General features: G+C 39.8%; 3 protein-coding genes across 4 annotated transcripts in view; 2 read left to right on the top strand and 1 right to left on the bottom strand.

Annotated features, from left to right (window-relative positions):
- The first annotated feature begins 2,214 nt into the window (after positions 1–2,214).
- Positions 2,215–39,065, top strand: pcsk2 (proprotein convertase subtilisin/kexin type 2). Of its 2 annotated transcripts, none has more exons than XM_079472265.1 (12): positions 2,215–2,618; positions 4,092–4,196; positions 11,613–11,726; positions 12,052–12,160; positions 12,261–12,298; positions 22,216–22,292; positions 24,787–24,875; positions 25,734–25,909; positions 27,689–27,904; positions 28,921–29,021; positions 32,849–33,076; positions 37,692–39,065. In XM_079472265.1, the coding sequence occupies exons 1-12, from the start codon at positions 2,436–2,438 to the stop codon at positions 38,179–38,181; spliced, it is 1,926 nt and encodes a 641-aa protein (XP_079328391.1). In that variant the 5' UTR covers positions 2,215–2,435; the 3' UTR covers positions 38,182–39,065. The 2 variants fall into 2 exon arrangements, with proteins under 2 accessions (XP_079328391.1, XP_079328392.1); XM_079472266.1 differs by having other exon boundaries at positions 2,265–2,618; positions 4,131–4,196; positions 37,692–38,969.
- A 1,819-nt stretch (positions 39,066–40,884) lies between these two features.
- bfsp1 (beaded filament structural protein 1) lies at positions 40,885–50,725 on the bottom strand. The gene is made up of 8 exons (XM_079473574.1): positions 49,988–50,725; positions 49,095–49,155; positions 48,544–48,639; positions 47,707–47,793; positions 45,262–45,375; positions 44,577–44,797; positions 44,148–44,239; positions 40,885–42,684 (listed from the first exon to the last, which is right to left on the bottom strand). Exons 1-8 carry the CDS (start codon positions 50,374–50,376, stop codon positions 41,837–41,839), a joined length of 1,908 nt encoding a protein of 635 aa, XP_079329700.1. The 5' UTR covers positions 50,377–50,725; the 3' UTR covers positions 40,885–41,836.
- An 18,484-nt stretch (positions 50,726–69,209) lies between these two features.
- The window catches only part of prokr1b (prokineticin receptor 1b), a gene marked incomplete at both ends in the record, with an annotated part of 3,093 nt that continues 213 nt past the window's right edge, over positions 69,210–72,089 (top strand). The window contains 2 exons of the mRNA XM_079473454.1: positions 69,210–69,673; positions 71,585–72,089. The exon at positions 71,585–72,089 is cut by the window's right edge and continues 213 nt beyond it. Of these exons, the coding sequence (XP_079329580.1) occupies positions 69,210–69,673; positions 71,585–72,089 (969 nt within the window). The remainder of the gene's footprint in view (positions 69,674–71,584) is intronic.

A 72,089-nucleotide genomic window follows, 5' to 3' on the forward strand; every position in this document is an offset into this window, starting at 1 on the left:
TGCCAGGACGCCCAGGGGAATCGCCGCTGCACCGCGTCCTAGAATTCGGCAATTCGAAGAATGTCATCAGATGCGAAGGCTCCGAAGAACAAAAGGTGAATGAATGAGCACGCCGGCTCCCCTTTTATACCCGGATATCCGGGGGCGGAGCCCGGCATGCAAATTTCATTCGCCAATTTCATTGGCCTTTGCAAAATAGTCAGAAGATGACAGGTAATCAGGGGCGAACCCCATCTGTCGGTTCGACACAACGTCGAGAGACCGACAGAAAGATAACAGGGGAATCAAATAACACGACATGACAGGAAAAGACTAAGACTAACCACACTTAAACAAGATTACAATAAACTCTTAACAAGCACTAAACTAAGGAGACTAAAGAACTGTCACAGAGCAAGTCAGTTATCTTGCTAATAATTGCTATAAATTTGAATAAAATTGACATTTTATGGTTCAAGAAAACATTTTGTTTCTTTGCTGTGCATAAATGAACAAGCAGTACAGGTATTAAAGCAAAACTGCTTCTTTCAGTAGCACCGTGAAGCTACATGTCAAGTTAACTCATTTCATACCTTGAATGATATTCAGCTGACCATTCAGCACCTGTACAGATCCACAGACAGAAAAGGTCACTTTCAATTGAAGCACACAAAGTGCGACTAATAAGGGATGATAACATCCCTTTAACATCGTATCTACATTTGATCACAGTGAATAAAAGACTCATTAAAACGTGTCTCTAACAAAACGATGTTGAGACATTGCTGAAGGTCTGAGATGAACTCCAATTCTCGGTCATGCCTTTGCTATAGACTCAACAGACGACAGCTCCATAAACAACATCTGTTTGTACATGCATCCTTCCTGACCTCATGTTTTGATTCTTAATTGGTGTTAGTAATAGGTGTTTGGTGAAAAACATCCTCCATCAAGAAATAAATCAGTGCAGTTAGGTCCATTCAGAACACTGCAGTCAGGATGATGGACTTGATTGAATTTATAATCATCCTCGGCTATGAAAACTCACTGAAATGTTATGTTTCCCATTTACATGTAAGCAAGAAACCATTTAGACTAATGGCACAACATCTTTAACACCCACATAAAAGCCAGTTTGACACTGTGTACTTTGTTAATGCAGTCTCATGCATGTGGATGGTTCTATAAATAAAACAAATGTTTATCTTTGCAATCTTTTATTAACGTGTAATCAGTTGATCTGCTTTTCAAACAATGGTTACCATTACCCACTCTCCCACCACATGGCTTTCTATTTTCAGGATTTTATGCGACATCAAAGAAACAAATACGTATTTATTTGAATCAGACATGTAAAGGTAATGAACGCATAAAAGTCCTAAGATACTCACAAGCTCTTAAAACAAAATGCCGAATGAAGTCTTATTGGATAGAAACATCTGTTGCACTTAAAAGGTTCCTTAAAAGTTAAATGTTGGGCTATGGTACATGGTTCAATAACTTCAAACTTCCGAAAGAAAATATCTGTTACACAAAACATTATTTGCAAAAAAGGTTCTAACTATAAAAAATGGCATAAAAGGAAATGGTTCTTTGGAGAAAAATGCATTGATAAATGTTCTTCTATTTACATTTACGCATTTGGAAGACGCTTTTATCCAAAGTGACTTTCAAATGCATTATCCTATACATTTTTGTTTCTAAGTAAGTGCAATCCCCTGGGATCTAACCCACTACCTTGGCGTTGCCATGCTCATGCCAGTGTTTCTCATCCAGGTCCTCAAGATGACTTAAATGATTTAAAACACATATTAAAATAAGCTAAAACAATAAATACAAACAATAAAACGAAGATATTTCGTTATTTTATATTACAAATACACATCTTTATTCCATATCAAAACTTATCAAACTCTGTTCTATGGCATTTCTGCAAGGAACCCTTATATCACGTTTCAGGTTTCTTTTCTGGTTCAACAGACTATTTTTTTGTTTTCTTACTGTGTTTAAAGAGCTATGAGAAGAACTGTATAAAAATGAGCTAGTCAATTCATTACAGAACGCATCATTTTAGCACGCGCTCGGTGAAGTAGGGATGGAGGAGTTGTCCAGGGTGCTGAAAGTACAGTACTCCATCCACACTGAGCGAAGGAGGACGGCTGCCATCAGCCACACCCTCTTCATTCTCATTGGGCATCTTTCTGTGGAACGTCACGTGGAAAAGAGCCACACGTTTATGCCGATGAATTATAGATTAAAGGGAGGCTGAAATGCAGATTCGGTCCTATACACAAACCATCAACCCGAACGACGCACGGTCCGACTCCCTACACCTCATCCACCGATGACTGAGGAGATGCGTCCTGAAAAGCCCTGGTGAAGTGCTCGAGCCTTCAGATCATTCTCTGTTTGACAGCATTCACTCACAAACAGCACGGAGAAATAAAAAGCACACGATGCTTGGATTCTTTAGAGATGGGACAGCGTTGGCTCTCATACTGTTTCATGCATTAATACATATAGCTGCAGCGGACGAGGAGGTCGTCTTGACGGATCATTTTCTCGTTCAGTTGCATGAGGGGACAGACGAAAATGCCCATCAACTTGCCCTGGAGCATGGCTTTAGAAGTGCGAGGAAGGTGAGTTGCAATGATCGCTGTAGTACACGCGACAAAAAAGATTATCCAAAGTGTTCGTTTAATGCGCGTGTTTTCCTTTATGCATGCACTCAATTTAACAAATGCAATTATATGGAATCACACATGTCAATGCATTCGAGTACAAGATGTTCTTGTTTACAGCAGAAGCCAAATAACTGCAAATGTTAGATTTGTGAAGACAAATATACACTCACGAGGTGAAATTCAAATGTACATATTTAATATCCTGTATTATGCTGTAAGTTTACAAAGTCTATAAACTATTATTATTCTCCATTGGCCACATAAATCATTAGGCTACACTGGTATAATAAACTAATCCTCAGTCGGAAATAATGAAGGAATGTTTACAGGATTTTGGGACTGGTATAATATTATGGAGCAGGTCCTGAAAGCATTTAGCCCAAGAAACACACAAGAGAAGATGTTTCCAACATATTCCTGATTCTTTGTGATTCAGATCGGAATGAGATTTTTTGTATTATCCTTTAGTTTTGTTTCCAGATACATAAATATAATTATGTATCTGATGATAAAATGATAAAATCCTTATTTTGACGATGTGGTCAAAAGATTCACTCACAGTACTCGGAGTATTTGTGGCTTTCAATTCAATCTCAGATAAATCTAAAACATATTGAATTTCTTTATAAAACCGCAGGGTTTGTCATTTTGATCATTATGCTAATATTATGCTTTTTCATTGTTATCAAAAGGTACGAGCCTTAAGAATTTTTTTAAGAACAGTATAGCAAACAATACAGCAAACATGTCATTCATCGGACAAAGCCATGCTCATTAATTCCATCTTAACAAAGGACCGTTTATATCAGAAGTGAAGACTTGATTAGCTTGACAAATCAGTCCTGTCAAATGTCAAACCATCACTGCTTCGGCACTCACCGGTTTGGAACAGGTTCGTGTGTGGCCATGCATTAAAATATCTCCTTTCGAAGAGTGATCGTTTAATATCGTTTACTGATTTTGACGTGTTTTTTTTTTAAGAAAGATTATGTCTAGATAAGAGATCCATGCAGACATGTATCCCCCAACATACAATCTATGTCAAGATACTTTACACGCTGACCTTGCATTACGTAATTCTCTGCTATCTTGGCTATCTTTATTGCATTCTAGGACTTTTGGTTCTCACAGCTTTGGATTGTCAAAGCAAATTTCATAGCTTTAAATAAATAACGTGTATGCCACAAACAGTAATAAAAATGTTGGTATTTTTCCCTTCAGAACATAGATTATATGAATAAATTGAATGTTGACTGTTGCTACACAAACATAGAGACATTTTGACCTTACAAAAGATTACACGCATGGGGAACATTGACATTTCATTAAATTGTTCACACCAGGGCAAACATGCATAATGGTTTTCTGGGTCTAGATCATTCATATTCTTCACACTGTGTCTTCTAATTAAAGTTTGTTTAATTTCAGGTCACCTTTGGTGAGGGGTTATATCATTTCTACCCACAGGACATTCCAAAAACACGGAGGAAACGCAGCCTTCGCCGCCATCACCACCTGACCAAGGATCAGCGGGTAAGACCTGTAATTTACGGTGTGGTGTTGTAAGGAAACTAGCCCAGCCATGGCTTGCCCAAACAACGCTATTTGATGCCAAATCCATTGTTTAAAAACCGTATCAATCGAGAATGTTTTGTTTCGGTTGTTATTTCTTTGTGAGTCATGACATTAAGCAGTTTAGATGATGGATTGACTAACTGTTATATGCATTCCCGTTTATCCGATTTGCTCGCTAGAATATGTGCATCAGACAAAACTTTTTGAATTATTTTCAATCATTTATAGCCACAAACCTGCCACAAGTATCTTCACAAGTTCCAGTCGAGATCCACCTGAGAAAAGCTTTCATTTTGCGTTTTGTTTATGTGCCGTCTAAGGCTAGGACTACTTCATCATAAAACCACTCTGCCCTAAGTGAACATTAAAATAAAATATTTAGTACATGTGAGGCTCTAATCATTCATCTTGTAAAAGCTGTACAAAATGAACTCACACGAGAATATTTCTGCACTTTTTGATCTGTTTCTACACCTTTATGTGAAGTCATTGATGACAGTTGAAAGAATTTGTAGTATGCATTATAAAGATAATAGAAAATAGCTGTCCCGGCTATTTATCAACAACAATAAATCAATTACAATTATGTGTTAGCACTGAAATCTAAATGACTCAATTTTCTTTCTTAATAAACACTATTGTCCATGGTCCCATTGTGCACAATTTATCAATTCAAATTATTCTCTTCGTAATATTTTTCTTATTGCAACCATTTATCAAATTAAAATCTAGTTCAAATGCCCTCGCTTCTTCGCTGTCTTCACCAAGCCCTCTTATTTATTTTTTTACATTCTGGTAATGGCCACTTCAATTCACAATCCACTTCATTATGATCCATTCAATTCCCAATGGATAATTTTACGTCCCCTCAAACATTATGTTCCTGTTCAGAATAACCTTGTTTACCAGGAAATACATGGGTTTATGGAAGTACACTGGGTTGCAAACCACATTACATTACAAATGATAGCATAAATCTGTGCTATTTATTTGCACTGCATGGATGGTGTCAATAAGACCTTTTAAGTAAGAGGTTTGTTTGAAATTCATGTTGTTTCACTGATTTAAGTTATATATTCAACAGCCACCGAGTCACCATTACACACGGATGGGATTTTGGGCTATATACATCATCTTGACATCACAACGCACACACACATCTCATTAAGAGCATTTTGAACTACTTAAGCTGCCTGTGATGGATTTACAACAACTTCTTGGTACAAATATGTCGTCTCATTCCTATTCAAGCAAAGAGCCATCGGAAATAACCCTGGAAGGCTTTTCAGAATCAATGCTAAAGGATTGAAAAGGGGGTTTCTCTGTTGCCGAAAACCATTTTCAGCTCAAGTGTTGTCATGGAGCGTGTGTATTGATCTGTTTCTTGGGTTTTTTTGCGCTTTGTCATTCACACTGTCCTCTCAGCTTGTTTACCTTAAGGAATAGCTAATATTTGTTCTGCTCTTCATTTGGACAATCCTCAGCCATGCCGGAGATGTTGCGTAATATCGTCCTTAGCTACGGCAACTGATTCAGTGACACAGTCTGTTATTGTTTCTCTGTCAAATTACATCCTCCTCTCTGTGGTTTAAAGAAGTGTGTAATGTTTTGATAATAAAATGTGTTTTTTATCCCAGCTCAATACACAGCTACAACATTTACATTTAGTCATTTTGCAGACGCTTTTATCCAAAGCGGCCTACAAAGAGTGCAGGGAGGAATAAGCGATATGTCATACAGGAGCAATAATACAATAGGTGCTAATAATAAGTTACTTGTTTCAACAAAAGCTAGACCTCTAACTGTTGAGAGAAAGAGAGAGGGTTAGTGTACACTCTTTTTTGTTATCCATTTAAAAGTCTATCCAACCTGGGTCTGTGGTGCTTTCAGAACATTTCTCGATGGCTGAACCAGTGGCTGGAATGGGTCAGGGAAATCTGTTTGGCTAACTAATGGCAAATGGGGGAATGGTCAGAAAACATGCTTGAAAGCAAACATTGTGCAATACTGTTATGTGTCAAAAGAGGCTCAGAAGATCCAAACGATTGCAATAATATATAAAGACAGTCTAGCTTATAGGTAGTTGATAGTTAAGCTCGATTAATAACATCTTCTTTAAAAACATCACATCTTACCCTAAAATTACACTTAAATAAAAAAATAAGCATGCAAAGAGGAAATGCAATTAGTATTCAGGTAAAATTTGGTTTGGTAGCAATTCCTCCCTCGGATGAAACACATTTGCTTGTATTATATTAATTTGCAAGTCAATTTAGATACAACCATTTGGTAAATGAACACATGTCAAATGTACATTGTTAATACATGGAGTTCTGAATCATGTCAGGAAGAATATCAATTTTCAGATATAAAGAAAGCAAATGTGCTTGAAATCAGGGTGCATGCACATTTGAAGCGTTCGGTGCCATTTTGAGCAGCAACATCTGAGTCACTAATGTGTCAGATTTGAGATAAGACAGGCTGTTCTCAGTGCAGTCCCACAGGAAAGACCAAAGCGTCGCCCCCGCCCACACAAAGAGCTGAGAAGAACGAGCTGACCATCACAACTAAATTCAATTCAATTCAATTTTATTTATATAGCACTTTTCACAATGTGCATTGTTCCAAAGCAGCTTTACAGGAGATAATAAGATAAACTGAAAAACACAAAAAATGTAAAACCTTTTTAATTGGAAAAATAAAATATGATTTTTTTCAAATTCGAAACATAGGTATATATTTTACTTGTGCACAAAATGAATCGTGCATCAACATCACTGTGTTTTAAAGAACAAAACCATTAAAACATTTTTCCATCTTCATGCAGCTTAATGAAGTGTTCTCTTAGTTTTGCCGGTGCTAGACTAGAAATGCTCAATTTGGCATTGCAAATCATGCAGTTAGGACGCTGACTCCCATCACGTTCCATTATACACGTGAATCCATATTGTACATATTCGTCCGACCAAATTCTTTTTTTGCTCGACATATTTAGTATGAAAGGATTAAAATATTAAGAAAGAAATCACACGACATACCATCACGACAGTCACAAGTCGACTACTGGGCGCACCAAATTCCCTGCAGCACAGATAGGCCAAGCGATGTTGCGTGATCACCTGCAGCCAATGATGGCCAATCGGGGTGTGTCATCACGAATCATATGAGTCGGGTGTGTGTCTTGACCTCCACCGAACCCCTGAGACTGACTCACCGAACCCCTGGGGTTCGATCGAACCCAGGTTAAGAACCACTGTTCTAGGTGTTATCAAAAGTCCTGAGTTTTGAGATCTAAGAGAGCGTGATAGTGTGATAGAAGCTCTGTTATGTAGGTGGGGCTAAACCCTTTAAGGCTTGTGACCGTATTTTCTGGACCTGGTTAGAACTTTGACAGCTGCATTCTGAACTATTTTGTTTGTTTATTGATGATGCAGGACAAACACTAAGTAGCGTATTAGAGTAGTCAAGTCTTGAGGTCATAAATGCAGGAATAAGCTTCTCTGCATCACGTAGAATATTTCGTAATTTGGTGGAAGAAGAATATTTCTAAGGTGGAAGAAGGCTGTTTTTGTGACATTTGAGATGTGATATCGAAATGACAGGTTGCTGTCTAATATAATGCCAGATCTCTGACTGTATTTGTTGGAGTAACAGTACGTCCTTCGCAGGTTATAATCCGAAATATTATATTTATGTGTCTTTGGTCCGATAAGTAATATTTCTGTTTTATTTGAAGCTCTAATAATGTTTCCAATGGGCTGCATGTATATGGAGAACAGCACGGGTCCTAGAACCGATCCCTGAGGTAATCTATAGTTTACTTGCGTTAGATTTGATGATTCCCCATTTAAATGGACAAATTGATGTCTGTCTGACAAGTAAGATCTGAACCATTGTAGTGCCTGTCCCTCAATAGCGGTATAATTGTGCAAGCGATCTAGAAATATGTTATGGTCTACGGTATCGAACTGTCAAGAACTGTCACTAAGGTCAAGCAGGACTAGGAGTGAGATGTTACCTTTATCTGATGCTATAAGCATGTCGTTTGTAATTTTATCGAGCACAGTTTCAGTACTATGATGTGGTCTAAAGCCTGACTGAAATGTTTCGTGTATGTCAATATTTTGTTGTTATAATTGCTTCCAATGCTTCCTCATCTGTAAGTCGCTTTGGATAAAAGCGTCTGCTAAATGACTAAATGTAAATGTAATGTAAATTTTGTAAGAAAGAGCAAAACTGAGTGGACACCACTTTTTCTAGTATTTTAGACAGGTATGAGAGATTTGAAATCAGTCTATAGTTTCCTAGTTCATTGGGGTCTAAGCTTGGTTTCTTGATAAGAGGCTCAATGACAGCCATCTTAAAGGGTCCTGGGACATGGCCTAGATTAATTGACGAGTTGATAAGGTTATAAATGGGCTCAATTGCAACCGGTAGTAACTCTTTAAAAAAATGTAAATAACTTAACGCATCTCTGGATGCAACACAAACTATACAGCTGCCCTATACTCATACTAGAGACAAAAAAATTCTGGAGCTTCAATTATCTCATTTGCTCTGCCTTGCGACGGATCATGAAACACAATGCAATTAATTGCAAAACTGAAAAAAAGTGCAAATAATAAATTCCTACAAACTGTACAAATTGCTGATGTCAAAGTCTTTATGACAGACAGAACCAACTCATATACCCATGAAGGCAATTTAATCCAAAGGTCATACTTGTACCTGTCACGTTACATCCTTCAAGCTCACATTCTTACAATTAAATTACCATGTCCTTGAATCTTGCACCTGGTTAAAGTACTCTACATTTTTTCTATTGGTGAAAGAAAAATGTGCACTTCATTTAAAACATATTACCACTTTTCTACTACTGACACTGAGCTATTCTTTATTACATATTTTACTCTATTTAGTTTTTAAGTGGTGACGTAAGGAATTACTTTTTCGGGTCCAAGCATCTATTAATTTCAAGCTTGGCTACAGTTTAAACAGCTTTTATGAGCACTGTTTACTCATATTGCATTTTTTAAAGTCCCTTTTAACCAGAAGTTGCGATCAGTTTTACTTCCGTGTTTTGACGCATTTCCGAGTGAAATGGAATTTTGAATGAGAAGAATAGTAGGCGTGGCTTTCATCTTTCTCTGCGATTCAATTGAATGTTCACAAACAGTCATTGCATTTTCAAATGGAACTGGCTACAGACTGACATTTGAACTGGAGGAGTTAATGGACGCTCCGCCCAAGCCGTCTAACACACGTCATTTAAGGTGGATTGTCATTGCAGGATTGGATTATGAAAAAGAAATTGGGATTTCATTATGAAGATAAAGGTTAGGATTGTGGTTTTCTGATTGAGCGTTTGGACTCAGAAACAGTATATGACCTTCCATATATGGTGGTGCACGCCATCAGGCTTAACAAGCAGATAGGGCTCATTCTATCGACCTGGTAGATTTGTAAAAGAAACCTGTGTCTATAACTTCCACAACTTTCACATGACATTATATAATTAGAAAATGTATGTGCGAAATCAAGTCAGGTATTTTTAAAGAAATTTGCTACAATTTGCCACATGTACTAATAATTTGCACGAAACATGACACAACTAGAGCACACTTATCTTTAAAACTTAAATACAGCTCCTTAATAAATTGCTTGCACAAACGACCTGTGGGGTAATTTTTTTAGGAGGAAATGTTCTGAAAAAAACAAGGTAAAGTATCTGTATTTTGAGCATAAAACTCATTGTTATATAATGTCATATTTAGTGTTACAACGGAGATCAAAGCACAATTGATCAAGCATCATTTGATGTTGTGATTTTTGTTGTCTATAGGGCTGGATTGAGCCGTTATCAAAGCGTCTTTTAAATCACAGTATTGACTTTGATCTGGTCTGTTTTTATGTCAAGAACAAGCGCACATGCAAATATGAAAGGTTATTTCCAGTTTCCTTTGTGTGTTGGACATGCTTGACATCATGGTTTAGTAGCGGTGGGCTTCCCTGATGAGTAATCTGTTTTGAGTTATCTCAAAAGTGTGTGGGCCCTTAGAATCGTCCTAACTGCTCCCTTACAGACCTCCTAAATTTTCTATGAACTTCTGGTAGATATAAACTTGTGGCCTCGAGTTCCATGATTTAGACTTGACAAGTTTTTTTAAAACCACAAAAAGTTTATTTCATATTTCAGAATATTAGGCCGTAAATTAGACACAAGTGCTAGTAAACTGTTATTTAAAATGCTTTAACTACTTCGGAGGCAGCAATAATAAGACGTTTTATTACTCTCAAATGCATCCAATTGTGTAGGAAATTATAAAGATCACTATACTCCCTGGTCTCCCTTCATTTTCATGTTGGAGAATCTGATGAGCTTGCATGTTGTAAATCTGACCGACTTTAACTGCATTGCAGCGCATAGCCGTAATAACCTGGCATCAAATTATTATCTACTTTAAAACGCAAAATAATAGATATCCATATGTTTAAATATAAATATCAGAAAATATGCAGAAATTATCAGCTGTTTCATTTCAATGGAGGAATGTCAGACGGAGCCGGAGGTGGCAAAATCTGTCATTTATCGTCATCTGTCAATAAACTCTCACTCGCTCTTTGTTTAGTGTCTGGTCTAGTTGTCAGTTTGTCTTGTATGCACCATACCCGTTATCCTGTGGATTAATTGCTTGTGGATCTTTGACTGTGTTTCTGAGGACTTCCTACTCTATTATCCTGTGGATCGTTGACTGTGTTTTCACCTCTGTGTTTTCCATTAAATCCTCATTCCTATAATCGCCCGTGGTCTCCCCTCTGCGTGTTGTGACAGTTCAATTTTTAGTTGACAGTCTTAACACATTTCTTGAATACAAGCTATATTTTTGCCTGTAACTAACTAACAGCAATATTATAGCAATAGTATGATTGTAGAATGTAGTGTTTAAATTTAGAAATTGAGTATACCACACACACAAATCAGGTGGAGACCAAACAGCATGTTGGTATTGTTATAGATTGATTTAAAATGTTTTTATTTCGGAGGGCAGGGAGAGCAGTTAGAGTTAGACAGACCCAAGGACACACAGAGTTAGAGAAAGGTAAGAGATAATGAAGAAAAGTGTGCCTCACTCTATATCGTTATAATTGTTAACTCCAAATGTATATATGATATATATCACCATATATGATTGGATATCCTGGTCATCTCAGCAAGTTTATTTTAGTACCTCTGCAAGAGTCTTTCCTCTACAAAAAGATTTCAAAGATATACTTTAGAGAATTGCTGAAACTGATGGCTGTAACATGTTTATTAAGCAATGATGACTAAAGGCTTTCCAATCAAAATCCAATAAATGTTGCTTTGTTTTTCAGGTGAAAAATGTGTTTCCTCAAGAGGGTTTTGGCCGTCAAAAGAGGGGTTACAGAGACATCAGTAACCTTGACGTCAATATGAGCGACCCGCTTTTCACCAAGCAGTGGTATCTTGTGAGTAATTACCGTTCATAATGTGCTCTTTATTTACGTTAATGTTTTTTGCTCATCAACATTAATATTCAAGCCAGAATCAAAATACGCTGGCTTCTTTCATTTCTCCTGGGCTTATCATGACAAGCATCCCTGTTTTGCGTTTGAAAATGCTGGTTAATTTAGTTTGTCAGAGTTAAACACTCCACGGCAGGGTTTCAGCACCGTGTAATATGTCATGTGTGACATTTATTTTCTTCACCGTGCTGCGTCCCTCGCTATATCTCATTTTGCACTGTTGGTGTACGCTGGATGCTCAAGTGAGCTATTTGTATCGTTTGATTAGATAAATACAGGTCAAGCGGATGGAACTCCAGGGTTGGACCTTAATGTGGCAGAGGCCTGGGGTATGGGCTACACTGGCAAAGGTGTCACCATCGCCATCATGGACGATGGTGCGTGATCACTTTCAGAATTCCACACTTCACCTTAATAATATGTATATTGTACATACAGTATGGGTCAAGTTTATACTCATTTTGAATTACCTTGCAGGTATTGATTATCTACATCCAGACCTCGCCTTAAATTACGTAAGTTAAATTTTTGCTGATTCTTTGTTTTCATTTTACTTTCTCATGTTGGGCTGAAAGCGAGGGCCTTGCTAAACGGATGAAGACAATAAAGAGATGTACTTAGTGTGAAAGTACAGGTATACCAACATGCGACAGTTCAAATGTGTCAGAGTAGGCCATATTCTAAAGAAGTCAATAGAGGTTGTTAACTCTTTCCTCACCATTAAAGGGATAGTCCACCCAAAAATCTGAATTCTGGCATCATTTTGTCATCCACAGATTGTCTTAAACATATAAAATGTCTTTATTCTGTTGAACATAAAGAATGTTAGTAATTTTCAGTTTTGGGACATCTACTACCATGTTGAACACAAAATTAGATATTTTTAAGAATTCAGAAAAAAGTAATCCATGCAGGTATGAAATTACATGAGGGTGAGTTAATGATGAGATCATTAAACATTTTTGGTGAACCATCCCTTTCATTTTTTGTCATTTATGAGACAACGCTTCCACTGCTATTGGCTGAAATCTTTGAAATCCATGTTTTCACTCTTAAACAATAGGGGGCCATGTTACGCATCTTCTAAAATTGTACAGCATATTTGAAACCAAATGCAGAAAATGTTTTGATTCTTGTTCTCAAATCTTAGACAAAAATGCTTTTTTTAAAAACCTACCCACATTAAACAGGTTATAAAAAGAACGAATGAAGAAAGAATGACTGAGGGTTTTCGTTCATTTACTATATTTTGTTTGTTCATATATTTATATTATACATTTATAAGGGGGCCAAAAATACTTGTATAAAATCGATCAAAGAATGCTGGTGCTGACTGGCAACTTTAAAATGAATACAGGTGTGGAAAGAGTTAAGCAGTGAAATGCGAAGCAGACTTTTGATGTTTATGGTTGCCAAGCAACATTGTAATTTGCTGCATGAATATATAATGAAACAAATGCAGAGAAACAGGTGTGAAAGTATCATCTACTTTACAGTGGGTTTGACTGCATCATATTGGAATCATTTATTGCTTAATATTGTTTCAAAAATGGTTTTGAATGTCAAAGGTGCATAATGTAAAGCTGTTTTATGAGTGTTGTACGACATACATTTGATAAATAATCGTATTTTTCGGTTTGTGTCTATCGAGCTTTGAGGAAAAAAGACAATAAATCAGTACATTTCAATTTGTGAGGTACTTTTTTTTTTTAAGCTGTGAATGTGAAACAAAAAACATATAAAACTCAACTCAGAACTCTGAGCTATGCAAATTCAACCTCAATATTTTCCGCTGGGTAGTTTTGAACCCGTTGCACAGGTCTTGAATTGACTGATGTTAAGTTCAATGTGTCCTGACACATTGTGATGCCAGTTAGTGCCAGAATGCCCACCCACTTGTTTAAGGTTGGTGCTAAATTGTCCAGTCTGAATTACCAGCAAGCTCCTATGTCCAAAGACAATGTGTCATTTAACTTCTCTAAATCTGATTAATGTTTAATGTTTACGTGGCTTTTGAAGAACTACAGCATGTACTCAATGGATTAAATCCATGATCCCTGTTGTAAGTGGTTACCGAGGAAGTCTTTCTTTTCCTCAAACAGATGACACATTTGCGTCCTGTGTGCTATTAAATATGCAGCTAATGGTTGAGTTCTCTTCCCCCGCTGAGATGGGAGTTTGCTGCACCTTGGCAATTAAGAAATGCCACACATCACATGAAATAATGTAGATCTCTTTCCATCTTTGCTAGTCTTTTCCATGTGTTTTCCTGAGGAGGTACTGTTGTTTTATTTCCGATTCTTATCTGACTAGTGTTTGAAACCGAGAACAGGTTCTATTGAATCGAATACTCACATATGTCCAGCTCAGGAAGTATTGCATTATGCATACGGTATTGAAGGCTTGTTTTTGTTAAGTATATTAAGGACTAAAGACAGTTTAAAGACAGAGCTGGCCCAGGCTCCTTTGGTGCCCTATACCAAAGATTTTACATAAAAAATTAAAAAATGAGGAAAAAAACATTTTTGAAAGCACAATTCCACCTCCAGTTCATATAAAATAATATGAATATTGATAAACATAAATATGAAGTCAATTAATAACAATTACACATTTTTATTCCTTCTTTAAAATAATATTGTTTGTATTATTACTTTATTATTAAAAAATTTTTTAAGTCAGTGGTTTTTTTCATTACAATCGTATTTGAATCAATTGAAATATTTGATTAATCATGTATTTCGATGAAGCTTAATGAGATATTTGTTATTTCACTTGAAACCAGTAAACGGCACACATTGACAGTGTTGAGAGTACAGAAGCTCTAAATAAATAGTACATAAACATCAGAGACTAACATAAACTTGTGATTCTTGCCTTTTTATTGCTCAGTTTTCTACAATGTAATTTACATAATAAAATTTTTAAAAAAAATCCCACGCATGTCTACTCTACAACGAACTGAAAATCTTTTTTTAGAATACCACTAGTGCACTTCAGACAAGCTCTCGAGTGCTTTAAACAGGAGAACGCATTCTTAGATGTATTAAAGAAGGGGTAAGCGGGTACAGAAAACACAGTGGAATTGAAATCAACATCAAAAACTAAAAATTTCACATGTGCTAGATATCAATTCTATGCAACATTTTTTACTTTTATTGTCATGTCTTGACACAGATGAAAAGGAGTGGGAATCTTGTGTGCATAGTCCTAAACACAATAAATACACAAAATCGTTAGTGATTACAATATAGATAGTATAGACAGGTGTACCATATACACCGTTTACACAATATACACATTAATATTTATTTATCTATAATTCAATGTTTGTTCTCTGTGTGTTCACAAAAATATTGTGTATCCACTAGTCCTTGGCTGTCTAAACAGGGGAAAAATCCACACAGTCGATCCACACGACACCATGAAACGCTCACAGCCAAACAATAGGGGGCAAATGGGCTCATGATGGGGGAGAAGAGAGAGCACGTGTTTGTTATTTCGAGGGCAGAGCACTGAAGTCATGGGGTGTGTTTCTATTTTATAAATGCGTTTGTTTGGTTGTTTCAACACAAGTAGCAACACATTAGAAAAGCTCTTGTCCATGTTATTTTGAGTTTTTTCCCATATGCAGTGAGCTACAGTTGATTCTATATAAGTATTTTTTGATATTGCTTAATAATCGCTTGCTGCACTTTTAATTATACTGTATATTAAGAATTGTTAACTGTAATCTTAAGTGTACCTAAAATTGAAAGCGGAAAATCTCCAACTGGGCCCCATATTGATTCCCCATGTCCTTCACAGCATCTACTCCTCACAGACTTACTTTCCTACCAGAACTACATTAAAATACCCTCTGCGATATACAGGACGTGAACAAAATTTAAACCTCTGAAGTGTGTGAGGTTAAACATTTATTCAGGATAATTTCCACTAATGTGGGATAAGGAGTGAATTTGCATAATCGTTTGGAGGATTTTTTGACAAGGGACTGGATTTAATTCATCGCTTGCTTACTGCACTCTCAAGCCAAATGGATTTTTGCCAAAGAACAGACGGCAGCACGTTCTGTGTGTCGTATGGGCATCTTCCAACCTACAAGTGCTTTCCACTGTGATGTTCGGTTACCATGGTGATAAAGTGATGTCATACTGAGTGTTTTTAAACTTTCACCCCTTCAATGTTTTTGTATCAAAAAAACTTTGACCAGGAATACAATTTTTGCATTATGAAGAGTTTTTGTGTTCATGGTCCAGTCTAAGAGCATTGACGTTCAAACATTATTTGTGAATCTGTTGTTAGTAAACCATCATGGTTTATTGTACTTTAACATAAAAAAACAACAGTTCTTCCAAAAAATTTTGGCCAAGTAATAAACTTCATTAATCTAACTGTTAGTTATTTACAGTTGCCAAGTAACATTGCCAAGCAGCATGCTAATATAGAGAATGGGAAGTCAAGTCAATCAAGTCAGCTTTATTTATATAGCTCTTTTTAAGATTTTCATTGTTACAAAGCAGCTGTACAAGAAAACATAGACTATAAGCAAAATATATAAAGTTATGCAATTCAAAACACGGGTCAAATATCAGACACACTATAAATTCCTTTATGGAGTGTTAATTAAATAAAACAATAAAATTCTAGCAGCCCCCCGGCCAGGCAAACAGTATGCAAAATGGAGGCGAGGAACCCAAAACTCCATTGGAGGAGAAAAAAAACCTCAGAGGGAAACCAGGCCTAACCAGGGGATTCCAGTTCCCCTCTGGCAAAAGCTTGTACAATGGTTGTACAAACAAGGCAAAATAAACTAAATTGATTTAATCATTATCATTATCATTAATAATCTATTAGCGGCTGACATGTTGTAGAGTTGCCACGTCCTTTGTCCAGCACTATCATCACAGCTTTTGTCAGGTCATTGCAATGAACTGCATCCTGCTCGCTCTGGTAACCTTGGACTTCGTCCTGCTTGCTCTGGTAACCTTGGAACAATGAGACAAGACTGGCTGAGAGTAGAGTACTGTTCTGCATGCTTTGATGCAACAAATGCATCAGTTGATTTTGGAAGTGTTCCTGGTTCCTGTTGATCTAACCAGTGCAGCCTAAATCTTCAGTGTGTGGAAGAACACCAGGACCAGCCGCTAAGCTTCCCATCCCTCCGCCGGCCAGAGCCTGTCAGCCCTCCAGAACCAGTCCGCGAACCAATGCAGGTGGACAACTCCCGACTGACCATGGCGGAGCGGCAGAGACGGCTTACCCAGAGCCTGTGTTTATACTGTGGAACACCGGGGCATTACATCACAGAATGCCCCGTCCGCCCTCCTCGTCCATTGGTGAGTGCCATCATCCCGTCTCTTAGTAAGAGGCTGCCGGTGTGTCTCTTACAGTTGTCGCTCTCCTCGACTGTGGGTCAGCCGGGAACTTCATCTCGCGCCCCCTCAACCGCCAGCTCAAGCTCAGGATGACAGCTACTCCGTCCATCTACCAAGTCCACTCGATAACTGGGAAACCCCTTAGTTGCCGACAAGTGCGCAAAGCCATGGGTCCGCTACTACTCAGGGTGGGTCTTCTTCATGAGGAGCCACAACATGTGCAGATTCTGGAGGAATCCACCGCTGACATTGCTCTAGTGCGCCCGTGGTTGGAGCAGCATTATCCTGTCATCTCCTGGAAGACAGGAGAGATTCTGAAGTGGGGCGACGACTGCTTCCTGGACTGTTTCTCTGCACTCATCCTACAAACCTGTCCATCTGCTCCACGTTGAGTCCGGTAGAGAAGACTCAGTGGACATCGCAGCCTGTTACGCTCCCTTCAGCGACATATTCTGCCCCATACGCGCCTCCAAGCTACCTCCCCACCGGCCATGGGACTGTGCCATTGATCTGCTGCCGAAGCCCATCCTTCCAGGTCAATTGTTTGTTAGCCCCATCGTATGGTCCGAGGAAACCCTGCCCACCTCCAATGCCTCCCCCAACACCACGTCGGGCTGTCCACCAGGCTTGCAGTATGTCACCCACACTCGTCGCAAGAACCTCATCCACTCCTCGCACTCCTCTCTGGGCACTGGCCACCTGGGGGTCAATGAAACCCTCTCGCTACTAAATAAGAGTGCTTCTGGTGGCCACGCATGGCATTCAACGTCAGAAGGTATGTGCAGGGATGCAAGGAATGCGCTGTGTCCAAAAGCCTGCGACATCTTCCCTCCGGTAAACTCCATCCTCTGCCCGTTCCTAACCGACCCTAGTCACACCTAGAAGTAGATTTTATTACGAATCTCCCCGTCTCCGAGGGCCGTACATGCATCCTGGAAGTGGTCGATCGATTCTCAAAGTCCTGCCGCCTGATCCCCTTAAAAGGTTTACCCACCGCCATGGAAACTGCGGAGCTCATGTTCAACCACGTCTTCCGTTACTTCGGCATTTCTGAAGACATCGTCTCAGACCGGGGTTCCCAGTTCATCTCTAGAGTCTGGAAAGCCTTTCTTCAGCTCCTAGGTGTGACCATCAGCCCCTCATCGGGATACCACCCCCAGTCGAACGGGCAGACGGAGAGGAAGATCCAGGAGATCGGCTGCTTTCTCCGTACCTTCTTTCACGGCCACCAGAACTCCTGGAACCAGTTTCTCGGGTAGTCTCCTAGACTTCAGCGTGTCTCCTGTCTCCATCATCTCCCTGGCTCCCCGATTTAAGTATCATTACAATAAACAACCCATATCAGCATCTCCTGATCTCTGTGTCTTGTGTTTGTAGCAATGACGTACTTTAGATATATTTTTAAGATGGAAAAACACAATTTTCTGGTGTTAGCGACCTGGATCTCAAATGACAGAGTACTATCGAATAAAACAGCAAGATTCTTTGCTGAAGATGAGGGTTTTATGGAACATCCATCAATAGTTAAGCAATAGTCTTGGTTGTTACCTCATACGGATTTATATCTCCTAGTGATAGCATGTATAGTGCAAAGGGCCCTAAGACTGAGCCCTGTGGTACACCGTACTGGACTTGCGATTTGTGTAACACCTCATTGTTTATTGCTACATATTGAAAATGGTCGGATAAATAAGATCTAAACCATTTCAAAGCTATTCCCTTAATGCCGACATCATTTTCGAGTCTATGTTGGAGTGTGCTGTGGTAATGGTGTCGAATGCAGCACTAAGATCTAGCAGGACCAATAAGGAGATACAACCTTGTGATGCCAAAAGCAGATCATTTATAACTCTGATCAGTCTCTGTACTGTGATGTGCTCTAAATCCAGACTGGAAATCTTCATTGATGCAATTCCTTTGGAGGAAGGAACATAATTGAGTTGAGACTACTTTTTCCAGAACTTTAGATATGAAAGGTAGATTTGATATAGGTCTGTAGTTTACTAGTTCTCCTGGGTTGAGATGGGTTTTTTTTACAGGGGGCCTAAGGTCTCGTTAGTGGCACTGTATTTAGTTGTTTTTTCAGTGGGTTTCACTTCTGGTTGCATAGTTAAAATCTTTTCTCTAATATCTTGGATTTTATGATGTATTTTTGGTCAATTTATCCACTGTGTTAAATAACCTAGGGTTGTGCTGGTTTTCTTATATTAGTGATGAAAAGTAGGCTTTCCTGTATTTTCGAATACTATCCTTCCATACTGTACGAAATACCTCTAATTTAGTTTTCTTAAACATTTTTAGTGCCGCCTTCTTTAGAGCCTCAATGGGTTCATTATACCTCGGTGTCGGGCTACGAAGCTGAGGTCATGCCTTATGTTGCATGTTGCAGTGGCGCCGCCATCTTGGGAGAATCATACTCCAATGCTATTATTGTTTTGATATGTACAGTTACTTGTTTTGTGTGATATATTGTTACGAACCCCTTTTAGGTCTAGGAATAAAACGAGATTGTAACAAAGAAAAATTTGATAAACTGATGGTCACTCAATCCCCTGATTCTGAAGGCGAGGGCAAGGCCAACACAAAACAAAACAATTTAACTTCCCAGGTAAGACTTAAATAACCTGTATCCAAAAGAAAAAGAAATATACAACAAAGACTAACCTTCTTCCTTGACAAAACAAAAACATTAACAAAAATAAGGTTCAGACCAAAGGGCACCCTCTTCCTTCCTCTTCCCAAAATTATAACAAATATAGTATTTACATAAGAGTTAAGAATACACATAGAAATAATAATTAAAAATGCATATCATTAAGTTAGCTCACAATTTTAGTCACTCCTAAAGATTGTTTACTCCTTTACCACATTGAGAGACATAACCACACATGGTCACATAAACCTCCACACAAAATAATTGTTCGAGATCATGACAAAGAGTGAAACGTGTTATCCGTCAGATCCTCAGCATTGCTTCTTCTCCACTTATACAAATGCTGCAGTCCTCCAATGAGCATCAGCTGGTGCTCAATCAGCCGTCCCAAGCTGAATGAGAAATACAAGATAAACAGCAACCACACCATACATCGACTAGGTGAACCCAATCCCCAAATAATATATACATTTCAAATACATCCACAGGACGTAACAATAGCCAGGGGCTTTTCCTAAATGACAACATGCAATTGCAGTTTTTAACACCGCAAGACCGAACTACCATAGTTATATTTCCATATAAAACAAGAAAAACAAAACAATGCATTGAACACACAAGCAGCCTGTTTAATGTTCAAATATGAGACATACAAGAGCGTGCGTAAATGTTCAAATATGAGACAGACAAGACAAGCGTTTCACAGCCATCCTCCAAAGATGGCGCCACATTCTCTATCAGTCAAATGTTGAAAAAGTCATTATTGTGTGACTCTGTGACATAAATGATAGTGATTGGATGAGTCATGTTGTAAGGTACAGATAAATGTATACCTGTGACTATAAATCACGCTCCACCAGAAGTGCTTCAGCATACTGCAAAAATGTATGAACATCTTGGTTGGAGCATAGGTTCAACCGGACCTTTTAGGCTTGTACACCCCTGTTACGATAATCGCACAGGTTTATTGCCAGGGTTTTTCAAGACGTTTTTTGGCGGTCATACCCAAACGATTTTCACTGCCGATTAGTGATTTACTGTAACATCAGCAGCTCCAGGCACGTGAACAAGAGGGACAATCTAATAGAATCTAAGAAAATACAAGCCTGAAGCTTTTTAAAAATATTTGGTTTTATGCCTGCCGTTTTGCGCGTTTTGTTTAGTCACAAGGCGTTGAAGTTCGACGGTAAACACGCACGATTCTCCCGGTGCGGACAAGCCTTTCAGCAGTATTCTTGGTTGTTACGTGTGGTGGTTTTTGGTCCAATAAATAACACTTCTGTTTTGTCTATATTACATCTATATTACTAATAGATGGCTCCACTGGACAAGCAGCAGATTTTGCATGTAACAGTGTGACTTGGAACCAGTTTCCAAGATCTATCCCTAGATGGCCAGTATGAAAACCTCCCCCAAGTCATTCCATTCTCCTGTTTTCCGTCCTCCAAACATGTCATTAAGTCAGGTCCCAGGAATGAGAGGCTTCGCTTTGTCTCCCACTGACTCATCCTGGTAAATGGCAGACTGCATTCTCATCAGCCAAAGCCATTGAGTCTCCCAGTGAACAATGTTTTCAGCTCTGGTCTAACGAAGGCCACGCTCTGTCCACTCTGGGTAATGAATGCTCCAGATAATGAAAGAGCGTAAGGTGACCGGGACTGTGGGGTGAAAAGCTGTTAGACCAGAGCGAGAAAGCGAGCAGGACATTTTCTGCGCTTCTCCGGTGGGTTCCGTCTGAAGAAGGGCCATTTGTTGATTGCGTAGGCCGGATGTTTACCGTAGCTTCTGCATCTGTTGTGAACATGTTCTGTTTTAGCTCAAGTGTTGCAAATTGTGTGTTGATGCCACCCTTATTCCTTTTCATTTAGTTATTATATTTATTTTGGAAGAAAGTATAATAAAATATTGGTTTGTAAAAAATCCACAAAACAGTTGGAACCACTCTGTTTTTTAATTCATACAGCACACCTTCCACTGAATTTCCATAGTTACCATGATATAATATTGCCGGTTTAGACATGTCATGTGCATGGATGGGAAGCACATACAATGGGACATTATAAAACATAACAAACAGATACCTTTCAACAAAAGATAAGGTCTGCACACACCTGCCTTTATTTACTTCTTTTCTCTGCCAGTTTTTTTCCAAAAGCAAGTTCACACATCATTTAGGTGTCAATGTCTTGCTTCCTGCTGTGCCAAAATAAATTTCTTCCAGCGTGAAGAGAGCGAATTAACAAATAACAATTCATAACACACAGAGGGATATACACAATGTTAATTCCAGAGAGGGTCTCTAAATAATCAAAAGAAATGCAGCTCATTGTTGGTTTTGACATAATTCGTTTTTATTCATGTGTAAAGCATGATGACTGATACGTTTTTGTTTTGTTTCCAGAATGCAGAAGCAAGCTTTGACTTCAGTAGCAATGACCCGTACCCTTACCCCCGCTACACGGACGACTGGTTTAACAGGTAATGAGGACTCTCAGTTGGCTTGGCCTTGTTTCTTTAAGATGGTTTGCAGAAAGAATGACATGACAGCGTATGCTTTGGTCCAAGTTTTTCAGCGGTTTGAGAACTTGCACAGCTAGCAGGAGAGACTACTTTTCATTATTTAATTATTAAACATGTAGCAATGGGAAAATACAGCAAATTGTTGCACATTTATACAGAAATCGGTTAGTTACAGAACGTTCCACTTTATTTTACCCTACTGTCACGTACAATAATGTAGCAATGTTCATTCAGTAATCTTGTTTTGGTGTCCATCCACCAAGTTCCAACTAAAACATAACATATGGCCACTACCACTTTAATTAGTGTTTAAATAGGTTTCTTTATTATGCAGTAATAACTACTTTAATACGCGTTGTTAACGTAACATAAAATGACTACAAAATGACAGTGATGTAAGATTTTGGTCCTAACATCCACCCTTAGCAAGCAGCCGGTTTACGGTGCAGAAAGTATGTTTCCTAGCATTGCTTGGATGAAGGACTGCTTGCCTCTCAGTATTGATTCTTCTTACACATAGCCCCATTAAGTCATGTCTCACTGGGCTCTTAGCCCAGCTGCATTAACACAGCTGTCGTGCTACAGCGCTCTCAGCCTTACCTTATACGCTCTTATCAGAACATTCGAGGTCTGACCGAAAACACCCAGAGGGGAAGATTAAGAGCCAAATGATGCCCATCATTTCATTAACGCATTTGGCAAATGGTTTTATCCAGAGACTTACAGTGCATTCACAGTGTACTTTTATCAGTATGTGTGTTCCCTGGGAATTAAACCCACAATGCATCATGCCTCAGGAGTTGAGATTCAGTTAGTGTGGCTCATCGTTCATGTAATATATCAAGCCATGGGTCGTAGGTAATTCTAATAGGACCTATTGATTCTGAGCCTTCATCCGTGGTCTCCATCACCGTCACCAACAGTAGACAGAACATTTGTTTCTATGAAAGGTGAGAGAAGCTGACTGACTGTCATGTAAAGACAGATTGTCAAGCACTCATGGCAATTCGTAACCATTTTAAAAGATGGCTACAGTCATTTGAATGTTAATAAGAATTTTATGTCATGGCATTTAGAGATCAATGCTGCTGCGTAACAAGCTTGAATTACACACCAGCTCCTCTGTGAATTATCTTGGGACACAAATGGTATTGACTTCACTACATCCCTGACTTATCCTTTTTCAAACATAAAGTGAGAAGCCAGCAGCAGTATACAGTAAATGGGTAAAAAAATATTCAAAACCGAAATATATCAAAAACAACAGGGTAGCTGTTTTCTTGGCTTAGGTATGTAGGTGTTTATAGCTGCGCTTGCATTTCTCTTGCGTGTATGTGTGTGGAGGACAGAAGGTGCCTTATGGGAGGGAAGATTGGAAAGCCGACTGTTACAGTGCAGCACTGTTTTAAGGACGCAAAGACAAACAGTACCGAATACACATCAAGAACACACACAATTTAAGAAGAAAGAAGACAAGGGCTTTTTCTCTATTGGTGTGGTTGTGAAGCAGGCTGGGTTGTGTGGTGAGAGCAGCCGTAATATAATCTGTGCGGCAATATCAGACGATCTCATGTAATAGAAGCACTGTCTGTCTTTGAGGAAGGGAGGGGGTCACATTGCTGTGCTTCATGCTGCCATTTGCTGTATTTCAGACCATTTTAGCAAGGTATCTTGTGTTGTGGGGTGTTATTTGAGTGGCGTGAGGTCAGTAACCTCATGTTATGAGTAATTGTGAGTCCACATAGGACCCCAGCCTTCGATGGGTTATCTTAAAATATCCATGTGTCTCAATCAGCTCCATGGGTCCATTGGTTGTTTTATTATATTGTGTACATGGGTTGGGGTGCTGGTAAGAACTCTGGCTCACTATATACTGGGACACTGATGACTTATTTCCCTACATTGTGTCTGCTTAAGCGTATTATAAAAATGTCACCACTGGTATTTACTACAAGCAAAACTGACGTCTCATTATTTTTTAATACTATATTAAGACCAAGACTTCGGTATAGTGTATATAGGCTACATACGTTTAGGGTTGGAATCGGATGGAACAGGAATCGAATACTTGAAATAAAGTTCAATTCCTCTCTTCAATTCCTGTGTGCATATTTTTAGAAATGTGCATGTGTTAACTTTTGATAAAGCACAAGAATCACAAATTCACTATAGTTTCATTAGAGTTAATCATTCAAGTTCAACGATAATTAAAGTTAAACGGTGGAAAAACATGGATAACAAATGTAAGTTGGCTAAATGACCATAGAAATAGAAATCTAAATGTTTAACATCAACTGAATCAAAACTGGGAATTGATAAGAATCAGAATCAATAAGCAGAATCGAAATCAATAACGTTTAAAAGATAGCCAACCCTACATATAGTATCCGTGCAACTTTTCGGCTTGAATGTTTGAAAATATAACTTCATAAATCTCTGAATTCATTTTCAGTCATGGAACAAGATGTGCTGGAGAAGTGTCTGCAGTGTCTAACAACAACATTTGCGGAGTGGGCGTGGCCTACAACTCCAAAGTGGCAGGTACAGTTCTCATGACCTAACTATGACTCCCTAATGTAATTATATCTATAAATATGAACAAATATACCAAGAACACAAAGTCCTTTCTTACTTCTACTCATTTAACATGCAGCTCAAATTGGAGGCAAAATACCTCCACCACTGTGGAAGAAATCTATCAGGTCTCAGATACACATATATTCAATATTTCAAGCTGTTTTCCGTTAGTCAGGGTTGTGCTGGGTAACTGTGATAAATGACGAGCGTTCATTCGCGACATCCCGTTGTTTCTAAGCCTAATTAAATAACAGCTGAATTGATAACTCCCACCTTTCCCTTATTCACAGAAGACAGCACCCAGCACAAGCATCAGCATCAGCATCGATAAAAACATCATTTATGCTCTGCTACACATTGATTTCTTTTCTATTCAAAAGGCCACATTAAGAAAAGGAGACTAACTAATGGCCAATATCATGATGCATACCTCTTGTTCCCATGCCACATTTTAGAAAAGAAGAACAAAGTAGACTAAAAAACAACATGATTCACCACTGAAAAAGCATAGGGTGAATTCACATTGAATGGGACACCTTTTGAAATTCATCTTAATGTCAAAAAGTGTCACAATAACCTGAATTCACCCTAAATGTCATGATACATTACCCTCAACCCTCTTGACTGTATTCTGTGCAACGCAAAAGAAGGCATTTTATAAAATGTCTTCTTCAAAACTTCTTCAAAATATCTTCTGTTTTGTTCTGAAGAAAAAGGAAAGTTGTTTAATTCTTACTCAGGTTTGGGATTTAAAAACGATGCTGCCAGCTAATACAGTAAATAATAGATCAAATTGGGCACCTTGATTTTGTCTCGGTCCAGGTATTCGCATGCTGGACCAGCCCTTCATGACGGACATCATCGAGGCCTCTTCCATCAGCCACATGCCGCAGGTCATTGACATCTACAGCGCCAGCTGGGGTCCCACCGATGACGGCAAAACAGTGGACGGCCCCCGTGAGCTTACCCTCCAGGCAATGGCGGATGGTGTCAATAAGGTCGGATGCTGAAAACTTCTCTTTTGAAAAGATTCTGACTTTCTGAAAGAATGTTTGCCCACTAGAATGTTCCCACAGGTGTTGCACAGCAAAATGTGTTCCCTCATAAATACTCTTGTAATTAAGATGGAACACCTGTTGTTGTGTGAAGAAAAACAACAGAAAAATGGAGAGGTACAGAATTGTAACAGCTGGTTCAGTCGAATAAAACATGAGGTTCAAAGTCCTCCTGGTCTCCTTGCCACTTTAGATCAACTTTAACAGCAGCCAACTAGTGAAACTAGTTATTTATAAAAGTGCACGTGAAACGAAATAATATGTAAAAATGCATGCATGATCAAATAAAATGTGACAAACTGTTTTTGCAGTGATATGCGATATTTGCAATTCCAAATTGCCGTGGTAAATGGGAATAAATCGTGCTGAGTGTTTCTTTGCTGAGCTCGATTCACGAGAGCGTTCTACTTTTCAAGCGAAGAATCACATTTCCTCTTTAATTTTTTCTTATTTAAAGAGGACTGAGGAGCGGGACAGCAATGATGGCCGAAAACCATCTCTGTCTCTTAGGCTTATTTGTTTTAGTCACAGAGGAGTAAGCCTGACTCTGAGGGTAATATTGAGTGCTGTTTAATCATCACGAGAGGCAGATGGCAAACACTTCTCGTATCCTTCATTTATTTATTTGTAGGATGCCCAGTGAATGTTAATGATACAGTTCAGTCCTGTTGAACTTACAGTAGCTGTCCTTCATCATCTGTTTCAGTTACATTAAAAGTAATTAAAGCATACTTGGAACTATACATGAAACTAATGGGTTTGGTCGGCTAGGATTATGTGCCTCCCTTCTGCAGCTTCATACAATGCAAAGAAAAAGGTCCAAAAATGGTTGAGTTTAGCCATATTTTACCCAACCCTGCATTGTTTTGTTGATACAGTATTATTAGTTCTGGGGTGGGGGTACAGGGGCACAACATTTAAAATGCCCTCATTTAATTCAGATTGTAACACGGATTCATTAAGTTAACTAATATTTTAAAGAAGTTCATCATCCATTTTAAGTTGAACCAAAAACAAATCTATACTTCTTTACAGTGTTGCATTTGTTTCTTAGCAATTCAATGTACAAGTGCCATTTTAAGAAAGCATGACACCTTATTTTCTTATTCGTTTACTCCAAAGAGACCCCGGGTCCATGTAAGACCATAATCTGTTCTTAATGTGTAAGGATAGTTAATGACCATGTTCTGTAAAAATAACAATAATCAAGCTTCCTCTTTGCACCACAATTGCACTGTATGATTTTCTACGTCAGGTCGCCGCCGCTATAGAATACCAAGACTAAAGAACACTTTTGTCAGCTAAAAGCATGGAAATTATATGTTGAAACTACAAAACTGAAACACAATGCCTCTGGATGAATCACCGACAGACCGAGAGCGTGTAGTCTTTAAAAGGTCTTCAAACTCCATCTATTTGGTAAATGACTTGCTGTTATGTGAATGTAATTTGTATAATAAATTGAGTAAATCTCTTACAAAACATCATCTTAAAGATCTAAATTTATGGTTATTTACATGTACGCAGATGCTTTTATCCAAAGCAACTAAAATTGTATTATACTATACATTTGTGCAATCCTTGGGATTGAATCCATGACCTTGTTGCCGCTAGCGTCATGCTCTAACCACTGAGCTAACAAGAATGACAAACAAGAAAGCTGTAAATGCTTCTTATTGTACAGTGGCTGTTCTTACTTGCCCTGCTGTGCGTGTCCGACAGGGCCGTGGTGGAAAAGGCAGCATCTATGTGTGGGCCTCGGGAGATGGTGGTAGCTATGACGACTGCAACTGTGATGGATACGCCTCCAGCATGTGGACCATCTCTATTAATTCAGCCATCAATGATGGACGCACTGCACTTTATGACGAAAGCTGCTCATCCACACTAGCCTCCACCTTCAGCAACGGACGTAAACGAAACCCTGAAGCCGGTGTGGTGAGTATGTGTGTGCATTTTATTGTGCATCTGTTGTAGTTGTGCTGTTTCACTTTTATGATTTCTTAAATTGCGTTTTAAGGGTCGCTGCACAATTTTTAAATATACTATAGAGTATGTGAATTGTATAATGGTACAGTGAAATCAGATGGTTTCAATCTTGCCTCTGATGCTGAAATAGTAAAAGCGGTATATAAATGCTTGACGCAATTCGTTCTCAGAGTGTGACAGTCTTAGGTGCCCAAACCATCCTTTAGAAAGGCAATCCGTTATTCCACAGCATAATAATACAGGGTTTGACAGCGATAAAGTGACATGAAGTTAATTGTTCCATTGAAAATGGAATCGGAGGGATGCATTCAGTTATGAACTTAATCTGAAGATATCTTCAGGCTGAAAGACAGGATCTGAGATGAAGATGGTTGTTAGTCTGTCAGCCGTGATCCTGTCAAGAGGAGAATTGCCTCAGTCAGTTTGGATTCTGTCAGAGCGATCATCACTTTATCCTTTCAGTCTGAATTGAGCCCTGATCTGTACTATTTAAACCAAAAGAAAACATCAATGTTTCTTTTGAGATGTGTTTTTGAATGTTTTGGATTATTGCCTTTATTAAATTAAACACTCAAAGTGACTAAACAGTGTTCAGGGTTAGAGGGACAGATGACAACCGTTGTCTACTTCATATGTGTCTATATTTGTTTCTAGTTTAAAATCCCAAATGTTGGAGTAGGTCACATCTTCTGGCTGTTAACATTCGATAGTAATTGAATTCATTCGGATATTTAGAATTTCTAATTTGCATCCAAACTAATTTCTGGCTCCTAAATGTAACACGCAACTACACATTGATGTAGTTAAGCTACCTGTCTCATTTTTTACTCCAAAACAATATTGTATGTTCTCTGTAGTCACCTGCTATTTGCTAAAGGTGCCTACAGTCCAGTTTAATCTCCGAAATGAGGATTTGAATGGCTCTAATGTTTAATTAAGATTTTGTTGTGTTTGTCTGCCTGTAGGCCACCACGGATCTGTATGGAAACTGCACACTGCGTCATTCGGGCACGTCTGCCGCTGCGCCTGAGGCTGCTGGCGTGTTTGCTTTGGCATTGGAGGCCAAGTATGTACACTTCTGTTTGCCGCAGTACAGCTCAGATGAGTAGTGAGAGTCTATTAAAGATTTATGAAAAATAGGGCAGGCACACATTATGGCAGACTTCTAAAGTCGTATTGCTGATGATGTCAACATTCTTTTTAAGTAGTGTTGATGTTATAAAAACCTTGTAGCTTTTCAGTTGCACAGCTATAAGTTTTAAGTAGTTTAGTGAGTAAACTTTACATTATCTTTGCCAATATAAAAGAATAAGATTCAGAGGTTCATGCTGAATGCTGAATGCAAATGACTCACTTATTCAACTGATGGATTGATTATTGCACTGCGATGTTGTTGGGCCTTCACTCTCTTACACTTTGTCTTACTTTCACCCAGTGTCTGTTGCTTGACACCAGTCTACATTGTATTTCAACGGCATTGAATTTACAGAATGATGAAAGTAAACAACAATGAAAATACACTTACTGTTACAAACCCTTTCCAGATGATATGAACAGATATTTGAACAAATTACAGCTTTGAATTTAGAAGAAATAAGTGGTTCAAACTCATTTTCGTTAATATGCATCAGTGGCTAAACAATCAATATTTTACAACAATGGAAATGTTGAGCGACAGGATCCACTGACTCAAACTACGAAACGCTGTATTAAATTGAAAAATATTTAATTTACGTGATTCATGTAATGTAATTGTCAATTATCAGTGTGACGAGACAAGAGATAGTAACGGAGCTGTTTCCAGCAGTTTATTAGGGATAAGATTAGGAATAAATATGTGCATATTAAACTGTGTGGCCTTGTCTGTTGTGGAAAGCCTATAAAAATGAAAAACGTATTTGCAAATGCATTCTTTCTAAATTCTAATAGACACTTTTTCTTTATTTGTTAGTTCATTACTTTGACAAGATCAATTGTCTTCAGCCTTTATAAGATAAATCTACAGCTGCCTCTCAATTCGAAGACTGTGTTTGTCGGGCACATATGTCTTTATTTCAGAAAGGTAACATTTATAATTCTAGGCAAGAATGAATCCAAGATGGCGCAAATAGTCCTGTGGTTATTGTGCCATATAGTGCCAGTGCATTTACGGCTCGACCTGGTTTCGATTGCCGTCTTGAGCATTTTTTGCCTGTTTCTATGTAATGCTTTCTTGTCTGTTCTCCACTGTCACAGGCAAACAGCCCCTAAAATATGTCTTTAAAAATGAAAAAATTAAATTGAGACATCCCTGATGACGTATGCGGTAGAAATGTGACCTCTGGTCTGTGCTTAAAATGTTCCTAAATTATGTTATCATATGTTATGACAATCATAATACTTCTCATGCAAGGTTTTTGTGGGTTTTTTACAACTTCCTGCCATCCCATACCCTCTGCAGTTCCTCCACAACATAAGGGGCCCTGCATGAAAATTCTCACTCCAAGCTGAACTCAAAAGTTGGCAGCCCTGTATAAACAAACTTCATCTGTTGATGATTGATGAAACTGGCATGGAGGTGGCTGATCGCCTCATAAAAATAATTGAAAGACACTTTTGGTTCAAGCCATTACTCTTTCACTGGATGCCAGAATAGAAATCTTGCTTGGCCTGCATCTGCTACTTTAAACTCATTCGAAGGGAGTGGAGCTGAAGTTTTGTATCATTGGTTTGGCTGTCATTGCTCTCTTGCTCATTTTTATTAGTCAGTGAAAGGCTTACGCACTTGAGTGCCGAGGCATAAATGCCGACTCAAATTTCTAACCAGCCTGCACTGCTTCAAACTCAGACGCCGATCCGTCTGCACAACGCAGCATGAAGCCAAACACACCTATTGATCTTTTGTAAAGCCATGACGAATTGTTCCACTTCACGGGTTGTCTTGGACAGTGAGCTTGCCTCTAACAAACCAAAAAGAAGGTACTCTTTTGCAGATTTTATTTGGGGTAAAATAGCTAAACAAATCAAATTAAGCCATAAAACATAACAATAAAGTTTCACAACGGTGGAATGTAAATACATCAGGTCTGTTTTATTACAATTTAAATAAGATTATTTACTGTACATTTGAGTAATCCCATCTTCTTTTACTATAAGGATATTAAGCAGCCTCATCCCAGCATCCTTTTCTTCTCCTTGTTTATATAATTTGCCTAAATAATCATCAGTAGTTTGGTCGGGAGAATTACTTTAGATTAGGTTATGGGCACACATGAAAAAGTACTTTTGGTTTTCACTTGGTTTAATTATTCTGACACTCTCTCACATTGGAAAGCACTGCTCTACTTATTGCTTCTAATTGAAATCAAAGAAACCAAATCAACAGGGATATAAACACCAACTGCGATAAACATGAGTCTAATTGAGAAAGCTTTGTGTGGAATGGACTGGTAAATGCAGTTGTGTGTTATGTGGAATGGACTGGTGTTAATAACTGTTGACATGACCTTCCCTGTGTAAAGGCCTTGTGTTTGCTCAGTACTGAATAATGATGTAGCTGGCAGGAGAGTGGTCTTCTCTGTCCAGACAAAAGCAAATGTGTATTGAAAATGTCCGTAGACCTGTTAATGGTAACATTGTGCCATCCGGGAAAGATTTAGCTGTACTTTTTTCATTGTATGGTTCGTAGCTGTAGATGTAAAAGTAGTAGGGGGTAACGTGTCGCCCACATTTGGCCTCTCCCAGAGACGACGAGTTGCGATACACTTTGATCGTGCCGCCGTGTGGTTATGTGACATAAAAATTTACAATTTATCAATAAATAATCGATGATTGCAAATAATGGCACCACAAAGAACTCTGAAAAATGACAAACAATTTGTATTTAGGAAAACACAATTTTGTTTTTATAAAACATCTTAATAATCAAACACCCGTTTTACACGTATGTATTTTATCAACTTACCTACGAATGGGCTTTTTTTTGGAACATAAGAGCCCTCCATGACACAAGTTCCATTCTTCAAACGGACGTCTACGTGTCGCAACTCTGTTTTTCAACGGCTCTGGTCTCTCCTCTCTTAGGGTCTGTGTTTGGCACGATGCAGTGGATATGTTTATGGTTGCTAAGCAATTTCGCAATGTAGATAATTGAAGTTCAATTTAATTGTTTTTTTGTTTTGGCTCACCCAATCAGAACTGAAAGTCAGAAACATACATTTTTTATATTACTTTTAACTATTCTGCGATGTCCACTATATTATCAGCAAGATTTAAAAAAGAATAATATTTAAAAAGTAAAAAAAATGGTTACTCACATTTGAGTATTGTCAGATCCAGAATAGTTGACCCTGCATAATCCTTTATTTCAGTCTGTCTGCAAAGTCTGCAAAATTAAGCAAATAAACAATCTCTTACGCAGCTTTATCATTTTGTTTCTTGGGAAATTCTGTGTTTGCATTTTACCTCTTACTCCAAAGACCTCACATGTTACTATCAAGTTTCAAATCAAAAGAAAAAAAGAAATAAGACAACGTACTTTTATTTAACAGTATAATATTACTCATAGCTTGATATACTGTACGTACTAGTAAGGTCACACTGCAGGTCAGAAAACAGCACTGTTTAAAACATCTGATGTCTGTACTGCGCACTGCAAATTGCTCTTCGTCTGATGTAGAAGAGCTTCAAGAATCCATATTCAGCTGTAAGGGTTTTGTTGCTCTCATGCTACCTGCACTTTCTAGGAAAGCCCTGACTCAACCCGAGCAAATGCATTTTATATTGCCACATTTACTGTTGTGTTTTAGGAGATTCAAAGAGGGCTTGAACGTTTCCAGCATATGACAACAGCAATTATATTAACAGTCATCCACTTTATAGTGATGTTTTTCTGTCTTTTAAATTTGTGTTTAGTCCAAACCTGACCTGGAGAGACCTACAGCACCTGACTGTACTCACGTCTAAGAGGAACAAACTGCACGATGAGGTTCACCAGTGGAGAAGGAACGGTGTTGGCCTGGAGTTCAATCATCTGTTTGGTTATGGTGTGTTGGATGCTGGAGGCATGGTCAAACTCGCCCGTGAATGGAAGGCCGTACCGGAACGCTTTCACTGTGTGGCTGGATCCGTGCAAGAGATACAGTAAGTAAACATTATAAACATTAAAGTGCAACAGATGAGATCGCAATGAGCCAATCATTTACTTTTCCAATCTGAAGTACTTGTTAGTGAAAGTATTCATCAACATGTAGGATGGAACTTGGTTTTAATAGTGGGAATTCATTGGATTCATTGGATTGAAAAATCAGGCCTCAAATTTTTTTAGAAACTAGTTGCATGTTCACTTTTCAAGTAGCACAGCTGTACATTATCACTTGTGGCAACAGACTGTTCTTTCAATTCACAGCTTTAACCATTGAAAAATATAATTGTAAGATGAAATACATTTTGAGTTGGGGCATTACTTTTGTAATTTCACAAAAACAAAAAAATCCAAGCTGTGTTCCTTAATTCATCTGGTTGAACGTTGTATCAGCAGTGCAAAGGGTTTGATTCCCAGGGAGGACAAATACTGATAACACATGTGCTTGAATGCACATCAGTGTCTGCCACATGCATAAATGTATTTGAAGATCTGTATTGAAGAATATTGCTTCAAAACTCACTCATTGACTAGTTATACAGATGACTAACCAACCACAACACATCAACTACTCGACAATAACAATTTGTGCCACTATTATTACCATGGTAGTGATTTTTTTCCATATACGTAACAAGCATCATTGTGAGAATATGTCAGGCATGTCTAAGGCTCTCTTTGCTCTGTGTGATGGCATATTGCATGTTTCATCCCCCCCGACTCTCTCTCTCTACACACACACACACACACACACCTCATTCTCACATCTGCTATAATTAGTTCTCTCCCACTCACTGCTGGGCATAGCATGCTATGGCAACCGCCGCAATTACTCGTTTGTGTGTGTGTGTCTGTCAAAACCCCCATCAACAAAGTGCCAACCTTCATATCATACCTAACACACAGTTCATGAGAGTTCTAGTTAAGGCGAGAATAGCAGTTAAGCAACAGTAGGAGCAGAAGAGATTGGGGAATTATAATGAGTAGAAGCATGCAGAGCGTTTACCATGCGATAAGGCTCATGTCTGTATCGGCTAATGAATCCCTCCAAGCGAATATGTGCAACTTACCGCCACTGAACAATGCGAAGGTGTCACCATAGATGGAACAAAATGGGGATTTAATTGATTTCGTGGGAGTCCCCTGAATGCACTGCTGTCTAGAGTCTATTATGAGATTCAATGATACCTTTTCACTAACACTGAAAGGGAATGCAAAATCACATCTAATCACATTCTTGTTATACAGGACGTTTACATTGAACTCATGGATATGCCAGTGTTGTAATTTCCATAAAGCTTGCGCAATAGTTTAAAACAGTGTTTTGTTGGCCTTTGATTCGAGAAAAAAACTGAAGAAATGACTAATCAGCTAAACTTTCTTAAGAAATTGTCAATATGGCCTTATGTAATGCACTGCTTATTTCAAAATACATGGAAAAAATGAAAAAAAGGCCTACTGTACCTGCTCAAAATTGAAAAGTAAAGTTCCTCCTGTATTTGTAATACAGCAAATCTAACTAATAAGAAAAATTTTGATTTTATCCAATGTGTTAACGCATATGTAAGAGGAACGTAATGATTTCTTGCACTCTAGAAATGACGTTGAAAGGGATACTTCACCCAAAATTTTTAATTCTGTCATCATTTACTTACCTTCCAGTTTTTCTAATCTGTATACATTTCTTTGTTCTGATGAACATAGAGAAGGATATTTGGAGGAATCCTTATAAGCAGACAGCTTTTGGCCCCGATTGACTACCGTAGTAGGAAAAAATGCAATATAGTCAAAAGTAGGGCTGCACGATTAATCGAAAAGAAATCGCACGTAATTTGCCGGTTGGCTGCGATGTTTTCTGCACGGTTTGTCAATGAAGTACTGTTAAATGCAGCTGCATCCGAAAGCCAGAGGTCGCCCTCGCACAGAAACTCCAATGCTCCATAGAAGAAGTACCACACGTATAACCAGGAGATGCAGTCATCCTATCTGCATTTGGCATCTTCCTATCACTGTTTTTCAAGCCTCCTCAGGTATTGTCATGATAATAAAGTATATTTATAATGATGATGTTTGACAGGTGTTGCTTTTTTAAATGCACATTTTCAGCGACTCAAACACAAAGTGCTTTCAGATGGAGAGCCATACTTTACGAACATTTCGTAAATGTCACAATCGCGATTTCCACATCGATTCAATCGCGATTTGAATGGGTAATCGCGATTTATCATGCAACCCTGGTCAAAAGTGCCCCAGAACCGGTTGCTGTCCTACGTTCTTCAAAATGTCGTCTTTTGTGTTCAACAGAACAAAAAAATGTTGAAATAATTTTCCCTTCTACGAGTCAATGGGGGCAAGATCTGTTTGGTTATGAGCATTCTTCAAAATATCTTTCTCTGTGTTTACCAGAACAAATACATTTATACAGATTTGGAGTAAATGATGGCAGAACTTCCCCTTTAATATGAATATAAGGAAAAGCACATAAATGGCGTTGTTTTGTTTGCAGCTTGCTGGTAAGCTGTTACTGTGCTCCCACAAACTATTCAGAAAAAAACAAGCAATTTGCAGGCGTCTAATGACACACAGTGTGCCACCTTTTGTACCAGAGCCGTAATTAAAAAGAAGGCATCAGCTCCATGTTTGCTAGCTGTCTATCAATAACAACGTTCATTAAACGTTCCCAAAATCCCACATCTCATTTTCACAATGTCATCTTGGCTGAATGCCAGCAATGCTTTTTATAGCCTCTAGACCACAGCTGAGTTTCAATGTCTTTCCCAAAAACAATACAGCCATCACTTACTCACCCTCATGTCATTGCTTTTCTTTCTACTGTGTAACACTAAAACAGTTTTGAGGCAGAATGCTGAGCTGCTGTGTTTTCTACGACACCTCACAGTACCACATCTATCAGCTCCTAAATGGAAAGAAGAACAAAATGTTGCCAGCAGTAAACAGATAAAACAGGGTTGCATTGACAAGTGGGAAAGAAGATGATGATGATGATGATGATGATGATGACAAAACCCTCACCAATCCAAAAATGAACCATGTTTTTTTATTATATGTTGATGGTGGATAGATGACGTTTTGAACACTGTTAGAAAGGTACAATAGCCATCACTGGGGTGATACCATTAAAGGGACGGTTTACCAACAAATTCAAATTCTGTCATCATTTATTCACCGTCATGTTGTTCCGAACCTGTATGAATTTCTTTGTTCTGCTGAACAAATAGATATTTGGAAGAATGTCAGCAACCAAACAGATCTCATCCTCCATTTACTGTCATATAGGGAAATAACCATTTTGTTCTGACAGTGTAGCAAAATTGAACAATTTCTTTAAAAGCAAAGCCAACAACGAAATGTAGTTATTGCAAGATAGGATCAAACAAACACCACTGCCTTTAGGAAAACATTTTTGATTAAAAATTTACTTAATTGTGATTAAGTTAATTAAAATCTGCATTTAGGAACCAAACATGTTCTTTGGATTCTTGTATAAACTCGTTTCCTGGGAAACTCAAGAGACCCTTTCAAACACACCCACTAATCGGAGTGCCGTAATGGGCCAGGCTGGGAGACGTGTGCCTGATAATGCCATTACATTCACTTTATGGTCAGTCACTCAAGTCCTCTGCTGTTATCATCACAGCAGCACAGAACAGCCAGTCAGCAGCCCTCGCTGGGCCTTTGTCCTCTCATGACAACAAAGAAGCCTTATGATGGGCGAAAAGAACATAATCTGACTGAACCAATTGTTGGAATTGAAAATAGAAGAACATGTCATCATTTTTTGGCCAGGTTTTACTGTTTGTTTGGAGACGGCTGTAGCTCAAAACGGTAGAAACATGAGGCCATTTTCAACCCAAGCACAAAAGCATTGTAGCTCTGGCTGATTTTAGTTCATTGGGCACAAATGCTCATTTGAATAATTATTCATTTAACATTTCTATTGTGGGAATATGCATTTGTATCGCGCTATGGTTAGAGAGCACTTCAGATTTGTACTTGTTTATTGGCTGCATTAGTATAAACTGTAAATGTCACTAGGTACATAATAAACTGATCGAATAGCCTGGGTCAGTCTTAAAACTCAACACACGTCCTGTTTTTAGTATGTTTGATAATGTACAGAAATATATCCATAGATGATTTAAAAACAACACTGACTCTTTGATTTGGAGTCATAATTTACAATAAAAAAACATTTAAACAAACAAGAGGTAAGAAGGTTTGTGAAATATTTGTGTTTTTGTTCTGCTTTCACATATTCTTTGACAGCAATGACAATCTTTTCCAATGAAATCTCCTCCGTATGTCTCCATTGTTCCAGAAAGGTGATTCTGGATCAAACATACGTAACATTTTTGTTGGTTAAAAGGCCACAGCGTGCCTAAGGGTCCTCTATGGAAGCCCTTTTAGTCTGGTGCCAGAGATACAGCAGAGGTTGATGTGTAATACACCTGATAAAATGCCATTTGTTGTCCGTGTATAAGCCAGATAGACAGGATCTTCCATCATCAGTCAAAAGCAGGTGTTTTCTTGTGCCTCTGGGTTTATAATAGTATTTAATGTTTGAGTTATTCCATCTTGCTCTCTTTTCTGCAGTAAAATACAGTCAGGCAATAAACTGGTGCTGACAATCACAACCGACGCATGCCAAGGAAAAGACAACTTTGTGCGCTATCTGGAGCACGTGCAGGCCGTCATCACCGTCAACGCCAGTCGCCGCGGAGACCTGAACATCAACATGACATCACCCATGGGCACCAAATCCATCCTACTGAGCCGCAGACCCCGCGACGATGATGCCAAGGTGGGATTCGACAAATGGCCCTTCATGACGACCCACACGTGGGGTGAGGACCCACGCGGCACCTGGCTCCTGGAGACGGGTTTCCAGGGGGAGAGCCCAGAGAACGGCGTGCTGAAGGAATGGACCCTCATGCTACACGGAACACAAAGTGCCCCTTACATAGACCAGGTGGTGAGGGACTACCAATCCAAACTAGCAATGTCCAAAAAAGAAGAGCTGGAGGAGGAGTTAGATGAAGCGGTGGAGAGGAGCTTGAAAAGCCTTCTGAGTAAAAACAACTAGCCATGTGCATGATGTCTGGTTTCTCTCTCTATCTGTCTGTCTGTCTTCTTTCGGAATGAGCATATATTCCCAGCTCATTCTTTCTCTGCTTTGGTCATCTTTTTTCCTTGTGATTATTTGAAGATTGTATGTATTACGTGAGTCCAACATATTACAGCGTATTTCATTAACAGGCCAGTAGCTCCATAAAGTATTTTGATACTTCAGTTTCAGAAAAAATGTCACAAATTTCAAACCAAGTGGCGTTTTTATTTAAAAGGCAGAAAGTAATAGTAAAGTAAAGTTGTAGTTTGCAAATGCCACATTCATCTTGATATTGCCATTGAGACATTTTAAAATGTGCATCCAAGTACTTTTTGAAGCTGCTGTATGTCCCACACAGAAAATATGAAATCCTACTTTTGATGTTCCTTTTTTACTCTTGACAGAAATGTATATAAACCAAATATATCAATACTTTAATATGTTCTTGCTTATGCTGCCGTCTTTCCCCTCTGCTGTACAGTTTGTGACTGTAACCAGTTTGTGTGACTCTCTTTAAAGTTTAGTAACTTGCAAACAGAACAGTGATACTTCTTTCTGTTACACCTTTTTTGTGTGGAAACTATTTCTATTCAATGAAGAATGTGAGATGTGAGTCATTCTATACATACTGTTTATGGCCAAACAAAGCATATTTCAGAGAATTCACTATACAGTATATAATAAATCTATTACGCTGTTTGTTAAAGCACTTGAGTGATTAGGACAATCATTTCCACATACTGATAAAATGTAAGTGATTTATCAAAAACGTCTACCAAATGCACTCATTCTGAGGATTGAATATTGGGGAAATGGTTGGTGGGGGATAGGTTCACACATTATAAACAAAGCTGCATTATATGTTTTTTTCTTGAGTTTATAAGTCATAAATTACACACGTGAAGTTTTGTTGATTTCTTCGAATGTGTAGGCTTTTTGGGAAGAGTGAAACCTGCATTCAGATCCATTTATTGCTTCCATGGCCGCAATGTGATGTGATGTGAGCTGTCGAAATACACTATTGGGTAAATTGGTAGTGGGTGGCGTCACACGGACCAAAACAAAAACAGACTTTCCAACACGGAACCAGCATTTTAAAGTAGAATAATTGCTACAGCATTGTTGTTGTGATTCCATACGATCACAACAAAAAAGGGAGTACACGAGCATACTTGCGGAAAAATGGCATTTTATTTATAACAAAACATACTAAACAGAAGATCTAATTAAACACAGCTTGAGCCTAAAGTAAACAATTACAACGGAATAAACGTAAAGTGGGGTCCAAAAAGGAAAGGACCTCCTTTAAATAACGGTGTACGTGTATGAAAGAGAGAAACCCTTTTTAATTCAGTCTAGACCAGGGGTCTTCAACGTTTTTAGGGGCAAGGACCAATTAAGATGAGAAATGCATGCAGGGACCCCCTTATACTAACTGTGTAAACAGTTATTTAAATAGAAACAACCCTTTTTGTCACAGCAATATTACATTAAGACATTACATTAGCACTATTAAGCATGTTATTGTTGCACATACACACTTTTCTGTGTATTATTTTTATGGTTAATATAGATTGTTTGATTATTATAAGGGATTTGGAGCATCCTGCATTTTCATTTTACTGTGAGATGCACAGTTAAACAGTGACTTGTCCTGAACCTTAGTTTTTGTTAAGGCTTCAATGAGATGACTGACCCTGGTTAATGGCACAAAGACTATTCTAGTGGAGGTAGAGGTCGTCTCTCGATGCAGATGTTGCACATTCCGTTGTAAAAGCAGGCCGTTTTATTAAGTGTTTTTCTTCTCCCGCTTCATACATGTGTGTTGTAGAACAGAGGTGACATCTGTTTCCCACGAGGTTATTTTCATGAAAAATGGATGACTTTCATTTTGCAGCTGGAGTAAGGTGTAAGCTGCCTTACACAAATGGGCTACTGGTATTTGTCTACCAAACAGTTTATGCTGTGATATGAATAGTCCTGTTACTCCAGAATTACATAAAGATTCATCTCTAATCTTTCAATGGATCTAAACAAGACACTTTTAAAGGTGAACTTTGGGGAAAACTTCTTTGAAAGCATGTCAGTAGAAGTTTCATTGGTCCGATGGAGGGATGTAGATGAATACAGCATCGCTTTGGTATGAACTTTTGTTGCAATGCACTCTGATGTCAAAAGACTTTTAGAATGGAGGGCCCAGTTCCCGCGCGCTCACGAGAGCACTTCTTCTTCTTCTTGGACGAGAGCACTTTGACGCATACGTATTAGGCTTGTGCGCCGAATGCCGTATGGGGCTTGCCACTATTGGACGACGGCGCTCAGACTCACAACGCAGAAAAGTGCTCTCATCCGAGAAGAAGCGCTCTTGTGAACGCACGCCATACACTTACAAGACAGAAGAGAATATATCCATTAAAGTCGCTATTTTGGTTTGTTTTTCGCACATAAAGCATTCTCGTCACTTAAAAAAGATTCAAGTGAGCCCTATGCGCGGATGGACCAATTTAACCTCTAGTACTTTCTGGACCTTGGCAAAAACTGACTCTATGGAAATAGAGCCTGGAGCCTGGAAATCTGTTAGATGTCTCCTAAATATCTTCATTTGTGCTCCGAAGATGGCGGGAGTTTTCTCTAAACATGTTTTATGTCATGTGGGTCAGTAACAAATCACACAAAGTTGATATTTGGGTGAACTTCCCCTTTAAATAAAACAGCCATTTGTACTCCACTGATATGACAAAGTCTTCATCTAAGTGAACTGCATTTTAAAAAATTTACATGTGTGCTATAAATACTTTTAGAAGGATGGTAATGCCATGAGTCACCAAACAGACAACACAAGCTGAGATTTTTGAAAGTATTAGAATTTTATTTGTGATGCAATGAATACACATCAAGACAGTGATGGCAAATGTTGGCATTCCAATTGAACAAAATCATACCAAATTAAATACAAAAGATTTGCGGTTATGTGACTAGAGAGATATGGTGAAAGAGGGTGATACATTGGTTTTGGGGTAGCTGTATGGTTCTGTTCCAAAACATAGCAAGTTGCCTGGGTAGGGTGATAGGGCATTATATGTGTGCTCCTGCCACAATTTAAAGGCACCATCATCGTATCTTTCTGCACTGTATCTTTAATGGACACGACAATCCCAGAAATAATAGTTAAAAAGCCCTTCATTCAAGATGGCACACAATGCAAGAAAAGATTGAGGACAAATCATCATAGATTCTATAAAACTGGTTAAATCACGTCTAGTCTTTTTTCTTAATATTTGTCTACATTATTGCTTATTAAACTTGTTGTTGTTAGCTTAGTAACACGCTGAATCTAATGAGCCATTTTAGCTGTTTTGCATGGAGTTGCTGCCTGTATAAAACATTCTAAATTAGCCGACCATAGAAAGCAAAGCTGCTTACTGTGCTTTGGAACAGAGCCTGTGACTTAAAATTAGCATCTTCTATTAATTTGAGGGGAGATGGGGCGTTTGATTTTGGCTTCCCAAGTTTTCAGACAATAAATGTCAAAGGCAATGATGCATGCAAAAAAGCAGCACTAGTCAACAGCAGGCTGAAGGCAAAACTGGAGCAAGTCCATGGTGGGAATGGCTACAACGTGCAGAATATTTCAGCATTTGTCGGAATGTCTCTTTCTGCTGGTCTTTTCTATCATGGTCTCAACCACTGTGGTCGTCTCTTCATAGCCCCTCACTTTTTTGTCTGGCGAGAGCTTCTCAATAGACTCCACTACTTCTACCTTCTCATAACTCATGGAGTCTGGGGGAATGGAGCTGTGCGATGGCATGGGTGGAGGGCCTCGGAAATGGCCTGGTTCCTCTGAGGTCTTGCTCTTGCTTCCAGGTTTGGATGAGGGCGGCTTGGAGCCCGGAGGAGGACTGGGGCTTTTGCTGCCATGAGGGCCTGGTGGTGGGCTTGGGTTCGGTTCTGGCTCTTTCACCTTTGAATGTGGCTCTCCATTTTTGGGCTTTCCGTTTCCGGGGGGCATAGGGGGAGTAGAAGGTGTGCCAGTCATGTCAGGATCATAAGGCATCATGCCATGTCTTATCGTGACAGAGATGTGACTGGCGGAGGGGGTGGTTGAGATGAAGCAGGGGTCAAGATAGTTTGAGTCGCCCGTCACCAAGACGTAATGGCCCTTGGTGAAAAAGTCAGCAATGGGCTCTGGTTTCCTAGCTCGCCTCATACGGTCACGAATGATGTTACAGAGAGTGTCGAAGGCCTTACTGATCTGGGCTCCATCAGGCACGTCCTCACGAGGAAAAGACTGCTCACTCCTTACCGCCGGTTCCTCCATCACCTGCGCTTTCTCTTCTTTCTCAAACTCTTCTGCTGTCCTCTCATCCAGTCCTCTCTCCATAGCTCCTTTGGAAGTGATCTCTTTCTTTTTCACTTTCTTGGCCAAGGTCTTCTGACGAGGCTTTACGCTGGTCATGTCTTGGATAACTTGGGTGATGTCTAAAAAAACATTTTAAAACATGCTTTTAAAATGAACATGCACTCTAAAAAATAAAGGTGCCTCACAATGACATAAAGAACCTTTAACGTCTGAAGAACCTTTCTGTTTTACAGAAGGTAAGAAAGAGGTCATTCTTTAAAGATCCTCTTACTGAATGGTTCTTTGTGGAACAAAAAAGGGTTCTTTTAGAATCGCTGTGAAGAACCTTTTAAGCACCTTTATTTTTAAGAGTGCTGTAAGGTTAAGTTCACTCTTAAAAATAAAGGTGCTTGAAAGGTTTTTCGTGATGCAAAAAAGAACAATTTTTTGGTTCCACAAAGAACCATTTAGTCTAAGGTTGTTAATCTGAAGAAAACAGAATGCTTTTTCAGATGTTAATGGTTCTTTTTGTAACCATATAAACAAAAAAGGGTTATTTTATGGCACCGTGAAGCACCCTTATTTTTTTATTTATATAAAAGTTATATAAAATATTTTAACATTTTAATTAGTCCAGGGATGGGCGACTCGCGGACCCAATATGGCTTGCAAATATCTTGATTCAGTATTTTAACACCATGTGTCCACCAACGCATTTTGTGTTACTTTTAACTCAACTGTGTGTTATGCCTTTCATTAATTTAACATCAAAATACCCACAAGCTGTTAAAAACACCCAATGTGTTCAAATTGGACAACATGCATGAATAAGGTTAGTTGTTTAGGTCAGTTTATTTATAGATTTACATCATTCAGTATCAACTGAAGATCATTTAGATATGTAGGTAACACTTTACCGCAAGGTTGTATTTGTAAACATTAAATGCAGTAAATAAAATAACTAACAATGCGCATTGTTACAACTGTTACAACATTTGATTTGAATGTATTAGTAAACGCTGAAATGATCATGAACCAATACTATTAAATGCTCGGGAAGAATTGCTCATTGGTAACTAATGCATTAACTAACCAACCTTATTGTGAAGTGTTATCAATGTTTTATCCATTTCTGTTGAAAAGATAAGCATCGTAAACCAGCTTGGAGCATTCATGGAAATTCAAGGTAATCTAAGGTCGGCTTTTCTGCTGAGAAGTTTAAAATGTCTTAAATGTCCCACATATAAGCACAAGGATAAATTAACTTTTTTCCACTTAAGAAAACTTTTTTGGCAAACAACAATTACTCAAGCGCTTCTCAACTCAACGTGGTACCATGAACTCTCACATACGTAAAGGCCATTGTCATTTATCACTGTTAACAGGGCCAATCCAATGACCTTAGAAGCAATTGGACTGTGTTTCTGAATTACAGCCGCCTGAGCAGGATAACACGAGACAAAGAATGGGAATGATTGACAGCTGTGTGGGCGGAAATCTTCGTTTAGGGTGGCAGCTGCTGGCTGCTGATTTGTTGAATGTGCAAGACTATGATAATGATGCAGTCATGTTACATAACCCCACCCATCCCCAGGATTCTCACCTTTTCCTTTCCTGGTTGTGCTTGGACTATGGGTGTATTTGTAATTGGTTGTTAACAAGGTAATGGGTGTTCCAATTATTGCCGAATTCAACCTGTGACAGTCAGAGGAGAAAAGCAAAATGCACATTTAAACACAAAACATTTTGGAAAGAACCCATTACAAATATCCAAGGCTTGTGAATACTAAAACATCTTCTGCACCTTATATTTTTTACGTCTAAAAATAACATTTCCAGATCGAATCTTAGGAGTGATAAAAATGTAGTTATACTGCCACTGTGTGGCATAGCCTACTATAACAAAATAGCCAACAAACAATCAAACTTCTAACATGTTAGTGAATCTAACAACAAACATGATTATACACACTGCAGTCCATATACAGTCTCATAACCATAATACACCTGATAATGATGATGATATTCTCACCTGTTGTCTTCATTCTCGATGATTCTCTTGTACCTCTCAAGTTCATTCTCCAGAGAGGTCTGGTATCCGGCCAGCTGTCGACATTTGTTGGTGTATTTCTCGAGCGACTTCTCTGCCTCCTCAATATCTTTCCTGAGGGACTCGATTTGTTCATTGTAAAGTTGGATTTCATCATCATAGCTCTCTTGTGTGGTCTTGATGGTTTGTTCCAATATGGCGGTCTAAGATAAACAGACACATGGTAGAAAGATAAAGATACAATTCGTAAAAATATATAACTATATAATATGTATAACACAATAAAAATTATATAAATTTAGTTTTGAAAACTATAAAATACAATTATTTTAGAGTTTTGCACTATTAGGCTGGTGGGTTACATAGAAAAGACAATGCTAAATGCAGTAAACTAATTGTTTAATTGTGCCATTGATGCTTGCGTCACATCCTGTAAAAAGAACCTCTTGTATTTATACATTCATGTTTCTCTTTTTTTTAAAGGCTATTGCATCTAAGCTCAAAGATATTTCACACATTGCATTTCTTAAATTTAGTTTACAAACAATTGTAATGATTTTAAATAAAATGTAAATATTTTTATGAGATGTGCTCAAAGAGCAGTGCGTTCAGTGAGAAAGCATCAATCTTTTCTCATCTCCTGTCACAGTACAGTACAGTACAGTACCTCCTTCTGCAGGCGCTGCTTCTGAGCCTGCAGCTGACAGATGGCGCTCTTGTACTCCTCCAGCTGACTCCTCAGGGCTGGAACCCTCCGCTGAGCGATCAACCTCTCCTGTTCCTGTACAGAGAAAAGAAAGAAAAGTATTTCGTATTCTGATCACATGGAGGTGAAAAAGTCACTTAGTGCTCTGAAGGTCAAACATGCGCATAATCAAGCCTTCATTCAGAAAGTATATCCAGAAGGCTACATGTCTTTGAGTGCCACTTCAGGAATCAAGGAATCATCACATCTGGTATTCACTTCTGCACTCTTTTCTAACTGCATCACTTCTAGAAATGTCTATTTTATTAATTGCGATGACTGTACCAACCATCTAATGAAAGTGCAAGTGTTATTGCATCATTAATACAGGCGATATCGACAGCCCAGCATCTACTTTTATGGCTGCTACTCGCACTAAAATGTACATTTTCAGTCATTAACTTGTCCAAATTGAATTAGCGTTGTAAAGCTATTACAGGTGTTAGTGGTTTTGTGTGGCCTTTGAGAAGCAAGGAAATGTCAGGAGAATGAAAGGCAGATTGAATTTGATAGCTTGTCGCCCAGTCACAGCACCCTATTACTGCACGGCCACAGGGTGGATGATATAAGCTCAATGATTAAAGTAATAAATCACCCGAAAATGACGATTCTGTCATCATTTACTCTCACACTCCAAACCCGTATGACAAAAGACTAGTTCGTCTTCTCGATTCAAGATCATTTCATGAATAATTAGTTTGGGGGATTCAGTAGTACATTATGAATCACACTAACGCTTAATACAGCACCCAAAAGTGTGTTCTTAAAAGTATTGAGCTTTTGATGATTTCATCAACCATCAGGGTTAAAAAACAATGAGTTTAATGTTAGAATCGCACTGAAATAACATGACAGATAACAATTCTTCAGCATGTCACAATTCATCATTCATGTTCTTGCACAAATGAGGTACAAGGTAGCCGTTCAGACACAAGGACAGAGGACCCAGGCGCAGAAAGCGGGTAAGGGTTACCAAGAGACTTTAATAATAATAATAAAACAAAAACCCACGAGGGGGTAAAATAACAAAGAAATAAACATGACGTATAAACAAGACCACGGACTAACTAAACTAGACAGGACTAAAAGTCAAATTTACCATAGTTTACAAATAACTTGACTATACTGATAAGACAGGAACTCACCCACCTGAATCACAACGAACCAACACAGGACAGAAAACACAGGGGCATTATAAAGAGAACAAATTCAGAGGGGAAAAGGTAATAATCATAACAAGTAATAATGAGGAAATGAGAGGGCGGGGACAAAGACAAGACCGGAGAGAGTGTATGTAAGGCCATAAGGGCCATAATTACCTCTCTCCTCATAAAACATAAGGTTCACGTCATGTCTTTCTTGGTCTGGTGGCAGAATCATGACAGTTGCCGACATCATTTAAGTGTAAAATTGGTCAAATATTGTGTTGTTTCTTCCATAAAAACTGAAAGCCACACAGGGTTGAAAGCATGAGTGTGAGTAAATGATGACATGACTGATGTGTTTGACTGCAGACCGGTAGGCGTAGGACATCAATGAAAAGCAAACGCAACTCGACGGTACTGCTTTCAAACCACTCTCTGATACTTGTATGCAAGCACCACTAGTGCAATTGCTTAGGCTTAGAACAAGCCCCTATAATTACAATTCTGCAGAACACATATTTCTTCAAAGAGACCTCCGGCTCACAAGATATTTGTTAAAGGGATAGTTCACCCAAAAAATAAAATGCTGTCATCATTTACTCACCCTCAGTTTGTTCCAAACCTGTATAAATGTAATTGTTCTGCTAAACACAACGGAAGATATTTGGAAGAATGTCAGTAACAGATCAAACAGATCTCATCCTCCTTTACCTCCATAGTAGGGAAAATAAATACTTTGGGAGTCAATGGAGGATGAGATCTGTTTGAGTAAATGAGTACATAATTTTCATCTTTGGGTGAACTGTTCCTTCAAGTCCCTTCCCTCGAGACAGTTGTGCTTAAAAGTCCCAGTAGATGAGCAGTTCATTAGCATTGGTCATATCGTCAACCACTAACAACATTTTAATATAAATATGTTAAATACAAAAGAAGGAATTAAAAGTATGATTTAGGGAAAACACTGTAGAGTAAGTACCGTTGTTCTTTCCTCTTAGTACCTGTGGTGCACATTTTAAACCCATACATAATATGACACGTCTTTGTCAGCACCCCTGCTGACATACATGAACATTAAAGGTGCCGCAGAGAGACTGATCACTGAGGGAACATTCAGAGCACCGCACTAATTTCAATGGCACCGCTGCCACACAGATCTTATTTTGTGTGACAAAAGAGAATCAGCTCGGGCCCCGAGGTGTTGAGAACCACAAGGTTACCTTACCTCTGAGACCGACACGTTTGCCAACAGAGGAACGGTCTGGTTGATCTGATGCAGAATGTTGAGATACGTCTGAATCTCAGCGAGGTTCTGTGTGGAAAAATAACAAGAGAAGGGATGAATGAAGATACACCTGACCGATTTCATTGCTCAATAAATATTTAGCTTCACATTAAACTGTATGAATGAAATCACATTAATAACAAGATATCGAAATAACTGGCTTCTGCCAATATTTTCAGTTCAAGTTAAGTTGAACTACAGTTGTAGTTTATAAAGAAGGATTATTACTGTATGTTTGCACCAACTGAGGACTGCTACAGTAATAGTTAGGTATTTATTGTAGCTGTGTGTCTGTTTTTTGGAAATATTATATTTGATTATTATACTATTATGGATGACATAGATTTTTATTATGTGGAAACTCTGTAAAGAAATGTATGGGGAAACCATGGTGGAAAATAGTGAAATGTACCTGTAACATCATTACATTAGCATTTACTTTAATTGTTCATTACATATAATCTGACCAAATAATGAACATTTTCCTTATATAGGAGTGAACTCCGCTTTTTTAAAGATGGAGTCACATCTGTATGAAGCTGCAGTGAGTCTAGACATGTGCATTAAGAAAGTAAACTAACAGTTGGACTGACTGATGTTCTGTAAAAGGATCACTCTGATTTGACTTGGAGCATTCACAAGTGACTTTCCAGTATAGATTTGTCATACAGGCCACCGTTCTGCTGGCAACAGCAGAACAATTTCACACAAGAGCTTTCCAGAGGCTACTTAAATACATAGAAGCATAAATAAGGGTTGCAGTCACCTCCTACCTACCTTTTTGTGCCTCTCTTTGGTTGCATTGACATCATCTTGGAGGAACTGCAGCTGGATCTGATACTCAAGGTTCCTCAATAGCACCATATCGGCTTCCTGCAGACAAGAGAGCAAATGGACTCAGCGAGGGATCACAGTCGTGTCACACAAATATTTTCTCTTGAAAATGTCACACACGCAACAGGGGTGTAGAAGTAGTTCAGAAATGTCTGCCTCAACATTTCAACCCTAGCTACTCTGTCTTATTGACATGAATGCATACTTTCATGAGATTTGCTGGCATATCTTTAGAGAGCCGGGCTTTGAGAGATACTTCCAGCATCTTTCATATTCTCAGTTATCAAGAGTTGTTTGTACTTATTATTAAGCCTATTGTTACAGTTATACACCGTGTAATTTAATGAGCATTGGTGGCTTTTATAATATTGGTGTTGTTGGCTTTGTCCTGCATTGCATTGATTTGACCAAAGTCAAGGTTAATTGTTTTAGGCACTGCATTCATGTTTTCCTTTGAATCTGTTGCTCAGGGGAGGGTGCAGTTTATTTTTTACCTTATTAAGCTGTTCCAGTGAGCACCGCAGCTGTTCTTGATATTCGCTTTCATTTCTGCATCTGTGGACAGCAGAGAGACATTCAATACAGTTAGTTTCAGAAGTCATGTGTGTTAATAGTGCGATTATTACAATTATTGTGACCAGTAGGAACAAGAAGTGTTATTGATCAAGTCTGTGCCGCACTTAGGGCTGCAATTTGTCTTTAGTGTGCTGCTCTATAGATTTCTGTGTTATGAAACACTGAAAACATGATCCAGACCAGCCTCCAGACAATGTTTTCCACTGACTAAAGACATTTGGCTAGCTGTTATTATTTTAGCTTTGAACCAACAAATCTTGGAAGAACCCAGATGGACCATACAGTATATAAACCTGCAGACCTTTAAGTAGTATATTCAACAAAACCATCGACCCATGGCCAGGTTCCCCATGAAGCAGTATTGATGCTCTAGAGATGTTATCACAAAATGTATAAAATTTTTTGAGTAAACCAAAAATGTGAAGATGTTTTCTGCTAGCCAACTAGCCCACCGAAAAAATAACTGAAATGAATATAAACAGCTAGATCTTATTAGGCAGATGCCTTTCACATTTCTCCTTCTTATTTGTTTTCTATAGCATATACTAAACTACATATTATTTATGTGGAACAGATATATGGAATGTATTAATAAAATATTTAATAAAAAATAAAGATAATAAAATAACCACAATCAACATTTGACATCTATGTTTTTTAGGTAAGCAACCGATGAAAGGGTACTGTGACTGTTGCAAAACAAACCCCAAAATCCCTGATCTCTCTATTTCTTATATGTTTTTTTTTTGGGACCGTATAGTATTTCTCACCGAGTGCAATGTATTAAACTGTATTTCTCATGTTTTCTAACCTGCTGTTGTAGTCATCCAGCATACATTCAGCATCTTTAAGCTCTCTCTCCAGTTTGGCTCGGTCAGACTGCAGTTCTCTGATGCGCTGTCTGTTGACGCTGATCTGCTCACTGAAGGCCTCCTCCAATCCGGAATCCTCCTCCATCCGCTGAAGAGTCTCCAGCTGCTTGCGGAACACGGCATTGCGCTGCTCCAGCACACGAGCCCGATTGATGTAACGTGCAAAGCGGCTGTTCAGCTCTTGAAGGCTCTCCCAGCCAGGAACGGACTTTGTAGAGGTCCCAGCGGTTGTAGCAGTCTCCGTCTCCGGGCTGCTGGGCTCCTCAAAGACATCAGAGCGCTCATACTTATCTTTGCGCACCTCGCGCAGGTACCAGGTCTTGAACATGCTGAGAGCGGGATGGTGTCCTCCGCGATCCTCTGTTTGTGTGCTTCACCCCTTAGCACCTTTAGTGTGTGAAAACTAGTATGCTCACCCTCCGCTGTCTCATGCTAGACTAAACTCTGCCCATTTGGGCCAAGGGGCCAAATAGCTAAAACACTTTTCAACCCGTTATTTCACATGAGATCACCTGTAGATTCTTCCAGCGGAGTCCTCTGCATAAGGCTAGAAAAACATTGTCATTGTTGAGGGCTTTGCTGTAGAGAGCAATCTATTGAGTGGTTCTTTTGTTTTCCGATCAGTGGCCGTTTCTACAATCACAATGACTTACTTCTATGGCCCTCTGTTTGAGAATGAAAAATTGCACAGCCTGCTATTTCATGGGACAAACAACATTTCGACTACAGTCTGGCAATGGCACACATCACAGTCAGTAATCTGTCCATTGTCTGCATATTTTAATATCATTATACAGTACATAGGATAATGTAACTTAGCATTGTCACGGAACAGTATTAGTCCTGCTGAATAAAAGCAGCTTAAACTAACCTAAGCCAACTATATGGCCTTACAGCCTGCTTGGACCAGTTTCTTTTGGTCTTCTTTTTCAGCTTGTCAAATCACGAAATGTTTGAAATAAATACAAAAATAAAAGTAGCACAAAAGCTTATTGTCAGGCAATGCACAATAGAGCTAGTACACAACCCTGTTGAAAGAAAACAGCATATGCTGGTAAGTTATGTTTTGTAGCTGGTATAAACTGGTTCAAGCTGGTGCTGAGCTAGAAGTTAGTTGCTCGGGACCAGCTTAGGGCCGTCACATGACCAGCTTAAACCAGCACAAACCAGCTACCTTGTGTCATGATTCTAACGCATCATGTCATGTTTCTCTTGGTCTAGAGGCAGGATCATGACAGAACCTCATGTTTAATGTGGAGAGAGTTTATTGTTAATTGTTTATTAGGCTTGCCATATGCTCTCTCTGTCTCGTCTCTGTTCCCATACTCTCACTTCCTCGTTATTGATTCGATTCCGTTGTCTTGTGGCTTTATTCCGTTGTGTTGTGGCTTTATTCTGTTGTGTTGTTGCTTTATTCCGTTGTTTTGTGGCTTTATTCTGCTGTGTTGTGGCTTTATTCTGCTGTGTTGTGGCTTTATTCCGTTGTATTGTGGCTTAATTCCGTTGTGTTGTGGCTTTATTCTGTTGTGTTGTGGCTTTATTCTGTTGTGTTGTGGCTTTATTCCGTTGTGTGAACTTATATTTGCTTTTTAATTTTGTTTTGCTCAACCGAAGGTGTGTGTCTCGCTTTGTGTCCGGTATTCTGTTTTAGGACACCGGCAAGCGGAAGAGCAAAGTCCTTTCAAGTAAAAATGTAGGGATGTTGTAATGGCAACAAATATGGTTTGATGCAGAATATTATGTTAGATGTTACATGTTGTGAATTTTTGAAATTATAACGGTTATCCTTTTTCCATATATTTTGACTTTTTGGACGCTCAGAAGTTATATTTGGATCACAGGAATCACACCCTCTACTGGAATAAAAATGTATGAATAAATGGATGCGTATTGTTAGGATAGGTAGCCTTATACTAAACATCAGGGACCCGTTTCAATAAGGAGGTTCAAGCAACACTGAGTTAAAATATGAACTCGGAGTTGATTTACTCAGATAACTGCTACTCTGAGTTTTCTGTTTCAGAACAGCTGGTTTCAATGAGTTCAATCCACTCTGAGTAAGTTTACTCTAGGTTACGCGCGTTCATCGCGGCTTTAAAAAGCCATCATCAACACATATATACCTAAGATTTTTGTCATGTAGGTGCAATCCTTTTGCAATAAAAAGAACATGGCAGCAGCTGAAAATAAAATATAAAAACATCATTCAGTCCGGTGAGTTTAAATGCTTGCTTGTAGAATGCCTGACTGGGAAATGTTTGATATATTTAATAAACTGGCCTTGAAAGTTATGAGGATATGATAACCGAGCACTGTGGCTATAGAAGACAAAAAACTGCCCATGCTTGCCCCTGCTCCAGCTATGTGTAACGGAGGCCAGCTAGTGAAGAGCTGTGCAGTGTGTAAGCCTCACTCCAAACGGCGTAGGCAAGTTCAACACCGCTCGCGCTTCAAAAAGGGGGCGGAGATTGGAACAAACCTCGGGTTAGTGGAATAAAACCTGCTCCCGACCAGGTTAGGTTCACAGAGTATGTAACTATGGTTACTCACTCTAAGTATAAGATACCTTGATTTCTGAAACGGGCTTGACTTACCCCGCGGTCGCAGGTTTAATATACCTCGCGTTCTGAAACTGAAAACCCAGAATATCTCGTTTTCTTTGGTTAACTTACTCAGAGTTTGCACTTACCTTGCTTTCTGAAAAGGCTCCCAGGACACAAATTGAAATTCTTATTTCATCGTCAACCACAAAACGTATTGGGAAGCCAGCTAATTACAGATATTCGAAGTAGATAAAATGATGTAAAATAAAAACAAATTTGAGAATATAATAAATAATAAAATGTAACAATATGCATTTAATTGCATAGTACACACCTTCATAAACATAAAATATTCGCTAACCTGCGGGAAAACAAAGTGATTTAGAATGTTGTATTTCTATTTGCTGACATTTTGAGGGTAAGCTACGTTTTAGCTTAGCAATAACATTAAAACAGGCAACAGTGGTGCAACTCTTTAATGAGCACTGAAATTATACATTGTCTAAAATGCAGACGGTCAATTTGACGGCCATGGCAGTTCGAGGTAGAAATACTCTGAACTCTTTTGTAATTATAATAAAACAACAATGTTAGAATTAAATATACATATATTTAAGAAAAGTCAGGGTACTGTAGTTAAATTGGTTTTATTTCAACAAAGTTGTTACCTTATATTATAAAAAAATGGTCAAAATGACTGCCTTGGTAGTTCTAGTGTTAACAGGTTCTTTATATGGAAGCAGGGGTATATTTCAACTCAGTCATCCCAACGAACTGCTGAAGAACTACTGAAGCACCAAAATATGGTGCAATATAGCACTTAAAGCTATTACCCTATGATTATGAGCCAAGAAACCACTTTCAGAATTATATAGCACCATTTTGTTAAGAGTGCATGGTCGTAATACTTGATACTGGAGCGCTGGAGATACAGATGGCCGGGGTGGAGAATACTGGAAATGGTCATCATGACCGCAACGTAGTTTGCTGTTCATGGCTGTGATGAGGGATTCAAGAACATTTCCAAGTTATGCACGAGATACATTCGGTTGCTAATGCTATTATGGCCGAGGAGGTGATCTCTGAGCTATACTCAGGAACAGCAGTTGGTGCATGGCTGAGTGTTGGATGGAGGATGGATCGCAGAGAGGACAGGAGGTGGAGTTTCGAGGCAGGGATTGAGTCTATGAAGACGGCTCGTACCAGGATGACTGGAGTGGACTGGGAATCTTCGTACAGTGTGATACCAGCAGTGCCATCTGCCTCAAACACAGTGTCACTAAATCGATGTGACCCAAAAATGCACAGCACAGTGTCAATATATCGAGCTAGAGAACTGATGGTAGTGGTCATTGGTAATTGCTCGAAGATGTGGTCATCTAGTCCACTCAAGAAGATGGTCTTAAAGGTGTCATCTTCCCATAGCACCAGATGGCTTATCTCGAGGAACTCCTCCACAGGAATCAGGTGAGGAAGTGTCCATATGCCTGACCTAAATACTTAACAAACCCTAAATGGGGTGAAATGCAAAAGAACCCAATGTATAACAACAAATATGAAATCAAAAATGCAATGACTCTGTGTAACAGGATGTAGTAAATATGCACCAGGCACGAAAAGGAAAAACGAATAGAATACTCAAAGAATAACGGATTCACAAGATCACCTATGCAGATAACAATTATGGCAGGAAGTAAGAAGTATGCTTAATTGGTGGCTGTCCAGGGAGCGGGCTCCGAGCTTGCCGGTTCCTATCGAACCCGGAGCACTCCCCCCCTGGCAAAGCAAGTGCACCGAGCTCGGAAATAGCACAAATCCGGAGCGCACCCCCCTAGTTTCTGCGAGAGAAGAGCTGGGGTGTCATGATTCTGCCTCATCGTGTCTGGTCTTTCTTGGTCTAGTGCCAGCCTCATGTTTTGTGTGGAGAAAAACATATTATTGTTTGTCATGGCATTAAATGCGTTCTTGTTTCTCCGGTCTTGTCTATGGCCCCGCCCCTCAATTCCCTCGTTGAGCTTTCCATTAGTGTTTCATCATCTGCACCTGCCTTGTGTTTATTTACCCCCTGTTAGTCTCCACATTTAATGCCCCAGTGTCTTTGTCCTGTGCCTAGTCGAATGCTGGATTTCCTTGCCCCATGTCTTGATTTCGTTTGTATTATATATTGTTGTATAAGTTTTAATAGTAAGTTCGTTATCCTGTTTTCTTATTTGTGGGGGTCTTTTCTTTCAAGTTTGTGTTTTGTTATAGTTTTCCCCATTGTGGGTTTATTAAAAGTTTTGTGTTTTGCATCGCTTGGGTTCTTCTGCCACATCCTGACAGAAATGTAAAACAACGTATAAGGGATGTTGAAATGTAAACAAAAACAGGACAGACATATATCTACACCCAAACACTGTAACTGAAGAGACAACTAAACAAGACACAGATGTTAAATGATGAAGCAGGAAACTAATATAATTAATATGCCAACTAATATGTGACTAAAACTAAAGAAGGGAATGAACCAATGGACACTAACTGAAACGAATACACAGTAGATAGAACCCCCATATAACATACTTGTCAGGATCTGGGTATCCTCCTTATCTCTTCCTTTACACTCTCGCTCTCATTTACCCCTTTACACACACATTTATACTGAGTTATTCTTCATCTTTCTTTGATACACGTTAACCCTGTTTTCACCTGTCGCTCGTCACAATCAGCGCTCGCGCTGTCTTGCTGTGACACCTGTTTCTCGTCTTGTCTTAATTAGTCTGTCTACTTCTAGCGTTTGTTCCTTCTGTTTCTTGTCGGATTATTTTGTGAGTTAGATCGTGTCTGCTGGCTTTAGATTTACCCTGTCTTGTTTTTTAGAGCTGTCTTGCCTTGTGTACCCTGCCTCCAGCGACCGGTTGAGATCGGTCAGTTCACTGGACTCTGTTCTATCTCCCCGAGCCGTGTGGATTACTCTGTCATCTAGGGGAATTGTTCCCGGAGACATACGGATTATTTTTGTGTTATTTTTTCCCTGTTTTGTTCCTGACCTCCTCGGGAGAGCATTTCTGTTCTATTTTTGCACAACGATTGAGTCTGGCATTTTTGGTTGTACATTAAAGTCTCTGGATTGTACCTACCTCGCTCTTGGGTCTTCTGTTTCGTACCTCATAACAGAATAATCCGACCACGATGGATCCAGCGAGGGAGGAATCGATTCGCTCTGCGGTGGAGGTACAAGGTGTCCTGCTGGGTCGGCACGAGGAGGAATTAGCAGCAGCAAGACGAGTTGTTGAGGGGTTGGTGGCTCAGGTTAATGATCTGTCTGTGCGTCTTCTTCACGCACAGTCTGAGCCTTCAGTGGTCTCTTCTCGTCCTGCTCTTCCCGAACCCCGCATTAATAACCCTCCGTGTTACTCTGGGGAACCGACAGAGTGCAGAGCCTTTTTGACTCAGTGTGAGGTGACTTTTTCTCTGCAACCACAGACCTATGCTGAGGATCGCGCCCGCATCGCCTATGTCATTTCCCTTCTGTCCGGGCGCGCTCGTGAGTGGGGTACCTCCCTGTGGCAGGCAGGCAGCTCCTGTTGCAGCAGTTTCGATCGTTTTAGAGAGGAGATGATCAAGGTTTTTGACCAGTCTGTTTTTGGACGTGAGGCTTCTCGCATGCTGACTACTATTCGCCAAGGAGGAAGATCGGTGGCCGACTTCGCCATAGAATTCCGCACACTTTCCACCACCTGCGAATGGAATGAACCAGCTTTAGTTGCTCGCTTTTTGGAGGGTCTGAATGTGGAATTAAAGGAGGAGATTTACGCTCGGGGATCACCAGCTGAGCTAGACCCACTTATCGAGCTGGCTATTCGCCTGGATCGATGCTTTGATCAGCGACGACGGGTTCGTAGAGTTTCCACCACACCTCGTGAGCCCCTCCTGCCGTCTACTTCTGTGTCTGAGCCCGAACCCATGCAGTTGGGTGGCATCCGCCTCCAGCCTGGTGAGAAACAACGCCGTTTATCCAACAGACTGTGCCTTTACTGTGGTGCGGCTGGACATTTTGCTGTTTCCTGTCCGGTAAAAGCCAATGCTCGCCGGTAGACAGAGGAGTACTGGCGAGCGCGGCTGTAACATCCTCTCCTTCAAGGTCTCGCACCACATTGCCTGTTACCATCCGTTGGGCTGGTTGTTCCATCTCTTGCTCTGCGTTGATCGACTCTGGAGCCGAGGGGAACTTCATGGATGTGGAGTGGGCTCGAGAGCATAACATCCCTCTGGTGGATTTGGAGGGTGGTTCCACTGTCTATTCCTTGGATGGTAAGGTCCTTGCGGAGGTCCGCCGTGTCACCAGTCCGGTGAGTCTGACCGTGTCGGGAAACCACCAAGAGACTATTTCTTTTCTTATTTTTCGATCTCCCTATTGTCCTGTTGTTTTAGGGCATCCTTGGCTTGTCCAACATAACCCTCAGATTGACTGGGTCAGGAGTACTATTTTGTCTTGGAATCTCTCATGTCATGTTAATTGTTTAGTTTCTGCCATTCCTGTCGTGCCTTCTGCCTCTGTGTTTCAGGAAGAACCTGGTGATCTGTCCGGAGTCCCGGAGGAGTACCACGATTTGCGGGCGGTCTTCAGTCGTGCCCGGGCGGTGTCCCTCCCGCCTCATCGGCCCTATGACTGTTCCATTGATCTCCTTCCGGGTGCCACGCCTCCCCGCGGTAGATTATACTCTCTTTCTGCTCCTGAACGAGAGGCTTTAGAGAAGTATCTTACGGAGTCGCTACAGGCTGGGATCATTGCTCCATCTTCCTCTCCTGCCGGTGCGGGGTTCTTCTTTGTGAAGAAGAAAGATGGCTCATTGAGACCCTGTATCGATTATCGAGGTTTGAACGACATAACGGTCAAGAACCGCTATCCCTTGCCCCTTATGTCTTCAGCTTTCGAGGTTTTACAGGGAGCTAGATTCTTCACAAAGTTGGACTTGCGTAACGCGTACCATCTTGTTCGCATTAGGCAGGGGGACGAATGGAAGACCGCGTTTAACACCCCTGTCGGTCATTTTGAATACCGTGTCCTTCCTTTCAGTTTGGCCAACGCCCCTGCTGTTTTTCAGTCACTGGTCAACGACGTCCTACGTGACATGTTAAACGTCTTCTTATTTGTTTACCTAGACGACATCCTAATTTTCTCTCCTTCTCTCGAGGTACACGTCCAACATGTCCGTCGAGTTTTGCAGCGTTTACTCGAGAATCGTCTTTTTGTCAAGTCTGAGAAGTGTGTTTTTCATTCTAGTTCTGTGACTTTTCTGGGCTCGGTGGTCTCTACTGAGGGCATCAGTATGGACCCCGAGAAGGTACGGGCGGTCCTCGAGTGGCCTGTTCCCGAGTCTCGCGTCGCCCTTCAGCGCTTTTTAGGCTTCGCTAACTTTTACAGACGGTTTATTCGTAATTTCAGCCAGGTGGCCGCTCCCCTGTCCGCCCTTACGTCGACGAAGTCTGGGTTTGTTTGGTCAGAGATGGCACAGGAGGCTTTCGATAGACTTAAGAGGTTGTTCACCTCCGCGCCCATCCTTATCACGCCCGATCCCAAGGGACAGTTTGTGGTCGAGGTTGATGCTTCCGACGTTGGGGTTGGGGCTATTTTGTCACAGCGTTCCCCTCTTGACAACAAGATTCACCCGTGCGCCTTTTTTTCGCACCGCCTTTCACCGGCAGAACGAAATTATGATGTCGGTAATCGAGAGCTTCTAGCTATTCGGTTGGCTCTGGGAGAATGGCGACACTGGTTAGAGGGGGCCAGTGTTCCATTCATTGTTTGGACAGACCACCGTAACCTCGAATATATTCGTTCCGCCAAGAGACTGAACGCTCGACAGGCCCGTTGGGCCTTATTTTTTGGTCGTTTTGATTTTTCGATTTCGTTCAGACCAGGTTCTAAGAATCTCAAGCCTGATGCCCTTTCGCGTCTGTTCGACTCCGCAGAGGACGCTTCGACCAGGGAGGCTATTGTGCCTCAGCATTGCGTGGTCGGAGCGGCCGTCTGGGGAGTCGAACAGACTGTCAAGAAAGCCCTATCGCGTGCAGTCAGACCCCCTCCGGCGCCGAAAGGGAGGTTGTTTGTTCCCGAGAGTGCTCGTGCGGCGGTTCTCCAGTGGGGTCATGCTTCGAAATTAGTCGCACACCCCGGGGTTAGGGGTACGGTGGCCGCTATTCGCCGCAGATTTTGGTGGCCCACTAGTAAGCAGGACATTCGTCGGTTTGTAGCTTCCTGTTCTGTCTGTGCCCAGACTAAGTCGAGTAACGCTCCGCCTGCGGGTCTCCTCAGACCACTTCCCATACCGTCACGTCCGTGGTCACACATTGCTTTAGATTTTGTTACGGGGTTGCCATTGTCTGCCGGTAACACAGTCATCCTCACCGTTGTAGACCGCTTTTCTAAGGCCGCCCGTTTTATCCCGCTAACCAAGTTGCCATCCGCCCGAGAGACCGCCCAGATCATGGTCGACCATGTATTTAAGATTCATGGTCTTCCGTCGGACATTGTGTCCGACAGAGGTCCCCAGTTTGCCTCTCAGTTTTGGAGGGAGTTCTGTCGACTGATTGGGGCATCCCCCAGTTTGTCTTCAGGATTTCATCCCCAGACTAATGGGCAGGCTGAACGGACCAACCAGATTCTCAGTCGCATGTTGCGCAGTTTGACGTCTCAGACCCCGGCGTCGTGGGTTGATCAACTCTCCTGGGCGGAATATGCCCACAATTCTTTACCCTCGTCCGCCACCGGTCTCTCCCCATTTGAGAGTTGTCTCGGTTACCAACCTCCTCTCTTTTCGTCGCAGGACCCTGAGACTTCCGTTCCTTCTGTTCAAGCTTTTGTTCAGAGGTGTAAGCGTACCTGGAGAAGGGTGAGATCTGCGTTGTGCCGTACTAGAGCTCGTACTTGTAAGGTTGCTAACCGCCATCGGAGGAGAGCCCCCAAATATGTCTGTGGTCAGAGGGTGTGGCTGTCCACCCGTAACCTGCCCATACGAGAGGGTTCACGTAAGCTTATGCCTCGTTTTGTCGGTCCCTTTTCCATTATTAAGGTCCTTAGTCCGGCTGCTGTCAAGCTCAAGTTGTTTGGTCAGCTACGTCGGATACACCCTGTGTTTCATGTTTCTTGTCTTAAGCCTGTCATTCGCGCGCCCCCCCGTCCTACCCTCCCCCCCCACCTCTCGATGAGGTGGGCTCTATTTACAGGGTTCGTAAACTTCTCGGGGTTCGCCCTCGGGGGCGTGGCCACCAATTTCTAGTGGACTGGGAGGGCTACGGGCCTGAGGAGAGGCGGTGGATTCCGGCCCGGGACGTCTTGGACCGCTCCCTCATTGAGGACTTCTATCGGTCTCGCCAGACTCCCTCCTCGTCAGCGCCTGGGGGCGCTTGTTGAGGAAGGGGTACTGTCAGGATCTGGGTATCCTCCTTATCTCTTCCTTTACACTCTCGCTCTCATTTACCCCTTTACACACACATTTATACTGAGTTATTCTTCATCTTTCTTTGATACACGTTAACCCTGTTTTCACCTGTCGCTCGTCACAATCAGCGCTCGCGCTGTCTTGCTGTGACACCTGTTTCTCGTCTTGTCTTAATTAGTCTGTCTACTTCTAGCGTTTGTTCCTTCTGTTTCTTGTCGGATTATTTTGTGAGTTAGATCGTGTCTGCTGGCTTTAGATTTACCCTGTCTTGTTTTTTAGAGCTGTCTTGCCTTGTGTACCCTGCCTCCAGCGACCGGTTGAGATCGGTCAGTTCACTGGACTCTGTTCTATCTCCCCGAGCCGTGTGGATTACTCTGTCATCTAGGGGAATTGTTCCCGGAGACATACGGATTATTTTTGTGTTATTTTTTCCCTGTTTTGTTCCTGACCTCCTCGGGAGAGCATTTCTGTTCTATTTTTGCACAACGATTGAGTCTGGCATTTTTGGTTGTACATTAAAGTCTCTGGATTGTACCTACCTCGCTCTTGGGTCTTCTGTTTCGTACCTCATAACAATACTGCCTTGGTTTGTCAATCCAGCCGTGAATAGTATGTGTTTTTATAAATTTATTGAATTTATTATTAAGAAATTGAGTTCTTTCACCAATAAATAGAATATAGCATGTACAATGATATAGTCTAGCTGTAGACTGTTGACAGTCTCCAAGAAATGTAGTAATTTGCTTTAAAGTTCAATGTGTGGCGTCAGGAGTGACTTTTATCTGTAGTTTACAAACACAGCTCATCCCATCAAAGTTCAGAGTGGACACCATTGGTTATTAGAAGCTGTTGGGGGCTAATAAGCTCACGGCGGTCTGTGATGTGTCTGGCACTCTGAGGGCTCCGTGGCCCTGCTCAGGTGAAACTGCAGGGTGAATCATCTCCATCACGGCTTTGAGGGTCTGACTGGAGATGATTCTCCTCTCTGTCATAATGAATTATCATCACACTGGAGCAGCCTGAAGTGACTGGTCAAAGCCAAGGCTGGCAGAACTGCCCTTTCTGTTACTTTAAAGGGAAGAGTCTGCTTTTCAAATGCACATGCTATCCTTTGACATTGTGAGAGACGTCAATAACCGGAAGCAAAGGAGAGCGAACAGAGCTGTAATACTGGGTGTCTATTTATTCAACCCCCACAGGGAGATCAATGGGATTTGTGTCATTTAGAATTGACAATCCACAATGTCTAGTAAAGTTAGTTTTCACAGTGATGTGCAGAACTTTACAGAAACGTGACAGCTGAACAGACAGCGTTTTTTAAACAGAGTAAATAAACACATTTAGGCTGCATGAATCTCTGGCAGCACACCCACAGGGCAACAGTGAAAGGCGCTGTAAAAGACTGCAATCATTTTTTATTTTCCCTTGTGTGTGTTTCAAATAAAAATGTTGTTTCTATTTGCATTGATTTGCAGAAAATGAGACAACAGTTTAAAATAACAGAAAAGATGCTCTGTACTTTTTCAGACCTCAAATATGGCAAAGGAAACAAGTTCATATTTACTTTTAAGCAATACAACACTAATGTTTGTATATGTATTTAAGGGAAAGTTCAAAGATATTTTTTATGTGATAACCTGGATTTTTATCATAGTTTTGGGTGTCTTGTCATGTCTTTCACGTTGTTTTGTGTTACTTTATGTCACTCCTGAGGTTCGATTTACAGAAATTCAACAGACACTGTACTGGAATGATCACAATACATCTATGAAAATTTGGAATGGTTCCTTAATCTTTTCATCGGCTGTAAATGTTTTTTTAGTAAATTGGTAACTGTATGTGGAGAAAAATATAATTGCAAAAAAAATATGACTTTATTGCTAAACAAGACAAGCATTTTTATGCAAACCATTGTACATTAAATTGGTCAAAATCATACTGAAGTTCATAGTGACTGGGACCATGAGCTACAAAGCCTACTGCTTAGTCTTCACGAGTCTAGAGACTGGAATAAGAAGACTCTCCATGTTCACAGTATCTTTCTTAACTTAACCACATCACACCATGTAGATGTGACCTGTTTGATAACTACCTTAAAGAAACCTTACAATGTTTGGTGCCTTAAAAAGTAATATTTTTATCAAACTGTGGTGAGGAAGGTGGGACGAGAGCCGTGAGGCGGGGCCCGTGGCGTGAGTGATAAGTGCAATCAGCTGTGCGCACACCGGTCCCGGACATATGTTTTATGGCCGGCAGTCAACCTCGAGGTGGCTGCCGGTCTTTATTTCCATTTTATAAATGCCAACCGCTGCATGTCATAAACGTCTTGAAATACCTTTTATGTGAAGAATTGTGGTTTCGTCTGAACATTACTGTGACTTGATGTTTGATCACAAGATGTTTTCAAGGGATCCTAACATCAAGATGAACTCCAGCGAATGCGCGAGTCTCAGCCTTTTGTTCTCAGTTGTTCCGTGTAGCTCATTGTCCTATGATGCCGCTGATCTGTGATCTGACCTTGTAAATGTAATGCCTGCTGACATTTCACCACTCACCTAATTGGTTACGACACTCCCATTTAGGTCATGCAGTCTGCTACCTCAATCCACACAACTTTTTTTCACATTAAAGACACAGTGTTTCAAGACCTTGATAAAATGTGATATTCTTCAATGTTCTAACACTGCACCCTTGCAGCTTTTTGTTTTTTTCTGATTTATTTAATATGTATTGAGTATAAACCACAAACCATGTATCTTTCCCCAGTAGATATTAGCTGACTGCCTAAATTGGAGATGGTACAGTAGTTTTTATCCTTTTGGGCATAGATACTAGAGCTCTTTATTAAATGAGATGGATTAGGTGCCTTCATAAAGGCACATTTGTTATGTTCTAAAGTATTTTGCCTTTGTAAATATTAAAATCAACAGAATTAGTCAAACAAGGTCTCATATGGGGTTGGTATAGAAACAGATGTTGTCCTCTGTCTGAAAGCAACGATGAAAGAATAATGCAGATGATGTTCACAGATCAATACCGCAATCTTGCAGGTTCTTCTGAGATCAATACCTCAGTCCTGCTGGTCTCTATACACAGTCCTGATATACTGTAGTCTCAAATAATTTTAGCTGATGTTTCATTGATAAGGCTGTTCTTCACACATGCTTTAAGATTTTTTTCAAATAAAAAAGCACAACAAAAATATTATTTGTTCACTTTAGTTTATATGTCTGCTGAATTGGTTGAGTTGAATTGGCTGCTTTTAACAACAGAGTGGCTGTAGATTATTTCTGATTACAATCCAAAAAAACAGAGAAGAACATATATTTTGAATTTAGACTGTGATACCAATCTCAACCACTAGAGGTCAATGTACCATAGAGTTTCTTTGAGTGCGACCCATTCAACAACAGGACCCATTCAACCAGAACAACCAAGAGAAAACATCAGGCAGAAAGTTCTGGAAATATGTGAGGCTGTTGTCCCAGCATTTGCTGGTAAATTTCACGAGCTAATCGATGTGGTAGACCGTTTGGGAAGAGTAAGGAGCGACGGCACTCTACCCTTTGGTCCAAAAAAAGCTTGGGGAATTATTCTTCAGTTCACAATGCGTTATTTCCGGGATGCTCTCTGGAAAGCTGCAAAGAACTCTCCTTATCTTGCTTTGCATCACTTGCGTTTCGCAGAAGACTTACGCATAGTATTCCCAAACGGTGTACCACATCGATTAGCTCGAAAAATTTACCAGCAAATGCTGGGACAACAGCCTCACATATTTCCAGAACTTTCTGCCTGATGTTTTCTCCTGGTTGTTCTGGTAAACCGTGAAGGTGCAGATTCCATCTTTTTTTACCTGTACTTTATTCTCCAATTCACAGATTCATCTTTCAGCATTTGTCACCTGCTTATCAAATGACAACTGAATCGACTGAAACCTTTACTTGTTCGATACCTTTATCAATGATGTCGGCTCTTTCATTGATGACGGACTTGAGTGATGATATTATCATATCATCATGCCATCGGATCCAACTTACCACCAGGTGGTGATCAGTTGAAAGTTCTGCCCCTGTCTTCACCCGAGTGTCCAAGACATACGGCCGCAGGTCAGATGAAACGACCACAAAGTCGATCATCGACCTACGGACTAGGGTGTCCTGGTGCCACGTGCACTGATGGACACCCTTAAGCTTGAACATGGTGTTCGTTGTGGACAAACTGTGACTAGCACAGAAGTCCAATAGCTGAACACAGCTCAGGTTCAGATCCCCTTTCAAAATGATCCCCTTTCAAAATTCAGGGGGGCCGTTCCTCCCAATCACGCCCCTCCATCCGTCAATATCGCCGTATATCTTTTTGCTTCCTATGCAATTATTAGACATCCACATTCAAACTAGTATTTTGAAAGGTATTTCTGTTGCAAACCAATCAATATTAATAAGCCAATTGGCTAATGACACAACTCTAAAAAATAAAGAGCAAGTTTCTGTAGCCTTAAATATAATTGATCTCTTTTCCTCTGCATCTTGTTTATTTCTTAATATTCACAAATGTGAACTTTTATCTATTAAAGATTTCACTGATGATAAAGTATGTGACATTCCAATAAAACCTGAAATTATTTGTAAAGCCCTCGAAGGCGGGGGCCTCGACAGCCCGATCCCTGGACACGGAAACTAGCTCTAGGGACGTGGAACGTCACCTCGCTAGCGGGGAAGGAGCCTGAGATTATGTGTGAGGTTGAAAGGTTCTGACTAGAGATAGTCGGGATCACCTCTATGCACGGCTTGGGCTCTGGAACCACGCTCCTTGAGAGAGGATGGACTCTTCACCACTCTGGAGTTGCCCATGGTAAGAGGCAGCGGGCTGGTGTGGGTTTGCTTATAGCCCCCCAGATCTGTCGCCATGTGTTGGAGTTTACCCCGGTGAACAAGAGGGTCGCTTCCCTGCGCCTATGGGTTGGGGATAGGTCTCTCACTGTTGTTTGTGCCTACGGGCCGAACGGCAGTGAAGAGTACCCAACCTTCTTGGAGTGGTGCTGGAAAGTGCTCTGACTGGGGACTCCGTTGTTCTACTGGGGACTTTAACGCCCATGTGGACAATGACAGTGACACCTGGAGGGGCGTGATTGGGAGGAACGGCCCCCCTGAATTTTGAAAGGGGATCATTTTGAAAGGGGATCTGAACCTGAGCTGTGTTCAGCTATTGGACTTCTGTGCTTGTCACAGTTTGTCCACAACGAACACCATGTTCAAGCTTAAGGGTGTCCATCAGTGCACGTGGCACCAGGACACCCTAGTCCGTAGGTCGATAATCGACTTTGTGGTCGTTTCATCTGACCTGCGGCCGTATGTCTTGGACACTCGGGTGAAGAGAGGGGAAGAACTTTCAACTGATCACCACCTGGTGGTGAGTTGGATCTGATGGCGGGGGAGGAAGCTGGACAGACTCTAGCCGAGTCTCCTGTCAGAGAGACCTTTTAACTCCCACCTCCGGCAGAGCTTCAACCTGATCCCAAAGGGAGGCTGGAGATATTGAGTCCGAGTGGACCATGTTCTCCACCTCCATTGTCGAAGAGGCCGCTCAGAGCTGTGGCCGTAAGGTGTCCGGTGCCTGCCGAGGCGGCAACCCCCGAACCCGGTGGTGGACATCGGAAGTAAGGGATGCCGTCAAGCTGAAGAAGGAGTCCTATCTCCTGAGGCAGCTGAAGGGTACCGGCAGGCCAAGCGGACTGCTGCCCGGGTGGTTGTGGGGGCAAAAACTCGGGCCTGGGAGGAGCTTGGTGAGGCTATGGAGAAGGACTATCAACCGGCCTCGAAGAGGTTCTGGCAAACCGTCCCGCGCCTCAGGAGAGGGAAACAGTGCCCTACCAATGCTGTTTGCAGTGGACAACATAGTATTAACCCTTTCACAATCGCGTCGCAAACCTTTAAAAATCAACAAAACCGTATTAACCCTTTCACAATCGTGTCGAAAAACTCAAAAAATCAACAAAACTGTATTTACCCTTTCACAATCGCGTCGCAAACCTTTAAAAATCAACAACATAGTATTACCCTTTCACAATCGCGTCGCAAACCTTTAAAAACCAACAAATCCATATTAACCCTTTCACAATCGCGTCGGAAAAAACTTTAAAAATCAACAAAACCGTACTTACCCTTTCACAATCGCGTCGCAAACCTTTAAAAATCAACAACATAGTATTACCCTTTCACAATCGCATCGCAAACCTTTAAAAATCAACAACATAGTATTACCCCTTTACAATCTCGCCGCAAACCTTTGAAAATAAACAAAACAGTTTCAACCCTTTCACAATCGCGTCACAAACCTTTAAAAATCAACAACATAGTATTACCCTTTTACAATCTCGTCGCAAACCTTTTTCAATTGTTCTCCATATCCAGCATAATATCCACCATTTCTACAACACGGAGTACATGGATGGTTGTCTTTCTCCAACTCTCGCTGGTTGGAGCTTGGGTGTGCTTTTCCGTGAGATTTTGTCCAATAAGGAACTGAGAAATGTTGTTATGTATGAAATGTAACAGAATTTCATGTTTAAAAAAAATTCCAAAAAACCTAAACGAACCTTTAAGCACAGAAATACGTCATATGTCTAACTTGTTTGATCATGTAAAGAAGTCTGAATACATGACAATAACCCCCCTTTAACGACTGGCACATTTTACTGGAAACAGCCATATTAAACGTGGCATTCCCCATTCATAGTAACGCATGCACATCTTGTTAATATATAATCTTGATTACAATGCACACATCACCACAAAACATCATCTGAGAGTGGTGTCCTATTATCATATTTAGAATGATTATTTTTATTACATTTACAGTTTTGACAGTCCAATGTTAGGCAGAGGTGTTAAAGACAGTGGCTGTTACTTTTGGGTCATTATACTGTGAGCTTTCCCACACAGACAGTATTATTAATGTCATTTTTCAGCGGAATCCACTTATGCAAAGAAATACGCATATAGTCACACAGTAGCCATTTGCTTGATGATCTCTAAACCTCACTTAAATTAATTTAAAGTCTAAATCATGGTGTGATTTTATTATGCTATTCAAGCAAGTCGTACTTTGCACAATCTGTAGTTTATATATTGTCTACTCTATAGTGTCCATATAAATGTAATTATTTATTATGATTTAATATTAAAAAACAGAAAAGCCCAAATGATCCTTTAATTAATCGGACTCTTCGTTGTGCAGATATTAATGTAATATGCAAAAAAGTGCAGTACTATTCATGAGATTTAGCGGCACTTGTAAGATTGTGACAGTGCGTCATCGCACCTTCTGAACATGTGGGTGTCATCTGTGCTCGAGCAGCAAACACGTCAATGTTTAGAGTATCTGCCACAAGAGGGAGAGAGAGCTGATACGAACTCGGCAGCTTAATCTTCGTGTACATCAACCTATGATAATGTAATGTTTTACAGAAATACAAGAGAAAGCAAGAGCGACTATGGCAGAAATCAGTGATGTCTTAAAAGTCGGTAAGTTTATGCACATCGTGAGAAAAATGAATGCTTTTGACCTGGGTTATATGATATATTAAAATACACATAAAATACAAGGTAACTGAGAAGCGTCGGGTTTTTAGTCGCTCTAACTTATAAACACTTACATTTGCGCTAACTTCATTCGAAGTGTCATTTATCGACTTCTTTTACTTTAGTTACAATTGATAGTGTAATCTGATTTAATGTGAAAGAGCAGCAGACTGAATTGTAGTTTTTACATTTCATTTTAATTTATCCGACGAGATCCCCTTATTTGTTTCGTCTATGCGTAAGATTAAATGTTCTTGTTTTAGTGAGATGTTTATTTGAAGCATGTAGCCTACAGATATTCTTAAAGCTAGCTTATAAGCATGTAAGTCTTTTTATAATTCTGTCATTCAATACATGTAGTATATTCTCTTATATAGTTGTATCTAAAGATATAACACCTTAATATAATGAATATGTGTTATATATTATATTTATTAACATATAATTGCTGCCATCGTTGCACGTTTGAAAAATAAAATGCGAGATTATTATGATCGACGTCAAATTTCATCGTTCATCATTATGGATTGTACTCCAGTGGTGTAACAATGAATAGATATAGACTAAGTAGCCTATTATAATGTATGTTATTTCAGTGAGTGCCTTTATAATGAATTACAGGCTTATTTAAACATTATTTTGTGGTGTCTTCTGGGAAGCAAGAACATTTACATATTTTTCTAATGTGCTTTAATTTCTTCTTGTAAAATCATCATTAAACTATTTTAACCTTAATGTAGTCCACTCTCCAAAAAAAAAATCATGCTGTTTGATGACACAAGTAATGAATTTTCATAAAGCAGTAACAAACAATATGCAGACGGTGTAATTAAATAAGACCTTTGTAAGAAAATTGTCATTGACAGAGAGAGTCTGATTCACAAGAGGATCTTAACTCTTAAATCTTAATGCTGCTGTTCCTGCAGAGCTGCCGGATCTTCTTACTGATTCAGGATGCTTTCCTTATGTTTCTGTCTTACTAAACAGAACCATACAACCACCATACACCATTATTAAATAAGTGATATTAGGATTCGCGCATTGATAATATTTAACAACAAAAGTTAGTGTTGCAATCTATTGGTTGTACTCTGAAACTGTTAAAGGAGGAATTGATCATTTTCTTCATGTCAATATAGTGTACATGCATAAGTCAAAAAACGACTGTGTTAAGCTGCCTGCTCAAACAAAGACTATAAAGACTATTTCAACATGTTCTACACTTGCAGCAGAAAAATACGGAGCGCAATTTTTTTTTCTTGTAAACAATTTTATAGAAGTCAACGGGTCTTAAAAGAACGCTATATTGTTTACCTATTCATAGACTTTGTATTGGAAGGTTTTTGGATATTAAACCTTCTTTAGAGAACCATATTCCTTTCAAAAAACTCTAAGGAAACTTTATTTCAAAGAGTGTAATACTTATGAAATAATATAAATGTTTGGATGATGTTGTGCAATTGTGTTTACGTTTTCTATTTCATGTTCAGTGTGTAACCTGCTTACTCACCTGGGACATACAATCTCATTTGATTTGACAAGACGTTCACCTGAGCATGCCTGGATCATGACCAGTAACAGCTAGAGAAAGTCTCAAAATACATCTTTTCTGAAATGGAGAACACAAACCTCACTCATTTGGCAGATGTTTTCGTGAACCCCTATAATCGAGTGCCCGTTCTTGATGTGCATGACACAGACTTCTATGACATGGACTATGGCGTTCCCGCTGATGAGATGCCTGACACCACACAGGGGATGGCGTATTTCGTGGGCACCATTGTCATCGGAGTGGTCCTCGCCTGTATCATGCTAGTGTGTGGCTTTGGCAACTTCCTATTTATTGCCACTCTGGCCCGATACAAAAAACTAAGGAACCTTACCAACTTACTCATCGCCAACCTGGCCATCTCTGACTTCATAGTGGCTGTGGTCTGCTGCCCTTTCCTGGTGGATTACTATGTAGTCAAACAGCTCTCCTGGGATCATGGGAAGGTGTTGTGTGCCTCTGTCAACTACCTCAGGACTATGTCTTTGTATGTGTCTACAAATGCCTTACTGGCCATCGCTGTTGACAGGTTGGTTTGCTTTGAAAAATCTTTCCCGTATGGTGAAGAAACAGACAGCCTGAGTCTGTTCTCTGCTGTCACTTATTTACTGGGCAGGATTTTGTGTTTTTCCACATTAATGCATTATGCATCATGGTCGCCAAAAAGGGAACATCAAATATTGCACTAAAATGTGTTTATACTCTTTTTTCTTATAACAAAGCATTACAGTTATTACACTGGTATCCATAATCTCACATTGAGAACAAATGACTTATTTATACAGAGCTTTACTTAATACAGGCAAATAATAATCATAATGCAATAGTGCAAAATCCTGTAAACAAGAAAGAGACATTTGTGACCTAAATACATATTTTTGGTGGATGGCCTCTGATTAACAACTTCAAAGGCAATATTTACAATATTTAAATTTTCTTCGCCAGATATTGTCCTATCCTAACAAACATCACACAACAATAGAAAGTTAAATTTTTCAGCCTTCAGATGATGTAAAAATCTCAATTGCAAAACATTTAACCATAATACTTTTTTTGTTGTCAAGGGTCACATTTGAGATGTACTGTAAATGTTCGGGTACTTCCATGTTCTTAAACATGCAAAAATGTTATTGGCCTGTACAAATGGCCTGTAGCAGTTTCAATAAATAGTTATATTTATTAATTTTAAAAACTATAAGAACATTTTCCAATCAAGTAATATATTTTATTAAATTGTCTTATGGTTCATATACTGTAGAAACATTTTGCACTAATAGTGTGGTGTTTACCTGCTTTCTATAATGCCTCAACACAGCGCATGGAGAATTCATAGTCAGCACAAACCGTTTAATAAAGTAAATCTCTGAACGCACTGAATAAAGATGCAGTTTTAATGGTGACATATGGAAGACTGGTTGGGATATTTCATTAACATTATCAGTGAATTAGAACCCAGACAAGGAGTAATGCACGCATATTTTAAGAATATTTTAAGGGTGACTTAAATTTGTGAAGTCAATGAACATACACATTATGTCAGTTATTTTTGTTTTAAAGGTCAGCTTTAGAGAATGTATTGCTATTCTGTAAGCGTTATTCTTTTATAAAAACAAAAGTTAAAATGTCTTGACATCAGAAGCATTTCATCTTTTTAATCGAAATTCCCCAGACACCAAATGGACACGGCCCCATTACAACAGGCCAGAGTTTGCTTGAACTTCATCACGCTCTTTTTTTAATTGTGATAAGAGCCACATGAAGATTAAAAAAGCCTTGAGGTTCCAGTCAACTTTAATGACTGTAGTGCATTAAAGGGATACTTCACCCAAAAATTACTCACAGACAGATTTTGCCCACAATTAACAACCATAGTAGAAAAGAATACAATGGTAGTCAAAAGTTCCCTAGAACTGTTTGCTGTCCTAAATTCTTCAAAATATATTCTTTTGTGTTCAACAGAACAAGGAAAATGATAAAAAATATTTTTGGGACTATGGGAGTCAATAAGGGCAAGATCTGTTTGGTTATAAGCATTCTTCCATATATCTTCTCTGTGTTTATCAGAACAAAGAAACGTATTTGGAACAAGGAACGATGACAGAATTTTAGAACGAGGACAGTTCTAAAGATTGATGATTGATGAAGATTATTAAAACTAGATTAGCACTTGAAGGACATACAAGTAAGAATAAGTGTTGTTCTGGGATATTTTTAATATTGTTGTGTGTAAACGAAATGCCGACAGGATGACACTTATCTTCCTTAAACAAGATGCAGTCAATAATATTAACAAAAAAAATGTTAACTTAACACACATTGTGTTACAAAAGCTGAAATTCAGCATTGCAAAAGAGCAGCAACTGTATAGGGAAGCTGACTAGTAAAGTGCCTATGGGAAAATGACCATGATACATCTAATATAGTCATTCGTTGTGTTTAGGTATATGGCCATCGTTCACCCGTTGAGGCCCAGAATGAAGCACCAGACGGCATACTTCCTCATAACCGGTGTGTGGATTGTTCCAGTGCTCATTTCCATACCGTCTGCTTACTTTGCCTCTGCGACAAAGGTTCCTAACGGAGCCAACCGCAGCAAAACCTTCTGCGCCCAGATTTGGACTGTGGACCAACAGCTATATTACCGTTCCTATTTCTTGTTCATCTTTGCCGTAGAGTTTGTTGGCCCGGTGCTCACAATGGCGATGTGCTACGTGCAAATCTCCAGGGAACTCTGGTTCAAGAGCGTTCCAGGTTTCCAGACGGAGCAGATCCGCAAGAGGCTACGCTGTCGCAGGAAGACGGTCATGGTTCTCATTGGAATTCTGACGGCTTACATCCTCTGCTGGGCTCCGTACTATGGCTACACCATCCTACGTGATTTTCACCCAACGCTCATCTCCAGAGAGAAGAACTCTCTGGTGGCTTTCTACATCATCGAGTGCATT

The sequence above is a fragment of the Barbatula barbatula genome (genome assembly GCF_947034865.1).
Source record: "Barbatula barbatula genome assembly, chromosome: 14".
NCBI classification, from domain to species: domain Eukaryota; kingdom Metazoa; phylum Chordata; class Actinopteri; order Cypriniformes; family Nemacheilidae; genus Barbatula; species Barbatula barbatula.

Coding starts and splice junctions, on each gene's coding strand:
- pcsk2 (XM_079472265.1), top strand. CDS start 2,436: ATGCTTGGATTCTTTAGAGATGGGACAGCGTTGGCTCTCATACTGTTT. Junction 25,910..27,688: donor TGGCGGATGGTGTCAATAAG/GTCGGATGCTGA, acceptor CGTGTCCGACAG/GGCCGTGGTGGAAAAGGCAG. Junction 27,905..28,920: donor GAAACCCTGAAGCCGGTGTG/GTGAGTATGTGT, acceptor GTCTGCCTGTAG/GCCACCACGGATCTGTATGG.
- bfsp1 (XM_079473574.1), bottom strand. CDS start 50,376: ATGTTCAAGACCTGGTACCTGCGCGAGGTGCGCAAAGATAAGTATGAG. Junction 49,156..49,987: donor CTGGATGACTACAACAGCAG/GTTAGAAAACAT, acceptor TGCTGTCCACAG/ATGCAGAAATGAAAGCGAAT. Junction 44,240..44,576: donor ATCGAGAATGAAGACAACAG/GTGAGAATATCA, acceptor TGACTGTCACAG/GTTGAATTCGGCAATAATTG.